Here is a 70,529-nt window from a genome sequence, read left to right as displayed (position 1 = left end):
GTTCCGCTAGAGAAGAAAGTATTTATTTAACTAGGCAAGTCAATTAAAAAATATTACCTACAGTAATGGGAACAAAGACATTTCATGTATTAGCCAGTGTTGCTGAGAATTTGTCTTCTGGACTTGACCATCACAACTAATTAACCTTTTAAAAACATTATCTTAAAGATATTAGTTCACCTCAGTCTTAAACCATGTCCTGTGGGTTCTAGTATACAGGAGGCACGACTCCACATTAAATATGTATAGAAAATTCCCATCTTAAAGGGAAGTTCAGTATTTCACATCAGTCATGTGTTGCCATTTAAGAAAGTATTACCGTTAAGGTAATGTCAAAGAGCTAATTTCAACTACACTTCCCCTTCAAATTCACAGTAGATAGTAAGGGTTATACCTCCGCTTCAGGCCAGCTCCTTGTAGTCTTTACAAACATTAAGCAGCGTGATCCATATTTGGTCCAACCGGAAGGACACAAGTCTTCTTCTAGAATTGAATCTGTAAGGAGAAGTTACATACGGCTTTAAAGGCCAGTGTACAAATCACAGCTACAATGTTATTTGTAGATCAGTCAGTCACCTATGCTACAAGAAAAATACAGAATGAGTCAAGAAGAGTGGACTCTTACTTGCATCTCCTAGAGCAAAGGCAGCACTGAGAATCAGAAGACTAGTCAACATGGTCATGGAGTCTCTTGAGCGAAACAAAGAGTGAAGCCATCAAAACCAGGTTCAACTCCACATACAGTAGATTAGAACAGGAATATGTCTGCTTTTCTAAATGCCATCCTATTCCCTAAGCAGGGCTGAGGAGAATATCTGGGCAGGTATTTCTCTCCACTCATTCAGGAGTAATAGAGGCCTAGATTCCAAATGTAGAAATGCCCTGCAGTTTTGGCTATTGAACCATATTCAATTCTGGTTCTTTTATTATCCAACAAAAAATAAAAGCATAATATTAAAGGCTGGCAGATAAGGCTTAGTGGCTTATAACACCAGTAGGTAAGGTGAAATGGCCATCAGGAAAGGCTGTGATAACATGTGGTGCTGGATCGAATACTCCACATTACCATACGACTGACCAGTAAGCTACACCACAGCCCAATATTATACCAATTAATGAATCAAGGTATAAGGTCATTCCATAGCAACAGCTTGCTAGACATGGTTCTATGAGGTACCTGCTAGCAGCATGGGTCCCACCTCTGAAGAGCCATCCATAATACATTACATGGTTCTGATAAGTCACCATTTACAGCACTGATCAATAACTAAATCAAATTTATACACTACCCATCCAAATTTGGCTGCCTATGTTGCGTTCTGGCTTTGCACATCCATGTTTCTTCTATTTCCAATATGGCCCTGCATGGTGCCCATATGGTGAGGTGGATTAGCTAGACAGCTGAGCACAACATGAAATCCATTTAAGGTTTTGATGGGGGGGGGTGAAAGTAAAAACAGCATTTCAGTTTGTTGTTCACTGAGACGCAGTGCAAAAGGCAACCGAGCAGAACAGTCTACAGGATTATAGATGTAAGACTCATTCTGCTAGCAGGTACCATCATTGGACCATGTCTCATCTCACAAGCTGTAACAAGTCCCTTACAGTTAAATTAAAGGTCTAATACTGGGCTAGGACGAACAGGATATTATGCCACAACGCAGGAAATTAAAACCCTATACATTTTTCAATAGCAGGAACTTACTTTAGCCAAACAACAACAGACCAATAAAGGAACTGGGACACCACAACTACTGAACAAACCCAGGTAGAACAAGCTGCTTTTATACCAAAGGAATGGAAGAGGAATTGGTGATTAGCAGAGAGAGTTCAGGTGTGGTGAGTTAGCAGGAGAGGGGCGTGTCCAGAGGGTAATTGGGAGTTTGTGGAATTAGCATTATCCTTCAAAACAAATGCAGGGCCACATATTCACTACGGGCTCTGGTCAAAAGTAGTGCACTTCATAGGCAATTGAGGGCTATTTGGGATACTGTCACATACAGTATTAGATGAACAGACGTTGAAATCTCACCTAATGAAATCCTGCCTGTGAGTTGAGTTCTAACTCTTGTGGTGGATGAATCAGAATTAGTTGGGTAACAGATAATTAAGATGTTTCATTAGTATAATATGCTTATGTGAGATACTGTTGCACATTTCCCTTAGCTGGGGCTCAGTCACTTGGGGCACAGAGAGGGGAGAGGTCAGACTTGTTTTTTACATGTCTCTGTTGCTATGCAGAATATCAGCAAGAGAGGAGGACAGAATGAAACATTGTCTTCATATGTGAATGTGTCTTTACCTATTCTTAAACCATGTGAAGGGATGGCGTGATTAATGGGGAACCAATTATTTGTCTCCACATTGTCTGGGCGCAAGTCACTCCCCTCAGTGAGCTTGTCCAGGAGTGGGAACAAGAGGTGTTTTACTGAGGATGGGCCTCTATGAGATAGCACTGACAGAGGAGATTTATGGTATATTTTGATAAGAATGCCTAGAAAGCATTCCAGACGACATGAGCTAATGGTTTTGTACTATACCGTACCAGGGAGGGACAGTTCTAGGAAGACCAGACACTCGTCTATATAATAAACACTGTTGAGATAGCAGTTGCTGTCTGCTGTGTTTTATAGATGTATTTTCATACAAAACTTAAACTTTGTGAACTGTTCCTAAGATTTGTGGTTCGTCAATGTACGTTGAAGAGGTGGTTCTTGGGTATAAAATATCTCAGTAGCCATTGTGTTGGGACCTTCCTGGTTCATTCGAGAGAGTGCATTATTGAAGGTGAAAGTACTTTTGCAAAAGTATCTTAATTATTAAATATGTAGTTTAACTGAGACTGGTGTGTTTGTACCCCCCCTCATTTGGTAATGCAGAAATTAGACACCACACTCTCCCTTTGGCTGAAATTGAGTTCTACCTCTCCCTCCTCTCCTTTTTATGGACAGATCGAGTCAGACCCCTCCCTCTCGAGTTATGTGAGGAGTTTGGTGGAGATGGCGGAAGCAAAAGTGTCATTTGAAGTTGAAAGTATGTTGAGTACAGTTAGCGAGAAAGATGAGTGGACAACAGTAAAGTCCAAGAATGGAACAAAAAGGGGTTCAAATTGTTGTGGAAAATGAGTCTGATTAATCGTTGTTTGTTGGGGTACGTGATGTTATCACGTAACTATAAATATTCAATCCTTTAATTATAAAAGCAAAGTGTTTTATTTTGACTTTTATTATGCCCACTGCATGCATTTTTTTATAATCAAATATAAAAATAGTTTTTTTTCAGGACAAGGATTATTGTGACTTTCAAGAATGCCTGAATTGCTTCACCTTGCTTTTCTGGTAGGCTCGATGCAAGTTTCACCATACAATTATTTCAGACATACAATGCAAGTTCCACCATGGCACGGACCATGATGATACATTCGCACAGACCATGGCGGTACGTTGGCACAGACCGCTTGTTTATTCCACACTCTAGGTATGTTTTTTTTTGGGGGGGGTGAAGTTATTACGTCCAGTTGTTTTTATCGACACAAGACAGTTCAACAGAATCTCACTGTAGCAGGCAATTGTCACATCTTTTTCTATGCAAACTTTCTAAATGTCGACAAAATGTTTAAAGCTGAAGGTCTGGAGGAGGGAGAGTGAAAGTAGGACCAGGGTTTGTGTTGTTAGGAGAGGAGGAGGGGAGAGAGGTATGGGAGAGGGGAGGAGAGGAGTAGGGGAGAGAGGTATATGAGAGTGGAGAGGTTAGGGGAGGAGAGGAGGAGGGAAGAGAGGTATATGAGAGAGGAGAGGTTAGGTGAGAAGAAGAGAGGAGGAAAGATGACCGGTCAAGGTGTTATTAAAGGGATATTGTGAGATTTTGGTCTATTTAGCCCTCTTTCTTTAGTTTGAAGGACGTTTTTAATTAACTACTGTAGCTTCAGCACAATTGCTAGATATGAGAGCAGATCCCAAAGACTTCTAGTCATTGCGCTGACGCTAGTTAGTGATCACTGGAAAAACTACCTTCAAAGTCCTTCAAATTGCATGCAGAGACAAAATCTGACTGGGAAAGAAGAAAAAGGTTTTAATTGCCAAAATATTGCACTATCCCTTTAAGGAGGAAATAGCACCGGTTCCAATCCAAGTGCCATTTATCAAACTCCAGGCAGTGCTATGGTCAGATGACATGAAAATAGAGCTCTTTAGTTATGAACATCAGCGGTGGTTTCGGTGTGGAAAAACAGAAGCACGTGCAGTGAAGTACCTCATACCTACAGTAAAATATGGTTCTGCATCTTTAACGTTTATGAAGCTATTTTGCTTCCACTGGTTCTGTGGCCCTTTTTAAGCTCAATGGCATCATAAACTTTACCAAGTACCAGGACATTATAGCCCAAAAAAACGAGTTCTCTCTGCCAGGATGCTGACGTTGACCGCAAGTGGATATTCTAGCAAGACAATAACCCCAAGCACACATCAAAATCCACAATTAAATGGATAATTGACCACATGTTGCAATGTCCTGCTTTTTAAATTTTTACCCACCTATCAATAGGTGCCCTTCGTTGCAAGGCATTGGAAAACTCCCTGGTCTTTGAGGTTGAATCAGTGTTTGAAATGCATTGCTCCACTGAGGGATCTTACAGATAATTATATGTCTGGGGTACAGAGATGAGGTAGTCATTCAAACATCATGTCAAACATTATTATTGAACTCAGAGTGAGTCCATGCAACTTATAATGTGACTTGATAAGAAAATCTTTACTCCTGAACTTGTTTAGGTTTGCCGTAACAAAGAGGTTGAATACTTATTGACTCAAGACTTTTCAGCATTTCATTTTTCTTTCATTATCAAGCTGCATTTTTTTGGTGAAAATTATTTTCCCCAAATGAGAAACTCAGTTGCGGCAAATGTATTCCAGTTGGGCTCTACACATTGTAAAGGGGATTAATGTGCTTAATTTTTAAGAAGTTATTTGGCCACTTTAGTTGTGACACAAACCTTATCAAAACATATGAGGAGGCAGGGTAGCCTAGTGGTTAGAGCGTTGGACTAGTAACTGAAAGGTTGCAAGATCGAATCCCCGAGCTGACAAGGTACAAATCTGTTGTTCTCCCCCTGAACAAGGCAGTTAACTTCTCTGGAGAACACACTATTCAACAGCCAGTGAAATACAAAACAGCAATAATCTCATAATTTCATTTTCTCAAACAATAACCTATTTTACACCATTTTAAAGGTAAACTTCTCGTTAATCTAACCACATTGTCCGATTTCAAAAAGTCTTTACGGCGAAAGCATAAAATTAGATTATGTTAGGACATAAACTTCACAAGAAAAACAACACAGCCATTTTGAAAGCAAGTATGCATCACAAATGTGATTTTGGATCACACTATTCCACTACATGAACCTTTCTGATCCTAGACCCATTAAAACCTCACGACAACTCCACTACTTGGCTCTATCTGATCCTAGATCCATTAAAACCTCACCACTATTCCACTACATTACCCTTTCTGATCCTAGACCCATTAAAACCTCACCACTATTCCACTACTTGGCCCTATCTTATCCTACAGCAGGCCGGCAGCCTGGGAGAACGGGACACTATCGTTCATCACACCTTGTAACTGTTCTGCTGTAAAATCTCATAACCCAAGGAGTTCTCTGCAGCTGCCACCACAACATCAATTTTCGGTGATTTATGTTCCATTTCTGTGGTACAGTTGATAACCATGGCTATGAATGCTAAGAAACCAACCTTACTGAAACACATGTTATTCCTATCACTCTCTATTGGCAACGGCATACTCACAGGGAGCATCTCTGGATCCCTCGAAACTGGACCCATCTTCCTCTACAACTCTCTTCACTGCCTATGAAGACTCCTTCATTGAAAATGACTCAAGTAAAAGTGAAAGTCACCCCGTAAAATATTACTTGAGAAAAGGTCTAAAAGTATTAGGTTTTAAATATACTGAAGTATCAAAAATAAAAGTATAAATCATTTCAAATTCCTTATACTAAGCAAACCAGACGGCACCATTTTCTTGCTGTTTTTAATTTAATTACGGATAGCCAGTGGCACACTCCAACACTCAGACATCATTTACAAAGAAAGCATTTGTGTTTAGGGAGTTTGGCAGTATGGATGACCAGGGATGTTCTCTTGATAAGTGTGTGAATTGGACCATTTTTCTGTTCTGCTAATCATTCAAAATATAACGAGTACTTTTGGGTGTCAGGGAAAATGTACGGAGTAAAAAGTACATTATTTTCTTTAGGAATGTAGTGATGTGAAAGTTGTCAAAAACATAAATAGTACAGTAAAGATACCCCCAAAAAACGAATTATTAGTACTTTAAAGTATTTTTACTTAAGTACTTTATACCACTGGCTAATGGTGTACATCGGGATCTCTCGTTGGGTTAATGAGGCAACTAGTCACACCTGTGACAGGTCCTTTAAAAGGAGAGGTGGAAGAGGTAGACCATAACTCACAGACAACAGAGAGAGAGACACACCCAGTGAATTCCTTGGAAGAGTGCAGAAGGTCAGATTGTGTCATTATTTAATAGAGTCTCTGCATCTCAAATGGCACCTTAATCTTATGTGTCCCTGGTCAAATGTAGTGCACTATATAGGGTGCCATTTTGTGGAGTGACCCCCCTGCATTTAAGAGCATAGACTAATAGTTACCTTTGCAGTAAATGGGTAGTCTATGACTAGATCTAGGCTGCTTCCCAATCCCTATGTAGTGCATTATGGGCCCTCGTCAAAGATGGTTCACTACATAAGAAATGAGGAGCCATCTGTGAAGGATACATATTCCTGTGTGCCAGGCTTATCTATTGTATGCGGTTGAAGAGATGATACCTGAGTTTTGGCAGGAGACTAGTAGCACCGTGTTGTCAATACTCGGTTCTTGGGGTCCTCAGGACTGGATTTAGGAAAGGCTGCCTTAGCAGTTGCTTAAGTGTTGTAATTAACACAGGGTTTCCTTAACCTCTCCTCTAGTTCCACCAGCCATTCCACTGACTTGGAATATTCCAGTACTATCACAGCTGACTAAAATTCTCAACTAATCCTCTCTCTCTCTCTCAGGAGACCTATCATCATGGCGACATTGACCATCATTCTGCTTGTCAGCACGGTTTTTGCTCTGGGAGGTAGGAGTTACATACCTCCCACCTGCATTTTAATAAACATTAGTGGGTGTTGCTCTGTCCTATTTCACACATGCAGGTGTGACTTGGAAATGTTTTCATAACCGGTTCTCCATGGGACACCCTCTGACACTGGAATAATCAAGGTTGTGCCTTGCTGAAGGGAACATAGATGGATATATGAACTACTGGCCTAACGGCAAGGCTACATGCCACTCCTCTAGTTCCAGAGATGTATATCGGTGTCTAGATGCTGGACTGAGGTGTTCTGATATGATTGGTTTAATCATTCAACTGTATGTATGACTGGCTTGTCTAGCAAGTATCAGTGTCACTTCTTGATAGAATTTACCCCCACTTTTAGTCTTTTTTTCATCAGCAGTTATACAATATGATACAAACACAGAAACTGAATTGACTGTGTGGGCCCTTTAAACAAGTAGCAGAATTTCCATTTTTAGCCAGGAAGTCCCTAGGTTGCATCTGAAATGGAACTCTATTCCGTATAAACTACTTCTGAGTAGGGTCCCACATGGGAGGCAACCCAAGATTCCACATGCAGCCCAAGCTTCCAGAATGTTATGTCTACGTTACAATGTATGTTACCTGTGTGTCCAGATGCTATGAAACGACCCAAGACCCCTTGTGAGCGTGCTAGAGATGCTGTGATAAATGGCCCGCCTGGAGTCTACGTCCCCACGTGTGACTGCCAGGGAGAATACACCCCTGAGCAACACTGGGGATCTACAGGTTAATGCTCACCCAGTCTTGTACAGCTAACCTTGTGGGGACACACAATTCAGTCCCATTTAAAATCCTATTTCCCCTACCCTTAACACAAAAACCGTACCTTAATTCTAACCTTAACCCCCTTGGAAATAGCAGTTGACCTCATGGGGACTAACTAAATAAGACTTATGCAACAGCTTTTTAACATGTCCACTTCTGGTAGGTTCCTCTTGGTGTGTTACCAGAACTGGACAAAAGATCCCGGTACTGAGACTCCACCAGGCACTGCTTCTGTCAAATGCGCATGCAGGTACACTCATTCACTAAATGTTCATTCTTTGCAGCTTGTTCTGAGTGTTAATATTTGTTTTTTGTTTAATTATAGTGGCGCTCGCTGATGAGAGGCATTGGAACCAAGACGTTGAGAAGACTTTGCAAAAACATTGGAATTACTTTGACGCTTGTCTTTACAGTACTATTCTATATGAATAAATCCAGAGCTAAAATTGTTGCTTTACTTTCTTTATTGTTGGTGTGATATGCTGAACCAGTCCATTTCTGGGAAATGTAAGGAATAAGGCTATGGTGACCGTCTTACCACCACACCTGTGGTCATGAAGGCAGTCAATTCCATGTGACCACTTAGTCATGGTAATTAGGATTTTCCAAGCTATGATGCTGCTGGTCATTAGTAGCCTACTATACTTGATAACTGCCTGGTACTCAGCACTTTATATCCCTCTAATCACTGACATCAATGCAAATCAACTATTGGTCACATGCAGGTTATTAGCAGATGTTGTGGGTGTAGCAAAATGCTTGTGCTTCTAGCTCCGAGAGCACAGTAATATCTAACAAATTACACAACGTGTATACACTTAAGTAGGAATGAATTAAGACTATAAACCTATGGAAGAAGTCAGAGCGGAATGGCTTAAGATACTGTATATACATATGAGATGAGGAATGGCAGATATGTAAATATTATTGACGTGGCCAGTGATTCCTAGCCGCTTCCTATAGGTAGCAGCCTCTAAAGTGCTAATGATGGCCTTGCGAGAGTAGCTATTAAGTCTCTCGGTTCTGGCTTTGATGCACCTGTACTGACTTTTCCTTCTAGATGATAGCGGGGTAAACAGGCAGTGGCTCGGGTGGTTGTCCTTGATCTTTTTGGCCTGCCGGTGACATTGGGTGCTGTAGGTTTCTTGGAGGGGGGATAATTTGCCCCCGGTAATTCCTTGGCCAGACCGCACCACCCTCTGACGAGCGTTGGCGGCAATACAGCATGACAGGATGCTTTCAACTGTGTATCTGTAAAAATGTGTGGGTTTTAGGTGACAAGCCAAAGTTCTTTAGCCACAAGGTTGACGAGGCTCTGTTGTGCCTTACCACACTGTGTGGGTGGTTCATTTGTCTGTCAGTGACGTGTACGCCAAGGAACTTGAAGCTTTCCACCTTCCCCACTGTGGTCCCGTCAATGTAGATAAGGGGGTGCACCCTCTGCTGTTTCCTGAAGTGCACGATCATCTCCTTTTCTTGACATTGAGTGAGAGGTTGTTTCCCAGGCACTACACTCCCAGAGCCGCCCTCCCTGTAGGCTGTCTCATCATTGGTAATCAAGCCTTTTAGGGTTGTCTGCAAACTTGATTGTGTTGGAGGCGTGCTTGGCCACACGGTCATGGGTGAACAGGGAGTACAGGAGGGGGCTGAGCACTCACCCTTGTGCGACCGCAGTGTTGAGAATCAGCGGAGTGGAGGTGACGTTTCCTACCTTCAGCACCTGGGGGCGGCCTGTAACTAAGTCCAAGACCCAGTTGCACAGGGCGTGGTTCAGGTCCTCGAGCTTAACCAACACAAAAATATCCTGTGGCGTTCTGCATTAGCATCGAACTGCCCCCGCGATATGCAACTTTTCAGGGAAGTTAGAAACCAATACACACAGGCAGTTAGAAACGCCAAGGCTAGCTTTTTCAAACAGAAATTTGCTTCCTGCAACTCAAACTCTAAAAAGTTCTGGGACATTGTAAAGTCCATGGAGAATAAGAACACCTCCTCTCAACTGCCCACTGCACTGAGGATAGGAAACTCTGTCACCACCGATAAGCCCACTATAATTGAGAATTTCAATAAGCATTTTTCTACGGCTGGCCATGCTTTCCACCTGGCTACCCCTACTGCATTCAACAGCACAGGAAAATAATTATATGAAATGTATGCATTCAGTACTGTAAGTCGCCATGCTTTCCACCTGGCTACCCCTACTGCATTCAACAGCACAGGAAAATAATTATATGAAATGTATGCATTCAGTACTGTAAGTCGCTCTGGATAAGAGCGTCTGCTAAATGACTAAAATGTAAAATGTAAAATGTAACAGCACTGCACCCCCCACAGCTACTCGCCCAAGCCTCCCCCATTTCTCCTTCTCCCAAATCCATTCAGCTGATGTTCTGAAAGAGCTGCAAAATCTGGACCCCTACAAATAAGCTGGGCTTGACAATCTGGACCCTTTCTTTCTAAAATGATCTGCCAAAATTATTGCAACCCCTAATAATAGCCTGTTCAACCTCTCTTTCGTGTCGTCTGAGATTCACAGAGATTGGAAAGCAGCTGCTGTCATCCCCCTCTTCAAAGGAGGTGACACTCTTGACCCAAATTGCTACAGACCTATATCCATCCTACCCTGCCTTTCTAAGATCTTCGAAAGCCAAGTCAACAAACAGATTACCGACCATTTCGAATCCCACCGCACCCTCTCCGCTATGCAATCTGGTTTCAGAGCTGGTCATGGGTGCACCTCAGCCACGCTCAAGGTCCTAAACGACATCGTAACCGCCATCGATAAGAAACAATACTGTGCTGCCGTATTCATTGACCTGGCCAAAGCTTTTGACTCTGTTAACCTGTTTAGGATAGGGGGCAGTATTGACACGGCTGGATAAAAAACATACCCGATTTAATCTGGTTACCACTCCTACCCAGTAACTAGAATATGCATATACTTATTACATATGGATAGAAAACACCCTAAATTTTCTAAAACTGTTTGAATGGTGTCTGTGAGTATAACAGAACTCAAATGGCAGGTCAAAACCTGAGAGATTCCTTTACAGGAAGTGGCCTGTCTGACCATTTGTTGAACTTCTTTTCCATCTCTATCATTTACTAAGGATCTCTGCTCTAACGTGACACTTCCCACGTCGTCCATAGGCGCTCAGAGCCCGGGAAAAAACAGAATGTCGTCATTCCAGCCCCAGGCTGAAACACATTATCGCCTTTCTCAAGTGGCCGATCAAGGGACACTGGGCTTATGCTCGTGACCCCGACCGCCCCCGCCTTTGGGATTTTTTCCTCTGTTTGCCGAAAAGGAGATTCCCTGTCGGAATATTATCGCTTTTCTACGAGAAAAATGTCGTAAAAATTGATTTTAAACAGCGGTTGACATGCTTCGAAGTACGGTAATGGAATACTTAGAATTTTATTGTCACGAATTGCGCCATGCGCGTGACACTTCTTTACTATTTCGGATAGTGTCTGGAACGCATACGAACAAAACGCCGCTATTCGGATATAACGATGGATTATTTTGGACCAAACCAACATTTGTTATTGAAGTAGCAGTTCTGGGTGTGCATTCTGACGAAGACAACAAAAGGTAATCAAACTTTTATAATAGTAAATATGATTATGGTGAGTGCTAAACTTGCCGGGTGTCTAAATAGCGAGCCCGTGATGCCTGGGCTATGTACTTAGAATATTGCAAAATGTGCTTTCACCAAAAAGCTATTTTAAAATCGGACATATCGAGTGCATAGAGGAGGTCTGTATCTATAATTCTTAAAATAATTGTTATGCTTTTTGTGAACGTTTATCGTGAGTAATTTAGTAAAATGTTAGCGAATTCCCCGGGAGTTTGCGGGGGGTATGCTAGTTCTGAACGTCACATGCTAATGTAAAAAGCTGGTTTTTGATATAAATATGAACTTGATTGAACAAAACATGCATGTATTGTATAACATAATGTCCTAGGGTTGTCATCTGATGAAGATCATCAAAGGTGAGTGCTGCATTTAGCTGTCTTCTGGGTTTTGGTGACATTATATGCTGGCTTGAAAAATGGGTGTCTGATTATTTCTGGCTTGGTACTCTGCTGACACAATCTAATGTTTTGCTTTCGTTGTAAAGCCTTTTTGAAATCGGACAGTGTGGTTAGATTAACGAGAGTCTTGTCTTTAAATGGCTGTAAAATAGTCATATGTTTGAGAAATTGAAGTAATAGGATTTTTAACGTTTTGAAAATCGCGCCACAGGCTTGCAGTGGCTGTTACGTAGGTGGGACGAATTCGTCCCGCCTAGCCTAGAGAGGTTAATCACCACATCCTCATCGGCAGACTTAGTAGCCTTGGCTTCTCAAACGATTGCTTCGCTTGGTTCACCAACTACTTCTCTGATAGAGTTCAGTGTGTCAAATCGGAGGGCCTGCTGTCCGGACCTCTGGCAGTCTCTATGGGGGTACCACAGGGTTCAATTCTTGGGCCAACTCTTTTCTCTGTATACATCAATGATGTCGCTCTTGCTGCTGGTGAATCTCTGATCCACCTCTACGCAGACGACACCATTCTGTATACTTCTGGCCCTTCTTTGGACACTGTGTTAACAACCCTCCAGACGAGCTTCAATGCCATACAACTCTCCTTCCGTGGTCTCCAACTGCTCCTAAATACAAGTAAAACTAAATGCATGCTCTTCAACCGATCGCTGCCTGCACCTGCCCGCCTGTCCAGCATCACTTCTCTGGACGGTTCTGTCTTAGAATTTGTGGACAACTACAAATACCTAGGTGTCTGGTTAGACTGTAAAATCTCCTTCCAGACTCACATCAAACATCTCCAATCCAAAGTTAAATCTAGAATTGGCTTCCTATTTCGCAACAAAGCATCCTTCACTCATGCTGCCAAACATACCCTCGTAAAACTGACCATCCTACCAATCCTCGACTTCGGCGATGTCATTTACAAAATAGCATCCAATACCCTACTCAACAAGCTGGATGCAGTCTATCACAGTGCCATCCGTTTTGTCACCAAAGCCCCATATACTACCCACCATTGCGACCTGTACTCTCTCGTTGGCTGGCCTTCGCTTCATAATCGTCGCCAAACACATTGGCTCCAGGTCATTTACAAGACCCTGCTAGGTAAAGTCCCCCTTTATCTCCGCTCACTGGTCACCATAGCAGCACCCACCTGTAGCACGCGCTCCAGCAGGTATATCTCTCTGGTCACCCCTAAAGCCAACTCCTCCTTTGGTCGTCTCTCCTTCCAGTTCTCTGCTGCCAATGACTGGAACGAACTACAAAAATCTCTGAAACTGGAAACACTTATCTCCCTCACTAGCTTTAAGCACCAGCTGTCAGAGCAGCTCACAGATCACTGCACCTGTACATAGCCCATCTATAATTTAGCCCAAACTACTACCTCTTCCCCACTGTATTTATTTATTTAATTTATTTTGCTCCTTTGCACCATATTATTTATATTTTAACTTTGAACTTTCTTCAAATAACAAATCTACCATTCCAGTGTTTTACTTGCTATACTGTATTTACTCTGCCACCATGGCCTTTTTTATTTTATTATTATATATATTTTTTGCCTTTACCTCCCTTATCTCACATCATTTGCTCACATTGTATATAGTCTTATTTTTTCTACTGTATCATTGATTGTATGTTGTTTTACTACATGTGTAACTCTGTGTTTTTGTATGTTGTCGAACTGCTTTGCTTTATCTTGGCCAGGTCGCAATTGTAAATGAGAACTTGTTCTCAACTTGCCTACCTGGTTAAATAAAGGTGAAATAAAATAAATAAATATATAAATAAAATACACCCGAAGTAGGTGGCCAACAGAGATAGATGGGATGCGCTGAGGGAAGCTGAGGGTTGGTATGTGGAACTGGAGACAAGTGGGAGTGGAGTTGCTGTGTGAGAGATAGAATGATGGTCAAAGAAACAAGTACAAAAAAAAATATTTAAAAAGTCCAGATAAAACATCATAAAAAGTACATTTGAATGACACTAAGTGGCAGTGTTTTTCCAACTAATGCCTGTTTGCTGAGGCTGACGCCGTGCAGGTGTTTGTACACATGCATATACACACACTCTCATTCAAATAAACACATATAAGAACACACACATAGATGTAATAGTGCCAGACATGCACACAAACATATACAGTTGGAATTGCTGTTATAATTTTAGTTGTCCTTGATGTCCTTTGTTTTATATTTGCATTGTTTTTGCTGTTTTCTTCTGTCTTCCTTTTTTCTCTTTCATTCTCTTGGTTGTTGGTGCATTGGGGGGTTCTTGGGGCTGGTGAATGGAATTAATTGTATTTTTTATTTTTCATCCTTGGGGGGACTGTGGGAGGGGTCTCGAATGGTTGAGGGACAGCTATTGGGGGACTGTGGGGGGATCTTGGAGGGTTCAGGGTTCACGTTTTTTGGCCTGGTGGTAGATCGGTCAACATGCCCTTGAACAGGTAATTGACCCTGGATGATTCTGTGTGTCGCTCTGAATGGGAATCTGTTGGATGACTGGTATGATGTAGTTGTTGAGCGGCTTCACTGCAAGTATATTGTATGTTTCGAATATTCAATAAAAAAAAATCTAATAAAAAAAAGAAGATGATGACGACAGATGACAGAATCACAACTAGCTCTTAGAAAACTTTGCAGTATTTTGTTTCTTTGTGTACTATTTTTTACATTATTAGTTCAGGAAATGTTTTGTGTCATTACATACAGCCGGGAAGAACTATTGCATATTAGAGTGGCGGTAACTCAGCAGAACTAGCAACATTACGACCAGGAAAATGACTTCCCTGGAGCAGATCCTTTGTTCACTCTCCCCAGAGCAATTTAATTTATTCCAGAGGCCGACCCAAAACGTCACCGGCGGAGGAGAGGCACTCGAGGCGGCCTGCTGGTTCGACTTAGGAGGCGGACACACCACCCACCGCTTCCGAGTATATTACTCGCCAATGTTCAGTCTTTGGTTAAGAAAGTTGATGAGCTTAGAGCAAGGATTTCTTTCCAGCGAGAAATCGGGGCCTGTAACATACTTTGTTTCACGGAAACATGCCTCTCGGGATACTCTGTCGGAGTCAGTAAAGCCAGCAGGATTCTCAGTACATTGCACAGACAGGAATAAATATCTCTCGGGGAAGCAGAAGGGGGTGTTTCATGATTAATGACTCATGGTGTAATTCTAGGAACATACAGGAACTCAAGTCGTTTTGTTCACCCGACCTAGAATACGTCACAATTAATTGCCAACCATATTATCTCCCAAGAGAATTCTCCTCCATCATCGCCACGGCCGATTCCATCCCACCTCAAGCCGAAACCTCAACGGCCCTCAGAACTCCATTGGACTTTATGCGAAATGGAAACCACATATCCTGAGGCTGTATTTATTGTAGCTGGGGACTTTAACAAAGCAAATCTGAGGACTAGGCTGCCAAAATTCTATCAACATATTGACTGTCCAACTCGCGCAAATAAGACAGTCGGCCATTGCTATTTAAACTTCCGGGATGCTTAAAAGGCCCTCCCCGCCCTCCTTTCGGCAATTCTGACCACAATCCATCTTGATCCTGCCATCCTATAGGTAGAAACTCAAACTGGAAGTGCCCGTGCTTCGTACTGTTCATCGCTGGTCTGACCGATTGGAATCCACGCTTCAGTATTGTTTTGATCACGTGGACATGTTCCAAAAAAATAAAATAATCATCATCTAGATGCATACACAGATACAGTGACTGAGTTCATAAGGAAGTGTGTAGGAGATGTAGTACCCACTGACTATTAAAACCTACCCTGACCAGAAACCGTGGACAGATGGTATCATTCGTGTGAAACTGAAAGCACGAACCACCTCATATAACAATGGCAAGGTAACTGGTAATATGGCAGAATATAAACAGCATAGTTATTCACTCCTCAAGACAATCAAACAAGCTAAACTTCAGTAGAGATAAAGTGGAATCGAAATTCAACGGCTCAGACACGAGACGCATGTGGCGGGGACTACAGACGATGACGGACTACAAAAGGAAAACCAGCCAAGTTGCCGAGATCAACATCTTGATTCCGGACAGGCTAAACACATTCTTTGCACGCTTTGAGGATAACAGTGCCACCGACGCGGCCCGCTACCAAGGACTGTGGGATCTCCGCCATGCCCGACGTGAGTAAAACATTTAAACTTAAACGTGTTAACCCCTCGCAAGGCTGCCGGTCCAGATGACATCCCAAGCCGCGTACTCAGAGCATGCGCAGACCAGCTGGCTGGTGTATTTACGGGCATATTCAATCTCTCCCTATCCCAGTCTGCTGTCCCCACATGCTTCAAGATGGCTACCATTGTTCCTGTAGCCAAGAAGGCAAAGGTAACTGAACTTAATGACTACTGACCCGTAGCACTCACCTCGATCATCATGAAGAGCTTTGAGAGACTAGTCAAGGATCATGTCACCTCTAACTTACCTGCCACCCTACACCCACTTCAATTTGCTTATCGCCCCAATAGATCCACATACGATGCAATCGCCATCACTCTGCACTATCCCATCTGGACAAGTGGAATACCTATGTAAGAATGCTGTTTATTGACTATAGCTCATCATTCAACCTCCATAGTACCCTCCAAGCTCATCATTAAGCTCGAGGCCCAGGGTCTGAACCCCGCCCTGTGCAACTGGGTCCTGGACTTCCTGACGGGCCGCCCCCAGGTGGTGAAGGTAGGAAACATCACCTCCACTCTGCTGATTCTCAACACTGGGGCCCCAGCCTGTACAACCATGACCAAGCACGCCTCCAACACAATCAAGTTTGCAGACAACACTAAAAGGCTTGATTGCCAACGATGAGACAGCCTACAGGGAGGAGGGCTCTGGGAGTGTGGTGCCTGGAAAACAACCTCTCACTCAATGTCAACAAAAGGACATGATCGTGGACTGGAAACAGCAGAGGGTACACCCCCTTATCTACATTGACGGGAACGCAGTGGAGAAGGTTGAAAGCTTCAAGTTCCTTGGCGTACACGTCACTGACAAACTGAAATGGACCACCCACACAGTGTGGTGAAGGTACAACAGAGCTTCGTCAACCTTCTGGCTAAAGAAATGTGGCTTTTTACAGATGCAGTTGAAAGCATCCTGTCAGGCTGTATTGCCGCCAACACTCGTCAGAGGGTGGTGCGGTCTGCCCCAGGAATTACCGGGGGCAAACTATCCCCCCTCCAGGAAACCTACAGCACCCAATGTCACCGGCAGGCCAAAAAGATCAGGGACAACCACCCGAGCCACTGCCTGTTCACCCCGTTATCATCTAGAAGGCAGTCAGTACAGGTGCATCAAAGCCAGGACCGAGAGATTTAATAGCTACCCTCTCAAGGCCTTCACACTGTTAAACAGCCATCACTAGCACTTTAGAGGCTGCTGCCTATAGGCAGCGACTAGGAATCACTGGCCACTTCCATATAATTTACATATCTGCCATTCCTCATCTCATATGTATACTATCTTAAGCCATTCCGCTCTGACTTCTTCCATAGGTTCATAATTTATTCCTTTTTCGATATTACTGCGCTGTCTTAGCTAGAAGCCCACCCACATCTGCTAATCACGTGTATGTGACCAATAGTTGATTTGCAATTACATTGATTAGAGGGCAATAAAGTGCTGAGTACCAGGCAGTTATCAAGTATAGTAGGCTACTAATGACCATCAGCAGCATCATAGCTTGGAAAAGCCTAATTACCATGACTAAGTGGTCACATGGAATTGACTGCCTTCATGACCACAGGTGTGGTGGTAATACGGTCACCATAGCCTTATTCCTTCCATTTCCCAGAAATGGACTGGTTCAGCATATAACACCAACAATAAAGGAAGTGAAGCAACAATTTTAGCTCTGGATTTATTCATATAGAATGTGAATCAACGCCCATAGTACTGTAAAGACAAGCATCAAAGTAATTCCAATGTTTTTGCAAAGTCTTCTCAACGTCTTGGTTCCAATGCCTCTCATCAGCGAGCGCCACTATAATTAAACAAAAAACAAATATTAACACTCAGAACAAGCTGCAAAGAATGAACATTTAGTGAATGAGTGTACCTGCATGCACATTTGACAGAAGCAGTGCCTGGTGGAGTCTCAGTACCCAGGATCTTTTGTCCAGTTCTGGTAACACACCAAGAGGAACCTACCAGAAGTGGACATGTTAAAAAGCTGTTGCATAAGTCTTATTTTGTTAGTCCCCATGAGGTCAAATGCTATTTCCAAGGGGGTTAAGGTTAGAATTAAGGTACGGTTTTTGTGTTAAGGGTAGGGGAAATAGGATTTTAAATGGGACTGAATTGTGTGTCCCCACAAGGTTAGCTGTACAAGACTGGGTGAGCATTAACCTGTAGATCCCCAGTGTTGCTCAGGGGTGTATTCTCCCTGGCAGTCACACGTGGGGACGTAGACTCCAGGCGGGCCATTTATCACAGCATCTCTAGCACGCTCACAAGAGGTCTTGGGTCGTTTCATAGCATCTGGACACACAGGTAACATACATTGTAACGTAGACATAACATTCTGGAAGCTTGGGCTGCATGTGGAATCTTGGGTTGCCTCCCGTGTGGGACCCTAGACAGAAGTAGTTTATACGGAATAGAGTTCCATTTCAGATGCAACCTAGGGACTTCCTGGCTAAAAATTGAAATTCTGGTACTTGTTTAAAGGGCCCACACAGTCAAAATTCAGTTTCTGTGTTTGTATCATATTGTATAACTGCTGATGAAAAAAAAGACTGTAAAAGTGGGGGTAAATTGTATCAGTGTCACTTCTTGATAGTTGCTAGACAAGCCAGTCATACATACAGTTGAATGATTAAACCAATCATATCAGAACACCTCAGTCCAGCATCTAGACACCGATATACATCTCTGGAACTAGAGGAGTGGCAGGTAGCCTTGCCGTTAGGCCAGTAGTTCATATATCCATCTATGTTCCCTTCAGCAAGGCACAACCTTGATTATTCCAGTGTCAGAGGGTGTCCCATGGAGAACCGGTTATGAAAACATTTCCAAGTCACACCTGCATGTGTGAAATAGGACAGAGCAACACCCACTAATGTTTATTAAAATGCAGGTGGGAGGTATGTAACTCCTACCTCCCAGAGCAAAAACCGTGCTGACAAGCAAAATGATGGTCAATGTCGCCATGATGATAGGTCTCCTGAGAGAGAGAGAGAGAGAGAGAGAGGATTAGTTGAGAATTTTAAATCAGCTGTGATAGTACTGGAATATTCCAAGTCAGTGGAATGGCTGGTGGAACTAGAGGAGAGGTTAAGGAAACCCTGTGTTAATTACAACACTTAAGCAACTGCTAAGGCAGCCTTTCCTAAATCCAGTCCTGAGGACCCCAAGAACCGAGTATTGGCAACACGGTGCTACTAGTCTCCTGCCAAAACTCAGGTATCATCTCTTCAACCGCATACAATAGATAAGCCTGGCACACAGGAATATGTATCCTTCACAGATGGCTCCTCATTTCTTATGTAGTGAACCATCTTTGACGAGGGCCCATAATGCACTACATAGGGATTGGGAAGCAGCCTAGATCTAGTCATAGACTACCCATTTACTGCAAAGGTAACTATTAGTCTATGCTCTTAAATGCAGGGGGGTCACTCCACAAAATGGCACCCTATATAGTGCACTACATTTGACCAGGGACACATAAGATTAAGGTGCCATTTGAGATGCAGAGACTCTATTAAATAATGACACAATCTGACCTTCTGCACTCTTCCAAGGAATTCACTGGGTGTGTCTCTCTCTCTGTTGTCTGTGAGTTATGGTCTACCTCTTCCACCTCTCCTTTTAAAGGACCTGTCACAGGTGTGACTAGTTGCCTCATTAACCCAACGAGAGATCCCGATGTACACCATTAGCCAGTGGTATAAAGTACTTAAGTAAAAATACTTTAAAGTACTAATAATTCGTTTTTTTGGGGGTATCTTTACTGTACTATTTATGTTTTTGACAACTTTCACATCACTACATTCCTAAAGAAAATAATGTACTTTTTACTCCGTACATTTTCCCTGACACCCAAAAGTACTCGTTATATTTTGAATGATTAGCAGAACAGAAAAATGGTCCAATTCACACACTTATCAAGAGAACATCCCTGGTCATCCATACTGCCAAACTCCCTAAACACAAATGCTTTCTTTGTAAATGATGTCTGAGTGTTGGAGTGTGCCACTGGCTATCCGTAATTAAATTAAAAACAGCAAGAAAATGGTGCCGTCTGGTTTGCTTAGTATAAGGAATTTGAAATGATTTATACTTTTATTTTTGATACTTCAGTATATTTAAAACCTAATACTTTTAGACCTTTTCTCAAGTAATATTTTACGGGGTGACTTTCACTTTTACTTGAGTCATTTTCAATGAAGGAGTCTTCATAGGCAGTGAAGAGAGTTGTAGAGGAAGATGGGTCCAGTTTCGAGGGATCCAGAGATGCTCCCTGTGAGTATGCCGTTGCCAATAGAGAGTGATAGGAATAACATGTGTTTCAGTAAGGTTGGTTTCTTAGCATTCATAGCCATGGTTATCAACTGTACCACAGAAATGGAACATAAATCACCGAAAATTGATGTTGTGGTGGCAGCTGCAGAGAACTCCTTGGGTTATGAGATTTTACAGCAGAACAGTTACAAGGTGTGATGAACGATAGTGTCCCGTTCTCCCAGGCTGCCGGCCTGCTGTAGGATAAGATAGGGCCAAGTAGTGGAATAGTGGTGAGGTTTTAATGGGTCTAGGATCAGAAAGGGTAATGTAGTGGAATAGTGGTGAGGTTTTAATGGATCTAGGATCAGATAGAGCCAAGTAGTGGAGTTGTCGTGAGGTTTTAATGGGTCTAGGATCAGAAAGGTTCATGTAGTGGAATAGTGTGATCCAAAATCACATTTGTGATGCATACTTGCTTTCAAAATGGCTGTGTTGTTTTTCTTGTGAAGTTTATGTCCTAACATAATCTAATTTTATGCTTTCGCCGTAAAGACTTTTTGAAATCGGACAATGTGGTTAGATTAACGAGAAGTTTACCTTTAAAATGGTGTAAAATAGGTTATTGTTTGAGAAAATGAAATTATGAGATTATTGCTGTTTTGTATTTCACTGGCTGTTGAATAGTGTGTTCTCCAGAGAAGTTAACTGCCTTGTTCAGGGGGGAGAACAACAGATTTGTACCTTGTCAGCTCGGGGATTCGATCTTGCAACCTTTCAGTTACTAGTCCAACGCTCTAACCACTAGGCTACCCTGCCTCCTCATATGTTTTGATAAGGTTTGTGTCACAACTAAAGTGGCCAAATAACTTCTTAAAAATTAAGCACATTAATCCCCTTTACAATGTGTAGAGCCCAACTGGAATACATTTGCCGCAACTGAGTTTCTCATTTGGGGAAAATAATTTTCACCAAAAAAATGCAGCTTGATAATGAAAGAAAAATGAAATGCTGAAAAGTCTTGAGTCAATAAGTATTCAACCTCTTTGTTACGGCAAACCTAAACAAGTTCAGGAGTAAAGATTTTCTTATCAAGTCACATTATAAGTTGCATGGACTCACTCTGAGTTCAATAATAATGTTTGACATGATGTTTGAATGACTACCTCATCTCTGTACCCCAGACATATAATTATCTGTAAGATCCCTCAGTGGAGCAATGCATTTCAAACACTGATTCAACCTCAAAGACCAGGGAGTTTTCCAATGCCTTGCAACGAAGGGCACCTATTGATAGGTGGGTAAAAATTTAAAAAGCAGGACATTGCAACATGTGGTCAATTATCCATTTAATTGTGGATTTTGATGTGTGCTTGGGGTTATTGTCTTGCTAGAATATCCACTTGCGGTCAACGTCAGCATCCTGGCAGAGAGAACTCGTTTTTTTGGGCTATAATGTCCTGGTACTTGGTAAAGTTTATGATGCCATTGAGCTTAAAAAGGGCCACAGAACCAGTGGAAGCAAAATAGCTTCATAAACGTTAAAGATGCAGAACCATATTTTACTGTAGGTATGAGGTACTTCACTGCACGTGCTTCTGTTTTTCCACACCGAAACCACCGCTGATGTTCATAACTAAAGAGCTCTATTTTCATGTCATCTGACCATAGCACTGCCTGGAGTTTGATAAATGGCACTTGGATTGGAACCGGTGCTATTTCCTCCTTAAAGGGATAGTGCAATATTTTGGCAATTAAAACCTTTTTCTTCTTTCCCAGTCAGATTTTGTCTCTGCATGCAATTTGAAGGACTTTGAAGGTAGTTTTTCCAGTGATCACTAACTAGCGTCAGCGCAATGACTAGAAGTCTTTGGGATCTGCTCTCATATCTAGCAATTGTGCTGAAGCTACAGTAGTTAATTAAAAAACGTCCTTCAAACTAAAGAAAGAGGGCTAAATAGACCAAAATCTCACAATATCCCTTTAATAACACCTTGACCGGTCATCTTTCCTCCTCTCTTCTTCTCACCTAACCTCTCCTCTCTCATATACCTCTCTTCCCTCCTCCTCTCCTCCCCTAACCTCTCCACTCTCATATACCTCTCTCCCCTACTCCTCTCCTCCCCTCTCCCATACCTCTCTCCCCTCCTCCTCTCCTAACAACACAAACCCTGGTCCTACTTTCACTCTCCCTCCTCCAGACCTTCAGCTTTAAACATTTTGTCGACATTTAGAAAGTTTGCATAGAAAAAAGATGTGACAATTGCCTGCTACAGTGAGATTCTGTTGAACTGTCTTGTGTCGATAAAAACAACTGGACGTAATAACTTCACCCCCCCCAAAAAAAAAACATACCTAGAGTGTGGAATAAACAAGCGGTCTGTGCCAACGTACCGCCATGGTCTGTGCGAATGTATCATCATGGTCCGTGCCATGGTGGAACTTGCATTGTATGTCTGAAATAATTGTATGGTGAAACTTGCATCGAGCCTACCAGAAAAGCAAGGTGAAGCAATTCAGGCATTCTTGAAAGTCACAATAATCCTTGTCCTGAAAAAAAACTATTTTTATATTTGATTATAAAAAAATGCATGCAGTGGGCATAATAAAAGTCAAAATAAAACACTTTGCTTTTATAATTAAAGGATTGAATATTTATAGTTACGTGATAACATCACGTACCCCAACAAACAACGATTAATCAGACTCATTTTCCACAACAATTTGAACCCCCTTTTTGTTCCATTCTTGGACTTTACTGTTGTCCACTCATCTTTCTCGCTAACTGTACTCAACATACTTTCAACTTCAAATGACACTTTTGCTTCCGCCATCTCCACCAAACTCCTCACATAACTCGAGAGGGAGGGGTCTGACTCGATCTGTCCATAAAAAGGAGAGGAGGGAGAGGTAGAACTCAATTTCAGCCAAAGGGAGAGTGTGGTGTCTAATTTCTGCATTACCAAATGAGGGGGGGTACAAACACACCAGTCTCAGTTAAACTACATATTTAATAATTAAGATACTTTTGCAAAAGTACTTTCACCTTCAATAATGCACTCTCTCGAATGAACCAGGAAGGTCCCAACACAATGGCTACTGAGATATTTTATACCCAAGAACCACCTCTTCAACGTACATTGACGAACCACAAATCTTAGGAACAGTTCACAAAGTTTAAGTTTTGTATGAAAATACATCTATAAAACACAGCAGACAGCAACTGCTATCTCAACAGTGTTTATTATATAGACGAGTGTCTGGTCTTCCTAGAACTGTCCCTCCCTGGTACGGTATAGTACAAAACCATTAGCTCATGTCGTCTGGAATGCTTTCTAGGCATTCTTATCAAAATATACCATAAATCTCCTCTGTCAGTGCTATCTCATAGAGGCCCATCCTCAGTAAAACACCTCTTGTTCCCACTCCTGGACAAGCTCACTGAGGGGAGTGACTTGCGCCCAGACAATGTGGAGACAAATAATTGGTTCCCCATTAATCACGCCATCCCTTCACATGGTTTAAGAATAGGTAAAGACACATTCACATATGAAGACAATGTTTCATTCTGTCCTCCTCTCTTGCTGATATTCTGCATAGCAACAGAGACATGTAAAAAACAAGTCTGACCTCTCCCCTCTCTGTGCCCCAAGTGACTGAGCCCCAGCTAAGGGAAATGTGCAACAGTATCTCACATAAGCATATTATACTAATGAAACATCTTAATTATCTGTTACCCAACTAATTCTGATTCATCCACCACAAGAGTTAGAACTCAACTCACAGGCAGGATTTCATTAGGTGAGATTTCAACGTCTGTTCATCTAATACTGTATGTGACAGTATCCCAAATAGCCCTCAATTGCCTATGAAGTGCACTACTTTTGACCAGAGCCCGTAGTGAATATGTGGCCCTGCATTTGTTTTGAAGGATAATGCTAATTCCACAAACTCCCAATTACCCTCTGGACACGCCCCTCTCCTGCTAACTCACCACACCTGAACTCTCTCTGCTAATCACCAATTCCTCTTCCATTCCTTTGGTATAAAAGCAGCTTGTTCTACCTGGGTTTGTTCAGTAGTTGTGGTGTCCCAGTTCCTTTATTGGTCTGTTGTTGTTTGGCTAAAGTAAGTTCCTGCTATTGAAAAATGTATAGGGTTTTAATTTCCTGCGTTGTGGCATAATATCCTGTTCGTCCTAGCCCAGTATTAGACCTTTAATTTAACTGTAAGGGACTTGTTACAGCTTGTGAGATGAGACATGGTCCAATGATGGTACCTGCTAGCAGAATGAGTCTTACATCTATAATCCTGTAGACTGTTCTGCTCGGTTGCCTTTTGCACTGCGTCTCAGTGAACAACAAACTGAAATGCTGTTTTTACTTTCACCCCCCCCCCATCAAAACCTTAAATGGATTTCATGTTGTGCTCAGCTGTCTAGCTAATCCACCTCACCATATGGGCACCATGCAGGGCCATATTGGAAATAGAAGAAACATGGATGTGCAAAGCCAGAACGCAACATAGGCAGCCAAATTTGGATGGGTAGTGTATAAATTTGATTTAGTTATTGATCAGTGCTGTAAATGGTGACTTATCAGAACCATGTAATGTATTATGGATGGCTCTTCAGAGGTGGGACCCATGCTGCTAGCAGGTACCTCATAGAACCATGTCTAGCAAGCTGTTGCTATGGAATGACCTTATACCTTGATTCATTAATTGGTATAATATTGGGCTGTGGTGTAGCTTACTGGTCAGTCGTATGGTAATGTGGAGTATTCGATCCAGCACCACATGTTATCACAGCCTTTCCTGATGGCCATTTCACCTTACCTACTGGTGTTATAAGCCACTAAGCCTTATCTGCCAGCCTTTAATATTATGCTTTTATTTTTTGTTGGATAATAAAAGAACCAGAATTGAATATGGTTCAATAGCCAAAACTGCAGGGCATTTCTACATTTGGAATCTAGGCCTCTATTACTCCTGAATGAGTGGAGAGAAATACCTGCCCAGATATTCTCCTCAGCCCTGCTTAGGGAATAGGATGGCATTTAGAAAAGCAGACATATTCCTGTTCTAATCTACTGTATGTGGAGTTGAACCTGGTTTTGATGGCTTCACTCTTTGTTTCGCTCAAGAGACTCCATGACCATGTTGACTAGTCTTCTGATTCTCAGTGCTGCCTTTGCTCTAGGAGATGCAAGTAAGAGTCCACTCTTCTTGACTCATTCTGTATTTTTCTTGTAGCATAGGTGACTGACTGATCTACAAATAACATTGTAGCTGTGATTTGTACACTGGCCTTTAAAGCCGTATGTAACTTCTCCTTACAGATTCAATTCTAGAAGAAGACTTGTGTCCTTCCGGTTGGACCAAATATGGATCACGCTGCTTAATGTTTGTAAAGACTACAAGGAGCTGGCCTGAAGCGGAGGTATAACCCTTACTATCTACTGTGAATTTGAAGGGGAAGTGTAGTTGAAATTAGCTCTTTGACATTACCTTAACGGTAATACTTTCTTAAATGGCAACACATGACTGATGTGAAATACTGAACTTCCCTTTAAGATGGGAATTTTCTATACATATTTAATGTGGAGTCGTGCCTCCTGTATACTAGAACCCACAGGACATGGTTTAAGACTGAGGTGAACTAATATCTTTAAGATAATGTTTTTAAAAGGTTAATTAGTTGTGATGGTCAAGTCCAGAAGACAAATTCTCAGCAACACTGGCTAATACATGAAATGTCTTTGTTCCCATTACTGTAGGTAATATTTTTTAATTGACTTGCCTAGTTAAATAAATACTTTCTTCTCTAGCGGAACTGTGTCCCTTGGTGATAAACTGGTGTCTGTACCCAACGTTGAAGTACCTTGGCGCAAACCTGTCATCTGTGCACAGCTCCGAGGAGGATGAGTTTCTACAGGCGTTGGTCTTGGTCAAGACTGTTGGTTTCCCTCCTACCTGGATTGGCGGATTTTATTCTGTTAAGGTGGGACCATTAAGCACAGTGTTATATAGAGCCATTACTGCAAGGAACTCCGTTCCATCTCATATTGCTCAAGTGAAGAGCAAACCTGGATTCAAAAAATAAACGTGAGGTGTGGCATGTAGGCACCTGTAATTATTTTTCGTAGTTCTGTGTTAGTTGTTTAATGCTATTTTGTGTGGACCCCAGGAAGAGGAGCTGCTGCTTGTTAACAGCTACTGTAATGGGTTCCATACAAAATATCAAGAGTAGCCGTTAAGACCATGGGGCCAATAAAGGCAAGGCTGCTAGTTTGAATCCCAGAGCTCACTCCGTGAAATCTGATGTGCCCTTGAGCAACGCCCTTAACCTAATTGATCCTGTAAGTCCTTCTAGATGAGACTCTACTAAATTACATTTAACTGTCAACTTCAGTAGGAGGCTTTTATACACATGTGAAACGGTTCTAGTTAAGTATAAATGTGATCAATTCCAGACAGTCTTCTTGTAAACATGTGTGTGGTCTTTGAAATGCATTGGGATGATTGCGGATGTGAGGATTAGGCTCCACGTTGTTCGTTACACAAGCAACAGTCCCAGTCGGAGGGTTTTGAAGTAGTGGTAGCTTTAACTGTTTTGTTGTTTCAGGTGGTAGAGGAAGGACTACATTTAGTTTGTATTCTGAAATCCCACTTTCCCCCCCTCAGGACAGGCGGTGGTTCTGGAGCGATGGCTCCGACTTTGATCACCAGAACTGGGCAAAAGGAAGGCCTGATGCTGGTGCCAGAGAGGCCTGTATTCATATCAACTTTGGAGGTACAGTAATCCCAGTATCATTCATTGATCCAGTCATCAAATTAAACTTTATTCCCAGTTCATTCAACAATTGAATCTCATGTATACTTTCCTACTGTTGTGTGTCTGTGTACAGCTGACTATTTTGGTTCTGTGTTTCATCTTCAGGTCAAAAGCGCTGGAACAATGCTTTATGTGGAAGGAGCTTGCCCTCGGTGTGCTCCCTGAGACTCCTGCCGCTTCGCCAGACTATACATTAAAAGCAGCAATGCTATTCCGTAGTGTCTGCATCCTTAATACTTCATGGTAAAGTCAAATATTGTTGCTGCTAAATGAAGTTTCAGTTACTACACAAATGTTGGAGTTGTCTGCAGCCAATAAAATGTGTACACTATTTTGTCTCATGAGTTATTGAACATGATTGATTCGTTGTAGTTAGTACCTTTTCTTACTGGTCACCTGTGGGACTCAACTCACAACCCTGGCAAGTGCCATGCTTGACTGCGCCAAGTTCTTTTGATTATAAATGTTTCTTAAGTTGTGTGTTAAAGAACTGAGAAGGTCATTAAGTGTTATGCCTGTCCTTTGTCACCACTCAGCAGTGCCTTTGACTGCTGTGCCACTCAGGTGCAGGTTCCTGGAGTATCGTTTAGGAGTTCCCCCTAGTTACAATTTGAAGAACCCCTTGTAAGTGATCCTTGGAGAGAAAATAAAATCATGAGGTGACATGCAAGTCCAAATTTTCAGTGCCAAGAACCGTAAGGTTGTTCAAAGAACTGCGGACCTTAGAACTCTAGTTAAACCCCACATTTTTATTGTACTCTGACTAGGATTCAAAAGGCACTCGCACATCTATTTGCAGGTGCATGGTTTTGAATAAGACGAGAAAGAACACCGAACACTATGCTAGTCTGACTGCTCTAAAGCTGTACGTATCGCCCTCGTCAGAGCTTTCAGTGTTCACAACCTGCACCTCTATGTAGACATTGCTCCAACCACATCCGTTCAATGCATCCAATGGGGTTGGAGTATGAGAGAAAATAAGTGTTACCCAAAAATAACTGTGCGTTTCATGAGTATTCTAATAAAGTGTGAACATAACGTGTCAAACAAGACTAAAATCACAGAGAGGACATAGACCTATCAAGTAAGTTTCCGTACAAGAATAAAACATGAGTAAACTAAAGTGGCAGCATTAATTCATGTTCACATTTAAAACATAAATAGGCATTTCATCATTAAGACCTTTTGGGAATAATGAGGGTGAAAATCCCTAAACATTCTTCAAAAGACACTATGACCCCACCATCAAAAGATAAAATGGCGGTTGTTTTGCTTTTCACACAAGCCTCACAAGACTCATCTGAAGGTAGACCAGTTTAAATAATGAAAAGACATGTACACCCATCTAATACTGGGTTGGATCCCCCCCATTGCCTCCAGAAAAGCTTGAGTTCTTCAGGGCTTGGAAACATTGCTCATTTGGTATCAAGGGACTTAACGTGTACCAGGGAAACATTACACCTCCGCCACCAGCCTGTACCGTTGACACCAGGCAGGATGTGGCCGTGGACTGATGCTGCTTAGAGATTCATCGGGCCAGGCGATGTTTTCCACTCAATTGTCCAGCTTGCATGATACCTGACATTTTCTTTCATCAACTTGCTGTTTTCGCCCTAAAGTACTGCCACTGATTGGATGTTTTTTGTTTGTCGCAACATTCCCCTTGCTGACAGGTGTATAAAATCGAGCACTCAGCCATGCAATCTCCATAGACAAACATTGGCAGTAGAATTGCCTTACAGAAGAGCTCAGTGACTTTCAATGTGGCACCGTCATAGGAAGCCACCTTTTCAACAAGTTAGTTTGTAAATGTAAGTGCTGTTATTGTGAAGTGGAAAAGTCTAGGACCAACAACGGCTCAGCCACGAAGTGGTAAGTCACACAAGCTCACAGAATTGGACCGTCGAGTGCTGAAGCGCGTAACGCCTAAGTAAAAATCGTCTGTCCTCGGTTGCAACGCTAACTACCGAGTTTAGAACAGCCCGCTAGAAGCAATGTCAGCACAAGAACTGTTTGTCGGGAGCTTCACGAAATGGGTTTCCATGGCCGAGCAGCCGCACACAACCCTAAGATCACCATGCGCAACGGCAAGAGTCGACTGGAGCGGTGTGTATCTCACCGCAATTGAACTCTGGAGCAGTGGAAACGCGTTCTCTGGAGTGATGAGTCACGCGTCACCATCTGGCAGTCCGACGGACACATCTTGATTTGGCAGATGCCAGGAGAATGCTACCTGCCTGAATGCATAGTGCCAACTGTAAAGTTTGGTGGAGGAATAATGGTCTTCTGCTGCATACAATGACATTGTAGACGATTCTGTGCTTCCAACTTTGTGGCATCAGTTTGGGGAAGGCCCTTTCCTGTTTCAGCATGACAGTCCCCCCCCCCCCGTGCAGGTTTATACATAAATGGTTTGTCGAGATTAGTGTAGAAGAACTTGACTCAACCCCATCGAGTACTTTTGGGATGAATTGGAACGCCAACTACGAGCCAGGCCTAATTGCCTAAAATCAGTGCCCGACCTCACTAATGCTCTTGTGGCTGAATGGAAGCACGTCCCCCACAGCAATGTTCCCGACATCTAGTGCAAAGCCTTCCCAGAAGAGTGGAGGCTGTTATAGCAAAAGGGGACCAACTCCATGATTTTGGAATGAGATGTTTGACGAGCAGTTGCCCACATTGTTCTGGTCATGTGTGTTTTAGTTATAAAATAAACTAGTTAGAAAATTATAGGCTGAACATTTACTTAACCCTCTGAAGTTATTCATTTCACTTCTTGGATGTCCTGTTCATATAGGGCAATGACGTGAATAACCGATACTTTAATGCTAGCTAATACTGTACATTTGTCATTTAGCAGACACTCTTATCCAGAGCGACTTACAGTAGTGAATGCATACATTTCTTCTCATACTGGCCCCCCGTGGGAATCGAACCCACAACAACCCTGGCGTTGCAAACACCATCCTCTACCAACTGAGCCACCATTTTCATACAAGTTACTTCCCTGCCTCCAAATATTGGCATGACGTACCCTAACCATTAATAGATCATAGTCTGGCCCTAAAAGATCAGATGGCAGCAAATGACGAAGAGCATGTCATTTATTTTACAGGATGATAGAATGCATGAAGCAAACAACGCAATGATTTAGTGAAATGTGAAGATGTAGATTCAGTAAAGGGGTCTTTCATCCCTCAGTGGCCTGGAACAATTCTTCAGCCTCAGAGTAGCATGGTTCTGATTGTGGACTCTGCTGAACTCCTGTATATATTGGAATGACATGTTGATGTCTATAGAGAATGAAAGCTGCCATATAAAGACAAATCCACAAAGGAAATACTGACAGATTTGATTCCACAGTCCAAGTCCTCCAATCAGAGTTAGGATGCTAATATTTGTAAACTCTTTCAATTGTGTTCTGTGGGTGTCACTGAGTAAGCTGATGCCCCATATCATGGACCCAAGAGCCATAGGCATTAAAAAGGCCTTGCCTGTGTAAACTAACCCCACAACCCCCTTAACGGCTGTCCAACTTTTGTCAGAGTGATTAGAGGGACAATAGAGTGCTGAGTACCAGGCTACTAATGACCATCACCAGCATCAGAGCTTGGAGAAGCCTAACTACTACATGGTCACGTGGAATTTGACTGTCTTCATGTCCTGTAACCGCCGCTGTGGTGGTAATACAGTCCTACTCCTTCCTCTATTTCCCAGAAATGGACTGGTTCAGATAAATTGTTCAGCATATCACACCAACAATAAAGTAAGTAAATACAGTTTAATCTCTGGATTCCGTCATGTATTTATTTGTATGGAATGTGAATCAGTTCCTGTAGAACAGTAAAGACAACTGTCAGTCTTCTACATCTTTAGTTCCAACACCTTTCATCTACAATTAGACACATCAAGAACCAGCTGCAAGAAGTAACATTTAGTGAATGATTATATACACACACCTTGGGGGAACAGTTGCTAGCAGTTGATAGCAGTGCCTGGTGGGGTCTCTGTACCCTGGATCTTCTGTCCGTAGCTGGTCACACACCAACAGTAACCTACCAGAAAGACATGTTGCATATACAATATATACACATTGAATTATCACATTCAAGTGAATTTCGTGTGCATGTGCGTCACTGTTAACCTGTAGAGCCCGAACATTGCTCAGGGGTGTATTGTCCATTGTCGTCACACGTGGGGACGTAGGCTCCAGGTGGGCCATGTTTAGCGGCATCTCTAGCATCCTCACAGGGTCGTATCATAGCATCTGGACACAGGTAACATACATTGTAATGTAGACATCACATTACAGGAAAATGTACGGACAGAATATACATTTCTGGAATCTTGGGTTGCGTCCCATATGGGCCCTGGTCAGAAGAAGTTCATACGGAATAGGGTTCCGTTTCAGATGCAACCTAAATATTGAAGTTCTGCTACTTGTTTAAAAGCCCTGTGCAGTCAATTCTGTTTCTGTGTTCCATATAACAGCTGATGATACTAAGACTGGAAATTGTATCAGTGTTATTTCCTGATAGTTGCTAAACAAACCTATCGTAAATCCAGTTGAATGATCAAACCATTCATATCAGTATACCTCAGTCCAGCATCTAGACGCCAATATACATCTCTGGAAGTAGAGGAGTGGCAGGTAGCCTAGCAGTTAGAGAGTTGGGCCAGTAGGTCAAGTCAGTGAGCTGACAAGTTCATATATCCGTCTATGTTCCCTTCAGCAAGGCACAACCTTCATTTCTCCAGTGTCAAGGTTGATAATGGCTGACCCCTCATAGGGTGTCCCATGGAGAACCGGTTATGAATATTAACGCATTTCCAATTCACACCTGCGTATTAATACCTACATGTGTGTGAAGTAGGACAGAGCAACACCAACTAATGTTTATATTAAAATGTGGTGAGTAGGTGTGAGCTACGTCACTCTTACCTCCCAGAGCAAAAGCTGTGCTGACAAGCAGAATGATGGTCAATATCGCCATGGTGATAGTCTCCTGAGAGAGAGACCAAGAGCGAGATTAGTTGAGCATTTTAAATCTGGAATGGCTGTGGGTACTAGAGGAGAGGTTAAGGAAACCCACTGTTACTGTCAAAACTTAATCAACTGCCAAAGCAGAATTTTCTAAACCCAGTACTGAGGACCCCAAGAACCAAGTATGGGCAACACGGTGCTACTAGTCTTCTGCCAAAACGCATGTATCATTTCTTCAACCACACAATAGATTAGCCTGGCACACAGGAATATGCATCCTTCCCAAATGGCTCCTCACTCCTTATGTAGTGAACTACCTTTGATGAGGGCCTACAATGCACTACATAGGGAATGGGAAGCATTATAGATATTGTCAGAGACTACCCATTTACTGCAAAGGTACGGATAAGTCTATGCTCTTAAATTCAGGGGGCCGCTCCACAAAATGGCACAACTATATAGTGCACTACTTTTGACAAGGGCCACATAACATTAAGGTAGAATTTGAGATGCAGATCGTCTATTAAATAACGATGCACTCTCACAAGGGATTCACTGGGTGTCTCTGAGTTACGGTCTACTTCTTCCAACAGGACCTGTCACAGGTGTGACTAGTTGCCTCATTAACCCAATGAGCGGTCCCGTTGTCGGGCCGTTAGTTAGTGGTGTAAAGAACTTATTTAAAAATACTTTAAAGTAGTACTTAAGTCATTTTTTGGGTGTCTCTTTACTATTTATATTTTTGACAACTTTCACTTTACATTATTTTCAATGAGGTACCTGCTAGCAGCATGGGTCCCACCTCTGAAGAGCCATCCATAATGCACTAGATGGTTCTAGTAAGTCACCATTTACAGCACTGATCAATAACTAAATCTAGTTTATACACTACCCATCCAAATATGGCTGCCAATGTTTTGTTCTGGCTTTGCACATCCATGTTTCCTCTACTTCCGTTCTGGCCCAGCACAGTGCCCATATGGTGAGGTGGATTGGCTAGATAACTGAGTACAACATGGAATCCATTTTTGATTTGAAAGTAAAAATAGCATTTCATCGTTTCTAGTTCACTGAGACGCAGTGCAAATGGCAACCAATCAGAACAGTCTACAGGATTATAGATGTAAGACATTCTGCTAGCAGGTAACATCATTGGATCTTGTCTCATCTCACAAGCTGTAACAATTTCCTTACACTTAAATTAAAGGTTTAATACTGGACTAGCAACACCATAACAATACACAAGTTAGGATGAACAGGATATTATGCCACAATGCAGGAAATGAAAATCAGAGCCGTTTCAATAGCAGGAACTTACTTTAGCCAACCAACAGGCCCAATAAAGGAACGGGGACACCACAAACTCTGAGCAACCCCAGACAAAACAAGCTGCTTATATACCAAAGGAATGGAAGAGGAATTGGTGATTAGCAGAGTGAGTTCAGGTGTGGTGAGTTAGCAGGAGAGGGGCGTGTCCAGAGGGTAATTGGGAGTTTGTGGAATTAGCATTATCCTTCAAAACAAGTGCAGGGCCACATATTCACTATTGGCTCTGGTCAAAAGTAGTGCACTTCATAGGCAATTGAGGGCTATTCGAGATACGGTCACATACAGTATTAGATGAACAGATGTAGAAATCTCACTTTCTGAAATCCTGCCTGTGAGTTGAGTTCTAAGTCTCCCTCCTCTCCTTTTTAAGGACCCATCCAGTCAGACCCCTCCCTCGAGTTATGTGAGGAGGTTGGTGGAGATGGCGGAAACAAAAGTGTCGTTTGAAGTTGAAAGCAGATTGAGTACAGTTAGCGAGAATTGAGTCTGATTAGTCGTTGTTTGTTGGGGTACGTGATGTCATCACATAACTATAAAAGCAAAGTGTTTTATTTTTACTTTTATTATGCCCACTGCATGCAATATTTTTTTATATCCAAAAAACACGTATACAAAACACAGGGCTGAAACCTGAGTACCTCGAATAAATACACGGGACAAGACTCGTAATCATCTATGCACAATACAAGCGACACAAAAGCTAACACAACAAGGCACAGGTACTCACACGACCAACTACCAATGGACATTGGAACAATAAATCAATTGAGAACAAAGGGCAAACTTATACAATTACTAATCAGGGGAGAATATGGGGACCAGGTGTGAGTAATGACAGTTCAGTTCCTAGAGGCCGGTGACGTAGAACTCCGAAACTGGTGCACAGAAAGAGCAACAGTACCGGAGGGATCCGTGACAGAGAGGTTAAGGAAACCCTGTGTTAGCTGCAAAAATGATGCAACTGGTAAGGCAGCATTTTCTCAACTCGGTCCTGGTCATCCCAGGTATCATCTCTTCAACCACAGACAATAGATTCTCCTAGCACACAGGAACATGGATGCTTCCCAAATGGCTTCTTATCCCCTATGTAGTGCACTACTTTGGACCAGGACCCACAGTGAACTAAATAGAGAATAGCTCAGGGCCACAAAGCTAATATGGACCCTTGTCTAAAGTAGCTCACTACATAGGGAATAGGAGGTCAGTTGGGACGCAGACAGGGACAGTATTAGATGAAGAGATGTAAAAATCTCACCTTCTGAAGTCTTCAGTTGTAGCTTCACTTCTTCAGAGGTCTTCACTGGGTCTCTCTCTGTCCTGCCTGTGAGTTGAGTTCTACCTCTCCCCCCTCTCCTTTTTAAGGACCCGTCCAGTCAGACTCCTCCCTCTTTTTTCTCAATCTATCTCTCATCCTTCAAACCTCTGCATACTTTCTGTCCAGCCCAACACCTGCTGGACCTGTCCAACATCTACCGGTTTGACAGGGTTGGGGTCAATTCAAAGTGAAGGTATTCAACTTTTGTAACACATTCATGTGTTGCATATTGGGTCACAATATGGTTATGAAGATACTTAATTCTACCTAATTGAAGCTGAGGAAGATGTAGTCTGAAGTGCATTATAATGTCTTGGAAACACAATGACATTTCAGAATGAGATAAATAATGAGCAGGAAAACCTTTTGTCATCATTGTGATGTCACCAGATAGACTTTAGATGCAACTTTAACTATAAGCTCTGGAATGTTACATTCATTTTAATTAACTGCCAACCCTGCTGTCTGTCTTATTGACCTTTTGCCCCAGAATGTTGGGCATCTGATCGTAGAGCTCCAATGAATAGCAACTGTCGTCAAGTCCAACACCTTGGACAAGCTCATGTTTAAAACACATGAAATTCATTGAGATGATTACAAAAAGGTAGAGTTTTCATTGAAAAACAAATAGTTCAAAATGGCTAAATACTTACTTCTGTGATTCCTGAAATGACGTAGGACCAGCAGCATTCCTTTGTGAGGAGGAGAGAAGGTGGGAGAGGGTGAATAGCTAGCGTGCCTTTCCTTTGTGAGGGTCAAGCCTCTCTTTCACCAAACCTTGTCATCAAGGTGACTTTCTGTATTTCTGGAAGAACACGACAATGGATGAGTTATGTCCCAAATAGAACCCTGTTCCCTACATAGTGGACGAGTTGTGACCCTATTGGCCCTGGTCAAAAGAAGTGTACTATGTAGGGTATATCTTGCAATAGGATTATTGTGTAAGATGGTTCTTATTGTACCCCTGTGGCAAAATATGTTGTCTTAAAAATTTAATTTAAAAGAGTCCTACACCTTCCTTAATTTCCCAGAAATGGATGGGTTCAGATAAATTGTTCAGCATATCAAACCGACAATAAAGATGTCACGTCCTGACCAGTAAAGGGGTTATTTGTTATTGTAGTTTGGTCAGGACGTGGCAGAGGGTATTTGTTTAGAGTGTTTAGGGGTTTATTAGATTATGTGTTTATGTAGAGGGTATTGGTTTAGAGTGTTTCGGTGTTGTCGGATTGTGTGTAGGTTAGATCTAGGTGATATAGTTCTATCTGCAGTTTTGATTTGACCTTCAATTAGAGGCAGCTGTTCCTCATTGCCTCTGATTGAAGGTCCTATGTATAGGGGTAATTTAGAATGGGGTATTGTGGGTGCATAGCTTTGTGTTTAGCCTGCAATCCTGTTTGTCCATACGTTTTTTTTGTAAAAATGAGCACTCAACCCACTGGTCCACTATCTACGACGGTCGTGATAAAATGGACAGTTTAATCTCTGGATTTCTTCATTTATTTTTATGGAATGTGAATCAGTTCCTGTAGTACAATAAAGACAACTGTCAGTCTTTTCAACATCTTCTTTCCAACGGTTTTCATCTACGCTCACATCTACAATTACAGACAGAAACAGCATTCAGAATCTGCTGTAAAGAATTAACATTTAGTGAATGAGTGAATGTGTGTGTGTACTTAGGTGAAACAGTTGATCTTGGTGGAGTATTAGTACCCTGGATCTTCTGTCCAGTAGCGGTCACACACCAACAGTAACCTACCAGAAATGGACATGTTAAAAACATGTTACATATAAACTCAGCAAAAAAAGAAACGTCCTCTCACTGTCAAATGCGTTTATTTTCAGCAAACTCAACATGTGTAAATATTTGTATGAACATAAGATTCAACAACAGAGACATAAACGGAACAAGTTCCACAGACATGTGATTAGCAGAAATGGAATAATGTGTCCCTGAACAAAGGGGGGGGGTCAAAATCAAAAGAAACAGTCAGTATCTGGTGTGGCCACCAGCTGCATTAAGAAATGCAGTGCATCTCCTCCTCATGGACTGCACCAGATTTGCTCGTTCTTGCTGTGAGATGTTACCCCACTCTTCCACCAAAGCACTCGCAAGATTCCGGACATTTCTGGGGGGAATGGCCCTAGCCCTCACCCTCCGATCCAACAGGTCCCAGACGTGCTCAATAGGATTGAGACCCGGCTCTTCGCTGGCCATGGCAGAATACTGACATGTGATTGTATCCCAAATAGCCCTCTATTCCCTATGAAATTCACTACTTTTGACCAGAGCCCATAGTGAATATGTTGCCCTGGACAAATGTAGTGCACTTGTTTTAAAGGCTAATGCTAATTCCACAAACTCCCAATTACCCTCTGGACACGCCCCTCTCCTGCTAACTCACCACACCTGAACTCACTCTGCTAATCACCAATTCCTCTTCCGTTCTTCTGGTATAAAAGCAGCTTGTTCTACCTGGGTTTGTTCTGCATTTGTGCTGTCCCAGTTCCTTTACTGGTATTGTTGTTGGTTGGCTAAAGTACGTTCCTGCTATTGAAACATTTAAAGGGTTTTAATTTCCTGCATAGTGGCATAATATCCTGTTCATCCTAGCTTGTGTAGCGTTATGGTGTTGCTAGCCCAGTATTAGACCTTAAATTTAACCCCTACTCAACAGCCAGTGGAATCCCGTGGCGCGTTATTCAAATACCTTAGAAATGCTATTACTTCAATTACTCAAACATATGACTATTTTACAGCATTTTAAAGACAAGACTCTCGTTAATCTAACCACACTGTCCGATTTCAAAAAGGCTTTACGACAAAAGCTAAACATTAGATTATGTCAGCAGAGTACCCAGCCAGAAATAATCAGACACCCATTTTTCAAGCTAGCATATCAAATCAAATGTATTTATATAGCCCTTCGTACATCAGCTGATATCTCAAAGTGCTGTACAGAAACCCAGCCTAAAACCCCAAACAGCAAGCAAAGCATGTGAAAGAAGCACGGTGGCTAGGAAAAACTCCCTAGGAAAACCTCCCTAGAAAGGCCAAAAACCTAGGAAGAAACCTAGAGAGGAACCAGGCTATGAGGGGTGGCCAGTCCTCTTCTGGCTGTGCAGGGTGGATATTATAACAGAACATGGTCAAGATGTTAAAATGTTAAAATGTTCATAAATGACCAGCATGGTCAAATAATAATAATCATAGTAGTTGTCGAGGGTGCAACAAGCACGTCCGGTGAACAGGTCAGGGTTCCATAGCATATTTAAATTCACACAGGACACCGGATAAGACAAGAGAAATACTCCAGATGTAACAGACTGACCCTAGCCCCCCCGACACATAAACTACTGCAGCATAAATACTGGAGGCTGAGACAGGAGGGATCAGAAGACACTGTGGCCCCATCCGATTATACCCCAGGACAGGGCCAAACAGGCAGGATATAACCCCACCCACTTTGCCAAAGCACAGCCCCCACACCACTAGAGGGATGTCTCCAACCACCAACTTACCGTCCTAAGACAAGGCCGAGTATAGCCCACAACAATCACCGCCATGGCACAACCCAAGGGGGGGCGCCAACCCAGACAGGAAGACCACGTCAGTGACTCAACCCACTCAAGTGACGCACCCCTCCCATGGACGGCATGGAAGAACACCAGTAAGCCAGTGACTCAGCCCCTGTAAAAGGGTTAGAGGCAGAGAATCCCAGTGGAAAGAGGGGAACCGGCAAGGCAGAGACAGCAAGGGCGGTTCGTTGCTCCAGCCTTTCCGTTCACCTTCACACCCCTGGGCCAGACTATACTTAATTAATCATAGGACCTACTGAAGAGATAAGTCTTCAGTAAAGACTTAAAGGTTGAGACTGAGTCTGCGTCTCTCACATTAGGCAGACCATTCCATAAAAATGGAGCTCTATAGGAGAAAGCCCTACCTCCAGCCGTTTGCTTAGAAATTCTAGGGACAATTAGGAGGCCTGCGTCTTGTGACCGTAGCGTACGTGTAGGTATGTACGGCAGGACCAAATCGGAAAGATAGGTAGGAGCAAGCCCATGTAATGCTTTGTAGGTTAGCAGTAAAACCTTGAAATCAGCCCTTGCCTTAACAGGAAGGGAGGCTAGCACTGGAGTAATATGATCACATTTTTGGGTTCTAGTCAGGATTCTAGCAGCCGTATTTAGCACTAACTGAAGTTTGTTTAGTGCTTTATCCGGGTAGCCGGAAAGTAGAGCATTGCAGTAGCCCAGCCTAGAAGTAACAAAAGCATGGATCAATTTTTCTGCGTCATTTTTGGACAGAAAGTTTCTGATTTTTGCAATATTACGTAGATGGAAAAAAGCTGTCCTTTTAACAGTCTTGATATGTTCTTCAAAAGAGAGATCAGGGTCCAGAGTAACGCCGAGGTCCTTCACAGTTTTATTTGAGATGACTGTACAACCATCCAGATTAATTGTCAGATTCAACAGAAGATCTCTTTGTTTCTTGGGACCTAGAACAAGCATCTCTGTTTTGTCCGAGTTTAAAAGTAGAAAGTTTGCAGCCATCCACTTCTTTATGTCTGAAACACAGGCTTCTAGCGAGGGCAATTTTGGGGCTTCACCATGTTTCATTGAAATGTACAGCTGTGTGTCGTCCGCATAGCAGTGAAATTTAACATTATGTTTTCGAATGACATCCCCTAGAGGTAAAATATATAGTGAAAACAATAGTGGTCCTAAAACGGAACCTTGAGGAACACCGAAATTTACAATTGATTTGTCAGAGGACAAACCATTCACAGAGACAAACTGATATCTTTCCGACAGATAAGATCTAAACCAGGCCAGAACTTGTCCATGTAGACCAATTTGGGTTTCCAATCTCTCCAAAAGAATGTGGTGATCGATGGTATCAAAAGCGGCACTAAGATCTAGGAGCACGAGGACAGATGCAGAGCCTCGGTCTGACGTCATTAAAAAGTCATTTACCACCTTCACAAGTGCAGCCTCAGTGCTATGATGGGGCCTAAAACCAGACTGAAGCGTTTCATATACATTGTTTGTCTTCACGAAGGCATTGAGTTGCTGTGCAACAGCTTTTTCTAAAATTTTTGAGAGGAATGGAAGATTCGATATAGGCCGATAGTTTTTTATAATTTCTGGATCAAGATTCGGCTTTTTCAAGAGAGGCTTTATTACTGCCACTTTTAGTGAGCTTGGTACACATCCGGTGGATAGAGAGCCGTTTATTATGTTCAACATAGGGGGGCCAAGCACAGGAAGCAGCTCTTTCAGTAGTTTAGTTGGAATAGGGTCCAGTATGCAGCTTGAGGGTTTGGAGGCCATGATTATTTTCATCATTGTGTCAAGAGATATAGTACTAAAACACTTTAGTATCTCCCTTGATCCTAGGTCCTGGCAGAGTTGTGTAGACTCAGGACAATGGAGCTTTGGAGTAATACCCAGATTTAAAGAGGAGTCTGTAATTTGCTTTCTAATGATTATGATCTTTTCCTCAAAGAAGTTCATACATTTATTACTGCTGAAGTGAAAGCCATCCTCCATTTGCGAAGGCTGCTTTTTAGTTAGCTTTGCGACAGTATCAAAAAGAAATTTCGAATTGTTCTTATTTTCCTCAATTAAGTTGGAAAAATAGGATGATCGAGCAGCAGTGAGGGCTCTTCGATACTGCACGGTACTGTCTTTCCAAGCTAGTCGGAAGACTTCCAGTTTGGTGTGGCGCCATTTCCGTTCCAATTTTCTGGAAGCTTGTTTCAGACCTCGTGTATTTTCTGTATACCAGGGAGCTAGTTTCTTATGACAGATGTTTCTAGTTTTTAGGGGTGCAACTGCATCTAGGGTATTGCGCAAGGTTAAATTGAGTTCCTCGGTTAGGTGGTTAACTGATTTTTGTCCTCTGACGTCCTTGGGTAGGCAGAGGCAGTCTGGAAGGGCATCAAGGAATCTTTGGGTTGTCTGAGAATTTATAGCACGACTTTTAATGCTCCTTGGTTGGGGTCTGAGCAGATTATTTGTTGCGATTGCAAGCGTAATAAAATGGTGGTCCGATAGTCCAGGATTATGAGGAAAAACATTAAGATCCACAACATTTATTCCATGGGACAAAACTAGGTCCAGAGTATGACTGTGGCAGTGAGTAGGTCCAGAGACATGTTGGACAAAACCCACTGAGTCGATGATGGCTCCGAAAGCCTTTTGGAGTGGGTCTGTGGACTTTTCCATGTGAATGTTAAAGTCACCAAAAATTTGAATATTATCTGCTATGACTACAAGATCCGATAGGAATTCAGGGAACTCAGTGAGGAACACTGCATATGGCCCAGGAGGCCTGTAAACAGTAGCTATAAAAAGTGAGTGAGTAGGCTGCATAGATTTCATGACTAGAAGCTCAAAAGACGAAAACGTCATAGTTTTTTTTTTTTGTAAATTGAAATTTGCTATCGTAAATGTTAGCAACACCTCCGCCTTTGCCGGATGCACGGGGGTATGGTCACTAGTGTAACCAGGGGGTGAGGCCTCATTTAACACAATAAATTCATCAGGCTTAAGCCATGTTTCAGTCAGGCCAATCACATCAAGATTATGATCAGTGATTAGTTCATTGACTATAACTGCCTTGGAAGTGAGGGATCTAACATTAAGTAACCCAATTTTGAGATGTGAGGTATCACAATCTCTTTCAATAATGGCAGGAATGGAGGAGGTCTTTATACTAGTGAGATTGCTAAAGCGAACACCGCCATTTTTAATTTTGCCCAACCTAGATCGAGGCACAGACACGGTCTCAATGGGGAAAGCTGAGCTGACTACGCTGACTGTGCTAGTGGCAGACTCCACTAAGCTGGCAGGCTGGCTAACAGCCTGCTGCCTGGCCTGCACCCTATTTCATTGTGGAGCTAGAGGAGTTAGTGCCCTGTCTATGTTCGTAGATAAGATGAGAGCACCCCTCCAGCTAGGATGGAGTCCGTCACTCCTCAACAGGCCAGGCTTGGTCCTGTTTGTGGGTGAGTCCCAGAAAGAGGGCCAATTATCTACAAATTCTATCTTTTGGGAGGGGCAGAAAACAGTTTTCAACCAGCGATTGAGTTGTGAGACTCTGCTGTAGAGCTCATCACTCCCCCTAACTGGGAGGGGGCCAGAGACAATTAATCGATGCCGACACATCTTTCTAGCTGATTTACACGCTGAAGCTATGTTGCGCTTGGTGACCTCTGACTGTTTCATCCTAACATCGTTGGTGCCGACGTGGATAACAATATCTCTATACTCTCTACACTCGCCAGTTTTAGCTTTAGCCAGCACCATCTTTAGATTAGCCTTAACGTCGGTAGCCCTGCCCCCTGGTAAACAGTGTATGATCGCTGGATGATTAGTTTTAAGTCTAATACTGCAGGTAATGGAGTCGCCAATGACTAGGGTTTTCAATTTGTCAGAGATAATGGTGGGAGCCGTCGGCGTCTCATATAATGTCACATAAACCCAAACCACAGCTAAATGCAGCACTAACCTTTGATGATCTTCATCAGATGACAATCTTAGGACATTGTTATACAATACATGCATGTTTTGTTCAATCAAGTTCATATTTATATCAAAAACCAGCTTTTTACATTAGCATGTGACTAGCATGTGACTAGCATTCCCACCGAACACTTCCGGTGAATTTACTAAATTACTCACGATAAACGTTCACAAAAAACATAATTATTATAAGAATTATAGATACAGAACTCCTTTATGCACTCGCTATGTCCGATTTTAAAATAGCTTTTCGGTGAAAGCACATTTTGCAATATTCTAAGTAGATAGCCCAGCCATCACAGGCTAGCTATTTTGACACCAACCAAGTGTGGTACTCACCAAACAACGATTTACTATTAGAAAAGTTTGATTACCTTTGGTGTTCTTCGTCAGAATGCACTCCCAGGACTTCTACTTCAATAACAAATGTTGGTTTGGTCCCAAATAATCCATAGTTATATCCAAATAGCGGCGTTTTGTTCGTGCGTTCAAGACACTATCCGAAGGTTAAATAAGGGTCACGCGCCCGACGCGTTTCGTGACAAAAAAATTCTAAATATTCCATTACCGTACTTCGAAGCATGTCAACCGCTGTTTAAAATCAATTTTTATGCAATTTCTCGTAAAAAAAAGCGATAATATTCCGACCGGGAATCTGCGTTTAGGTAAACAGACGAAAGAAAAATAAAGCATTCGGTCGACTCGGGCACGCGCCTAAGCCCATAGTACTCTGATCGGCCACTTCCCAAAAGCGATAAAGTGTTAAAGCCAGAGGCTGCCTCGATATCGTTCAGCTTTTTCCCGGGCTCTGAGAGCCTATGGGAGCCGTAGGAAGTGTCACGTTAGAGCAAAGATGCTCAGTCTTCAATAAAAAGAGCCAAGATGAAACACAACTTCTCAGACAGGCCACTTCCTGCATGGAATCTTCTCAGGTTTTGGCCTGCCATTTGAGTTCTGTTATACACCATTCAAACAGTTTTAGAAACTTGAGTGTTTTCTATCCAAAGCCAATAATTAGACGCATATTCTAGATACTGGGCAGGAGTAGTAACCAGATTAAATCGGGTACGTTTTTTATCCGGCCGTGTCAATACTGCCCCCTAGCCCTAACAGGTTAAGTGTATACACGTTGTGTAATTTGTTAGATATTACTGCGCTGTCGGAGCTAGAAGCACAAGCATTTTGCTACACCCACAACATCTGCATGTGACCAATAGTTAATCTGCAATTACATTTGCATTGATGTCAGTGATTAGAGGGCAATAAAGTGCTAAGTATAGTAGGCTACTAATGACCATCAGCAGCATCATAGCTTGGAAAAGCCTAATTACCATGACTAAGTGGTCACATGGAATTGACTGCCTTCATGACCACAGGTGTGGTGGTAATACGGTCACCATAGCCTTATTCCTTCCATTTCCCAGAAATGGACTGGTTCAGCATATAACACCAACAATAAAGGAAGTGAAGCAACAATTTTAGCTCTGGATTTATTCATATAGAATGTGAATCAACGCCCATAGTACTGTAAAGACAAGCATCAAAGTAATTCCAATGTTTTTGCAAAGTCTTCTCAACGTCTTGGTTCCAATGCCTCTCATCAGCGAGCGCCACTATAATTAAACAAAAAACAAATATTAACACTCAGAACAAGCTGCAAAGAATGAACATTTAGTGAATGAGTGTACCTGCATGCACATTTGACAGAAGCAGTGCCTGGTGGAGTCTCAGTACCCGGGATCTTTTGTCCAGTTCTGGTAACACACCAAGAGGAACCTACCAGAAGTGGACATGTTAAAAAGCTGTTGCATAAGTCTTATTTTGTTAGTCCCCATGAGGTCAAATGCTATTTCCAAGGGGGTTAAGGTTAGAATTAAGGTACGGTTTTTGTGTTAAGGGTAGGGGAAATAGGATTTTAAATGGGACTGAATTGTGTGTCCCCAAAAGGTTAGCTGTACAAGACTGGGTGAGCATTAACCTGTAGATCCCCAGTGTTGCTCAGGGGTGTATTCTCCCTGGCAGTCACACGTGGGGACGTAGACTCCAGGCGGGCCATTTATCACAGCATCTCTAGCACGCTCACAAGGGGTCTTGGGTCGTTTCATAGCATCTGGACACACAGGTAACATACATTGTAACGTAGACATAACATTCTGGAAGCTTGGGCTGCATGTGGAATCTTGGGTTGCCTCGCGTGTGGGACCCTTCTCAGTAGTTGATACGGAATAGAGTTCCATTTCAGATGCAACCTAGTGACTTCCTGGCTAAAAATTGAAATTCTGCTACTTGTTTAAAGGGCCCACACAGTCAAAATTCAGTTTCTGTGATTGTATCATATTGTGTAACTGTAAAAGTGGGGGTAAATTGTATCAGTGTCACTTCTTGATAGTTGCTAGACAAGCCAGTCATACATAAAGTTGAATGATTAAACCAATCATATCAGAACACCTCAGTCCAGCATCTAGACACCGATATACATCTCTGGAACTAGAGGAGTGGCAGGTAGCCTTGCCGTTAGAGCGTTGGGCCAGTAGTTCATATCAGTGTACTGACAAGTTGATATATCCAGCTATGTTCCCTTCAGCAATGCACAACCTTGATTATTCCAGTGTCAGAGGGTGTCCCATGGAGAACCGTTATGAAAACATTTCCAAGTCACACCTGCATGTGTGAAATAGGGCAGAGCAACACCCACTAATGTTTATTAAAATGCAGGTGTGAGGTATGTAACTCCTACCTCCCAGAGCAAAAACCGTGCTGACAAGCAGAATGATGGTCAATGTCGCCATGATGATAGGTCTCCTGAGAGAGAGAGAGAGAGAGAGGATTAGTTGAGAATTTTAATCAGCTGTGATAGTACTGGAATATTCCAAGTCAGTGGAATGGCTGGTGGAACTAGAGGAGAGGTTAAGGAAACCCTCTGTTAATTATAACACTTAAGCAACTGCTAAGGCAGCCTTTCCTAAATCCAGTCCTGAGGACCCCAAGAACCCAGTATTGGCAACACGGTGCTACTAGTCTTCTGCCAAAACTCAGGTATCAGCTCTTCAACCACATACAATAGATAAGCCTGGCACACAGGAATATGTATTCTTCACAAATGGCTCCTCATTTCTTATGTAGTGAACCATCTTTGACAAGGGCCCATAATGCACTACATAGGGATTGGGAAGCAGCCTAGATCTAGTCAGAGACTACCCATTTACAACAAAGGTAACCATTAGTCTATGCTCTTAAATGCAGGGGGGTCACTCCACAAAATGGCACCCTATATAGTGCACTACATTTGACCAGGGCCACATAAGATTAAGGTGCCATTTGAGATGCAGATAGTCTATTAAATAATGACACAATCTCACCTTCTGCACTCTTCCAAGGGATTCACTGGGAGTCTCTCTCTTTGATGTCTGTGAGTTATGGTCTACCTCTTCTACCTCTCATTTTAAAGGACCTGTCACAGGTGTGACTAGTTGCCTCATTAACCCAACGAGAGATCCCGATGTCGGCCATTAGCTGGTGGTGTAAAGTACTTATGTAAAAATTCTTTAAAGTACTACTTAAGTAGTATTTTGGGGTATCTTTACTTTACTACTTCTATTTATTTCAACTTTCACTTCACTACATTCCTAAAGAAAATAATGTACTTTTTACTCCATACATTTTCCCTGACACCCAAAAGTACTCATTACATTTTGAATGATTAGCAGGACAGAAAAATGGTCCTTTTCACGCACTTATCAAGAGAATGTCCATGGTCATCCCTGCTGCCTCTTACCTGTCAGACTCACTAAACACAAATGCTTTGTTTGTAAATTGTGACTGAGTGTTGGAGTATGCCCCTGGCTATCCGTAATTACATTTAAAAAAACAAGAAAAGGAATTTGAAATGATGTATACTTTTGCTTTGATACTCAAGTATATTTGATCAAATATATTTAATGTTGATACTTCAGTATATTTAAAACTGAATAATTTTAAACCTTTGCTCAAGTAATATTTTACTGGGTGACTTATACTTTTACTTGAGTAATTTTCTCTGAAGGTATCTTCATAGGCAGTAAAGAGAGTAGTAGAGGAAGATGACTCCAGTATCGAGGGATCCTGAGAGGCTCCCTGTGAGTATGCCGTTGCCAATAGAGAGTGATAGGAATAAAATGTGTTTCAGTAAGGTTGGTTTATTAGCATTCATAGCCATGGTTATCAACTGAACCACAGAAATGGAACATAAATCACAGAAAATAGATGTTGTGGTGGCAGCTGCAGAAAACTCGTTGGGTTATGAGATTTTACAGCTGAAGTGTTACAAGGTGTGATGAATGATAGTGTCCCGTTCTCCCAGGCTGCCGGCCTGCTGTAGGATCAGATTGGGCCAAGTAGTGAAATAGTGGTGAGGTTTTGATGGGTCTAGGATCACACACAAGCACGAGTGCACGCACACACACACACACACACATACTAAAATTGGAGAATTTAGTTAACCTCGGGATCGGTGTCCCCCATGCGGGACGGTTGAGCTCATGTAGGCTTATGTGATTAGCATGAGGTTGTAAGTAACAAGAACATTTCCCAGGACATAGACATGTCTTATTCGGTCAGAAAGCTTAACTTCTTGTTAATCAAACTGCACTGTCCAATTTACAGTAGCTATTACAGTGAAAAAATGCCATGCTATTGTTTGAGGAGAGTGTACAGTTATCTACTTGAAAATGTATATATTGATCAATTAGGCAGACTTGATACAACATTTTGAATAGAAATGCAAAACTTGCCATCTAGTAGCCAAAATACTAATTGCGCCTAGAGTCCTAAGTCAGATAATGTTCATTAACCTGTTAGGTCTAGGGGGCAGTATTGACACGGCTGGATAAAAAACATACCCGATTTAATCTGGTTACCACTCCTACCCAGTAACTAGAATATGCATATACTTATTACATATGGATAGAAAACACCCTAAATTTTCTAAAACTGTTTGAATGGTGTCTGTGAGTATAACAGAACTCAAATGGCAGGTCAAAACCTGAGAGATTCCTTTACAGGAAGTGGCCTGTCTGAGCATTTCTTGAACTTCTTTTCCATCTCTATCATTTACTAAGGATCTCTGCTCTAACGTGACACTTCCCACGTCGTCCATAGGCGCTCAGAGCCCGGGAAAAAACAGAATGTCGTCATTCCAGCCCCAGGCTGAAACACATTATCGCCTTTCTCAAGTGGCCGATCAAGGGACACGGGCTTATGGGCGTGACCCCGACCGCCCCCGCCTTTGGGATTTTTTCCTCTGTTTGCCGAAAAGGAGATTCCCTGTCGGAATATTATCGCTTTTCTACGAGAAAAGTGTCGTAAAAATTGATTTTAAACAGCGGTTGACATGCTTCGAAGTACGGTAATGGAATATTTAGAATTTTATTGTCACGAATTGCGCCATGCGCGTGACACTTCTTTACTATTTCGGATAGTGTCTGGAACGCACTGACAAAACGCCGCTATTCGGATATAACGATGGATTATTTTGGACCAAACCAACATTTGTTATTGAAGTAGCAGTCCTGGGTGTGTATTCTGACGAAGACAACAAAAGGTAATCAAACTTTTATAATAGTAAATATGATTATGGTGAGTGCTAAACTTGCCGGGTGTCTAAATAGCGAGCCCGTGAAGCCTGGGCTATGTACTTAGAATATTGCAAAATGTGCTTTCACCAAAAAGCTATTTTAAAATCGGACATATCGGGTGCATAGAGGAGGTCTGTATCTATAATTCTTAAAATAATTGTTATGCTTTTTGTGAACGTTTATCGTGAGTAATTTAGTAAAATGTTAGCGAATTCCCGGAAGTTTGCGGGGGGTATGCTAGTTCTGAACGTCACATGCTAATGTAAAAAGCTGGTTTTTGATATAAATATGAACTTGATTGAACAAAACATGCATGTATTGTATAACATAATGTCCTAGGGTTGTCATCTGATGAAGATCATCAAAGGTGAGTGCTGCATTTAGCTGTCTTCTGGGTTTTGGTGACATTATATGCTGGCTTGAAAAATGGGTGTCTGATTATTTCTGGCTTGGTACTCTGCTGACATAATCTAATGTTTTGCTTTCGTTGTAAAGCCTTTTTGAAATCGGACAGTGTGGTTAGATTAACGAGAGTCTTGTCTTTAAATAGCTGTAAAATAGTCATATGTTTGAGAAATTGAAGTAATAGGATTTTTAACGTTTTGAAAATCGCGCCACAGGCTGCCAGTGGCTGTTACGTAGGTGGGACGAATTCGTCCCGCCTAGCCCAGAGAGGTTAATAAACACATTTGTTGATACAACATTTTGAACAGAAATGAAATGGTTCATTGGATCAGCATAAAACTTTGCACATACACTGCTCCCATCTAGCCAAAATCTAAATTCACCTGGGCAGTAAAAATACATTATGGCCCCTGTTTCGAGACAGGTGTATCATAATTGTCCATTCTAAATCAAAACAAATTTCACACATTTAGTACATGTAAAGACAAGATTAAATCAAGAATAGCCTGATGGGTGACAATATTACCCTATAACTTGTGAATGATATATTATCACTTGTGCATGATGCCCAGTGTAATTCAAGAAACAGCACATAACTTTTTTTGGGCTACTTTTTCAAATCATAGTGTAATTTAATGTTTTTATTTTACTTTTCTTTAACTAGGCAAATCAGTTAAGAACAAATTCTTATTTTCAATGATGGCCTGCTCAGGGGGAGAACGACACATTTGTACCTTGTCAGCTCTAACCACTAGGCTACCCTGCCGCCCGATATGTTTTGATAAGGTTTGTGTCACAACTAAAGTGGCCAAATAACTTCTTAAAAATTAAGCATATTAATCCCCTTTACAATGGGTGTAGAGCCTAACTGGAATACATTTGCAGTTAGTGAGTTTCTCATTTGGGGAAAATAATTTTCACTATAAAAATGCAGCTTGATAATAAAAGCAAAATGAAAAGCTGAAAAGTCTTGAGTCAATAAGTATTCAACCTCTTTGTTACGGCAAACCTAAACAAGTTCAGGAGTAAACATTTTCTTATAAAGTCACATTATAAGTTGAATGGACTCACTCTGTGTTCAATAATATTGTTTGACATGATGTTTGAATGACTACCTCATCTCTGTACCCCACACATATAATTATCTGTAAGATCCCTCAGTGGAGCAATGCATTTCAAACACAGATTCAACAACAAAGACCAGGGAGTTTTCCAATGCCTTGCAACGAAGGGCACCTATTGATAGATGGGTAAAAATTTAAAAAGCAGGACATTGCAACATGTGGTCAATTATCCATTTAATTGTGGATTTTGATGTGTGCTTGGGGTTATTGTCTTGCTTGAAGATCCACTTGCGGCCAATGTCAGCATTCTGGCAGAGAGAACTAGTTTTTTTGGGGGTACAATGTCCTGGTACTTGGTCAAGTTTATTATGCCGTTTACCTTAAAAAGGGCCACAGAACCAGTGGAAGCAAAATAGCTTCATAAACGTTAAAGATGCAGAAACAAATTTTACTGTAGGCATGAGGAACTTCTCTGCACATGCTTCTGTTTTTCCACACCAAAACCACCACTGATGTTCATAACTAAAGAGCTCTATTTTCATGTCATCTGACCATAGCACTGCCTGGAGTCTTTTGATAAATTGCACTTGGATTGGAACCGGTGCTATTTCCTCCTTAAAGGGATAGTGCAATATTTTGGCAATTATTTAACCTCTTACATCTAGACGTTCCGCTAGCGGAACACCTGCTCCAATATCCAATGATAGGCGTGGTGCGAATTACAAATTCCTCAAAAATACAAAAACTTCTATTTTTCAAACATATGACTATTTCACAGCATTTTAAAGACAAGACTCTCCTTTATCTAACCACACTGTCCGATTTCAAAAAGGCTTTACAGCGAAAGCAAAACATTAGATTATGTCAGCAGAGTACCAAGCCAGAAATAATCAGACACCCATTTTTCAAGCTAGCATATAATGTCACAAAAAACAAAACCACAGCTAAATGCAGCACTAACCTTTGATGATCTTCATCAGATGACAACCCTAGGACATTATGTTATACAATACATGCATGTTTTGTTCAATCAAGTTCATATTTATATCAAAAACCAGCTTTTCACATTAGCATGTGACGTTCAGAACTAGCATACCCCCCGCAAACATCCGGCGAATTTACTAAATTACTCACGATAAACGTTCACAAAAAGCATAACAATTATTTTAAGAATTATAGATACAGAACTCCTCTATGCACTCGATATGTCCGATTTTAAAATAGCTTTTTGGTGAAAGCACATTTTGCAATATTCTAAGTACATAGCCCAGCCATCACGGGCTAGCTATTTAGACACCCAGCAAGTTTAGCCTTCACCAAAATCAGATTTACTATAACAAAAATGTTATTACCTTTGTTGTCTTCGTCAGAATGCACTCCCAGGACTGCTACTTCAATAACAAATGTTGGTTTGGTCCCAAATAATCCATCGTTTTATCCGAATAGCGGCGTTTTGTTCGTGCGTTCCAGAAACTATCCGAAATGGTAAATCAGGGTCGCGCGCATGGCGCAATTCGTGACAAAAAATGTCTAAATATTCCATTACCGTACTTCGAAGCATGTCAAACCGCTGTTTAAAATCAATTTTTATGCAGTTTATCTCGTAAAAAAAGCGATAATATTCCGACCGGGAATCTCCTTTTCGGCAAACAGAGGAAAAATCACAAAGACGGGGGCGGCCAGGGCACGCGCCTAAGCCCACAATCCCTTGATCGGCCACTTGAGAAAGGCGATAATGTGTTTCAGCCTGGGGCTGGGATGACGACATTCAGGTTTTTCCCGGGCTCTGAGCGCCCATGGAAGACGTAGGAAGTGTCACGTTAGAGCAGAGATCCTTTGTAAAAGATAGAGATGGCAAAGAAGTTCAAGAAATGGTCAGACAGGCCACTTCCCGTAAAGGAATCTCTCAGGTTTTGACCTGCCATTTGAGTTCTGTTATACTCACAGACACCATTCAAACAGTTTTAGAAACTTTGGAGTGTTTTCTATCCAAAGCCAATAATTAAATGCATATTCTAGTTACTGGGCAGGAGTAGGAACCAGATTGAATCGGGTACGTTTTTTATCCAGCCGTGAAAATACTACCCCTAGCCATAACAGGTTAATCAGACTCATTTTCCACAACAATTTGAACCCCTTTTTGTTCCATTCTTGGACTTCACTGTTGTCCACTCATCTTTCTCGCTAACTGTACACAACATACTTTCAACTTCAAACGACACTTTTGCTTCCGCAATCTCCACCGACCTCCTCACAAAACTCGAAAGGGAGGGGTCTGACTGGATCTGTCCATAAAATAGAGAGGTGGGAGAGATAGAACTCAGTTTCAGCCAAAGGGCGAGTTAGAACTCAACTCACAGTCAGGATTTCAGAAAGTGAGATTTCAACATCTGTTCATCTAATACTGTATGTGAATGTATCCCAAATAACCCTCTATTCCCTATGAAGTGCACTACTTTTGACCAGAGCCCATAGTGAATATGTGGCCCTGCAATTGTTTTGAAGGATAATGCTAATTCCACAAACTCCCAATTACCCTCTGGACACGCCCCTCTCCTGCTAACTCACCACACCTGAACTCACTCTGCTCACCACACCTGAACCCCCCCCCCCCCCCCCAAAAAAAAAAAAAAAAAAAACTTGGATTCCATGTTGTGCTCAGCTGTCTAGCTAATCCACCTCACCATATGGGCACCGGGCTGGGCCAGAACGGAAGTAGAGGAAACATGGATGTGCAAAGCCAGAACAAAACATTGGCAGCCATATTTGGATGGGTAGTGTATAAACTAGATTTACTTATTGATCAGTGCTGTAAATGGTGACTTACTAGAACCATCTAGTGCATTATGGATGGCTCTTCAGAGGTGGGACCCATGCTGCTAGCAGGTACCTCATTGAACCATGTCTAGCAAGCGGTTGCTATGGAATGTCCTTAGACCTTGCTTCATTAATTAATAGGTCTAATATTGGGCTGTGGTGTAACTTACTGGTCAGTCGTATGTTAATGTGGAGTATTCCATCCAGCAACACATGTTATCACAGCCTTTCCTGATGGCCATTTGACCCTACCTACTGGTGTTACAAGCCACTAAGCCTTAGCTGCCAGCCTTTTGTATTGTGCTTTTACTTTTTCGTTGAAAAATAAAAGAACCAGAATTGAATATGGTTCAACCATAATGCCTGCATTCTGACAGATTTGGCAATGGCCAAAGCTGCAGGGCATTTCTACATTTGGGATCTAGGCCTCTATTACTCCAGTATGAGTGGAGAGAAATACCTGCTCAGAAATTCTCCTCAGCCCTGCTTAGGGAATAGGTTGGCATTTAGAAAAGCAGACATATTCCTGTTCTAATCTACTGTATGTGGAGTTGAATCTGTGGTTTTGATGACTTCACTCTTTGTTTCTCTCAGGAGACTCCATGACCATGTTGACTAGTCTTCTGATTCTCAGTGCTACCTTTGCTCTAGGAGATGCAAGTAAGAGTCCACTTTTCTTAACTCATTCTGTATTTCTCTTGTAGCATAGGTGACTGACTGATCTACAAATAATATTGTACCTGTGATTTGTACACTGGCGTTTAAAGCCACATGTAACTTCTCCGTACAGATTCAATTCTAGAAGAAGACTTGTGTCCTTCCGGTTGGACCAAATATGGATCCCGCTGCTTAATGTTTGTAAAGACTACAAGGAGCTGGCCTGAAGCGGAGGTATAACCCTTACTATCTACTGTGAATTTGAAGGGGAAGTGTAGTTGAAATTAGCTCTTTGACATTACCTTAATGGTAATACTTCCTTAAATGGCAACACATGACTGATGTGAAATACTGAACATCCCTTTAAGATGGGTGTTTTCTATACATTTTAAATATTTTAATGTGGAGTCGTGCCTCCTTTATTTTGGAACCCACAGGACATGGCCTGAGGCGGCGATAAACTGTTATCTTTAAGAATGTTTTAAAAGGGAATTAGTTTTGGTGATCAATATTTGGTTGAGAGTCCAGAGGACAAATTGTCAGCAATGCCCACTGACTGATACATGAAATGTCTTTCTTCCCATCTACTGCTTGGCTGTCATTGTAGATAATTTTCTTAATTGACTTGCCTCGTTAAATAAATACTTTCTTCTCTAGCGGCACTGTGTGTCCCTTGGTGATAAACTGGTGTCTGTACCCAATGTTGTGAAGTACCTTGGCGCAAACCTGGCATCTGTGCACAGCTCCGAGGAGGATGAGTTTCTACAGGCGTTGGTCTTGGTCAAGACTGTTGGTTTCCCTCCTACCTGGATTGGCGGATTTTATTCTGTTAAGGTGGGACCATTAAGCACAGTGTTATATAGAGCCATTACTGCAAGGAACTCCGTTCCATCTCATATTGCTCAAGTGAAGAGCAAACCTGGATTCAAAAAATAAACGTGAGGTGTGGCATGTAGGCACCTGTAATTATTTTTCGTAGTTCTGTGTTAGTTGTTTAATGCTATTTTGTGTGGACCCCAGGAAGAGGAGCTGCTGCTTGTTAACAGCTACTGTAATGGGTTCCATACAAAATATCAAGAGTAGCCGTTAAGACCATGGGGCCAATAAAGGCAAGGCTGCTAGTTTGAATCCCAGAGCTCACTCCGTGAAATCTGATGTGCCCTTGAGCAACGCCCTTAACCTAATTGATCCTGTAAGTCCTTCTAGATGAGACTCTACTAAATTACATTTAACTGTCAACTTCAGTAGGAGGCTTTTATACACATGTGAAACGGTTCTAGTTAAGTATAAATGTGATCAATTCCAGACAGTCTTCTTGTAAACATGTGTGTGGTCTTTGAAATGCATTGGGATGATTGCGGATGTGAGGATTAGGCTCCACGTTGTTCGTTACACAAGCAACAGTCCCAGTCGGAGGGTTTTGAAGTAGTGGTAGCTTTAACTGTTTTGTTGTTTCAGGTGGTAGAGGAAGGACTACATTTAGTTTGTATTCTGAAATCCCACTTTCCCCCCCCTCAGGACAGGCGGTGGTTCTGGAGCGATGGCTCCGACTTTGATCACCAGAACTGGGCAAAAGGAAGGCCTGATGCTGGTGCCAGAGAGGCCTGTATTCATATCAACTTTGGAGGTACAGTAATCCCAGTATCATTCATTGATCCAGTCATCAAATTAAACTTTATTCCCAGTTCATTCAACAATTGAATCTCATGTAGACTTTCCTACTGTTGTGTGTCTGTGTACAGCTGACTATTTTGGTTCTGTGTTTCATCTTCAGGTCAAAAGCGCTGGAACAATGCTTTATGTGGAAGGAGCCTGCCCTCGGTGTGCTCCCTGAGACTCCTGCCGCTTCGCCAGACTATACATTAAAAGCAGCAATGCTATTCCGTAGTGTCTGCATCCTTAATACTTCATGGTAAAGTCAAATATTGTTGCTGCTAAATGAAGTTTCAGTTACTACACAAATGTTGGAGTTGTCTGCAGCCAATAAAATGTGTACACTATTTTGTCTCATGAGTTATTGAACATGAATGATTGATTCGTTGTAGTTAGTACCTTTTCTTACTGGTCACCTGTGGGACTCAAACTCACAACCCTGGCAAGTGCCATGCTTGACTGCGCCAAGTTCTTTTGATTATAAATGTTTCTTAAGTTGTGTGTTAAAGAACTGAGAAGGTCATTAAGTGTTATGCCTGTCCTTTGTCACCACTCAGCAGTGCCACTCGGGTGCAGGTTCCTGGAGTATCGTTTAGGAGTTCCCCCTGGTTACAATTTGAAGAAACCCTATGTTCAAAGAACCCCTTGTAAGTGATCCTTGGAGAGAAAATAAAATCATGAGGTGACATGCAAGTCCAAAATTTGATATCTGGGGTGTTGCTGTTCTCTATCCATAGCCAGAATGCTCACCGTGCACTGCAGAACAGGATTACTGTTATATTCAGCGGTGTAGTGAGGTCGAAGTCTGAGCATTTATTATACAGACTCACAAGCACATGACAGAATTCATGCCTTGATTTTTGTGGTGACAGAACTTTTGTTTATTGTTTTCATACCTTGTCCATAACGTGGAGTCCTACATGATATTTGAGTGGAAGGATGGTAAATGTGATCTGAATAACATACCATTTGACATGCCTCATCTGTATACCTGCAGACAAGTGAGCAGTTCAGTCTTCTGCACGCAATACAGCTAACCTTATCTTACCTCATGATTATCCATTGAATTGTGTCCAATCTCTGTTTAAGATGAACACAAAGGAAAATGGTATCAAACTATATTTAGATCATACAAGGGACAAAGCTCACCTTGATCTTTCCATTTTTCAGTTAAGCGCCTGCTACTGTCCATTAAATCAAAATGTTTGTTGGGCAGGTAGGTTCCTGCAAACCCCCCCACACAGCTAAGGAGGTTCTTTGAACCCCACCTTCTATGGGGTTCTTGGACAAACCTTTCTGGGGCTACTTTCAGTGCCAAGAACCGTAAGGTTGTTCAAAGAACTGCGGACCTTAGAACTCCAGTTAAACCCCACATTTTTATTGTACTCTGACTAGGATTCAAAAGGCACTCGCACATCTATTTGCAGGTGCATGGTTTTGAATAAGACGAGAAAGAACACCGAACACTATGCTAGTCTGACTGCTCTAAAGCTGTACGTATCGCCCTTGTCAGAGCTTTCAGTGTTCACAACCTGCACCTCTATGTAGACATTGCTCCAACCACATCCGTTCAATGCATCCAATGGGGTTGGAGTATGAGAGAAAATAAGTGTTACCCAAAAATAACTGTGCGTTTCATGAGTATTCTAATAAAGTGTGAACATAACGTGTCAAACAAGACTAAAATCACAGAGAGGACATAGACCTATCAAGTAAGTTTCCGTACAAGAATAAAACATGAGTAAACTAAAGTGGCAGCATTAATTCATGTTCACATTTAAAACATAAATAGGCATTTCATCATTAAGACCTTTTGGGAATAATGAGAGTGAAAATCCCTAAACATTCTTCAAAAGACATTGATATGACCCCACCATCAAAATATAAAATGGCGGTTGTTTTGCTTTTCACACAAGCCTCACAAGACTCATCTGAAGGTAGACCAGTTTAAATAATGAAAAGACATGTACACCCATCTAATACTGGGTTGGATCCCCCCCATTGCCTCCAGAAAAGCTTGAGTTCTTCAGGGCTTGGAAACTATCAAGGGACTTAACGTGTACCAGGGAAACATTACACCTCCGCCACCAGCCTGTACCGTTGACACCAGGCAGGATGTGGCTGTGGACTGATGCTGCTTAGAGATTCATCGGGCCAGGCTGTTTTTTCCACTCAATTGTCCAGCTTGCATGATACCTGACATTCTCTTTCATCAACTTGCTGTTTTCGCCCTAAAGTACTGCCACTGATTGGATGTTTTTTGTTTGTCGCAACATTCCCCTTCCTGACAGGTGTATAAAATCGAGCACCCAGCCATGCAATCTCCATAGACAAACATTGGCAGTAGAATTGCCTTACAGAAGAGCTCAGTGACTTTCAATGTGGCACCGTCATAGGAAGCCACCTTTTCAACAAGTTAGTTTGTAAATGTAAGTGCTGTTATTGTGAAGTGGAAAAGTCTAGGACCAACAACGGCTCAGCCACGAAGTGGTAAGTCACACAAGCTCACAGAATTGGACCGTCGAGTGCTGAAGCGCGTAACGCCTAAGTAAAAATCGTCTGTCCTCGGTTGCAACGCTCACTACCGAGTTTAGAACAGCCCGCTAGAAGCAATGTCAGCGCAAGAACTGTTTGTCGGGAGCTTCACGAAATGGGTTTCCATGGCCGAGCAGCCGCACACAACCCTTAGATCACCATGCGCAACGGCAACAGTCGACTGGAGCGGTGTGTATCTCACCGCAATTGGACTCTGGAGCAGTGGAAACGCGTTCTCTGGAGTGATGAGTCACGCGTCACCATCTGGCAGTCCGACGGACACATCTTGATTTGGCAGATGCCAGGAGAATGCTACCTGCCTGAATGCATAGTGCCAACTGTAAAGTTTGGTGGAGGAACAATGGTCTTCTGCTGCATACAATGACATTGTAGACGATTCTGTGCTTCCAACTTTGTGGCATCAGTTTGGGGAAGGCCCTTTCCTGTTTCAGCATGACAGTCCCCCCCCCCCCGTGCAGGTTTATACATAAATGGTTTGTCGAGATTGGTGTAGAAGAACTTGACTCAACCCCATCGAATACATTTTGGGATTAATTGGACCGCCAACTACAAGCCAGGCCTAATTGCCTAAAATCAGTGCCCGACCTCACTAATGCTCTTGTGGCTGAATGGAAGCACGTCCCCACAGCAATGTTCCGACATCTAGTGCAAAGCCTTCCCAGAAGAGTGGAGGCTGTAATAGCAAAAGGGGACCAACTCCATGATTTTGGAATGAGATGTTTGACGAGCAGGTGCCCACATTGTTCTGGTCATGTGTGTTTTAGTTATAAAATAAACTAGTTACAAAATTATAGGCTGAACATTTACTTAACCCTCTGAAGTTATTCATTTCACTTCTTGGATGTCCTGTTCATATAGGGCAATGACGTGAATAACCGATACTTTAATGCTAGCTAATACTGTACATTTTAGTCATTTAGCAGACACTCTTATCCAGAGCGACTTACAGTAGTGAATGCATACATTTCTTTTCTTCTCATACTGGCCCCCCCGTGGGAATCGAACCCACAACAACCCTGGCGTTGCAAACACCAAGCTGGTGTTGCAAACACCATCCTCTACCAACTGAGCCACCATTTTCATACAAGTTACTTCCCTGCCTCCAAATATTGGCATGACGTACCCTAACCATTAATAGATCATAGTCTGGCCCTAAAAGATCAGATGGCAGCAAATGACGAAGAGCATGTCATTTATTTTACAGGATGATAGAATGCATGAAGCAAACAACGCAATGATTTAGTGAAATGTGAAGATGTAGATTCAGTAAAAGGGTCTTTCATCCGTCAGTGGCCTGGAACAATTCTTCAGCCTCAGAGTAGCATGGTTCTGATTGTGGACTCTGCTGAACTCCTGTATATATTGGAATGACATGTTGATGTCTATAGAGAATGAAAGCTGCCATATAAAGACAAATCCACAAAGGAAATACTTACAGATTTGATTCCACAGTCCAAGTCCTCCAATCAGAGTTAAGATGCTAATATCTGTCAACTCTTTCAATTGTGTTCTGTGGGTGTCACTGAGTAAGCTGATGCCCCATATCATGGACCCAAGAGCCATAGGCGTTAAAAAGGCCTTGCCTGTGTAACCTAACCCCACAACCCCCTTAACGGCTGTCCAACTTTTGTCAGAGTGATTAGAGGGACAATAGAGTGCTGAGTACCAGGCTACTAATGACCATCACCAGCATCAGAGCTTGGAGAAGCCTAACTACTACATGGTCACGTGGAATTTGACTGTCTTCATGTCCTGTAACCGCCGGTGTGGTGGTAATACAGTCCTACTCCTTCCTCTATTTCCCAGAAATGGACTGGTTCAGATAAATTGTTCAGCATATCACACCAACAATAAAGTAAGTAAATACAGTTTAATCTCTGGATTCCGTCATGTATTTATTTGTATGGAATGTGAATCAGTTCCTGTAGAACAGTAAAGACAACTGTCAGTCTTCTACATCTTTAGTTCCAACACCTTTCATCTACAATTAGACACATCAAGAACCAGCTGCAAGAAGTAACATTTAGTGAATGATTATATACACACACCTTGGTGGAACAGTTGCTAGCAGTTGATAGCAGTGCCTGGTGGGGTCTCTGTACCCTGGATCTTCTGTCCGTAGCTGGTCACACACCAACAGTAACCTACCAGAAAGACATGTTGCATATACAATATATACACATTGAATTATCACATTCAAGTGAATTTCGTGTGCATGTGCGTCACTGTTAACCTGTAGAGCCCGAACATTGCTCAGGGGTGTATTGTCCATTGTCGTCACACGTGGGGACGTAGGCTCCAGGTGGGCCATGTTTAGCGGCATCTCTAGCATCCTCACAGGGTCGTATCATAGCATCTGGACACAGGTAACATACATTGTAATGTAGACATCACATTACAGGAAAATGTACGGACAGAATATACATTTCTGGAATCTTGGGTTGCGTCCCATATGGGCCCTGGTCAGAAGAAGTTCATACGGAATAGGGTTCCGTTTCAGATGCAACCTAAATATTGAAGTTCTGCTACTTGTTTAAAAGCCCTGTGCAGTCAATTCTGTTTCTGTGTTCCATATAACAGCTGATGATACTAAGACTGGAAATTGTATCAGTGTTATTTCCTGATAGTTGCTAAACAAACCTATCGTAAATCCAGTTGAATGATCAAACCATTCATATCAGTATACCTCAGTCCAGCATCTAGACGCCAATATACATCTCTGGAAGTAGAGGAGTGGCAGGTAGCCTAGCAGTTAGAGAGTTGGGCCAGTAGGTCAAGTCAGTGAGCTGACAAGTTCATATATCCGTCTATGTTCCCTTCAGCAAGGCACAACCTTCATTTCTCCAGTGTCAAGGTTGATAATGGCTGACCCCTCATAGGGTGTCCCATGGAGAACCGGTTATGAATATTAACGCATTTCCAATTCACACCTGCGTATTAATACCTACATGTGTGTGAAGTAGGACAGAGCAACACCAACTAATGTTTATATTAAAATGTGGTGAGTAGGTGTGAGCTACGTCACTCTTACCTCCCAGAGCAAAAGCTGTGCTGACAAGCACAATGATGGTCAATATCGCCATGGTGATAGTCTCCTGAGAGAGAGACCAAGAGCGAGATTAGTTGAGCATTTTAAATCTGGAATGGCTGTGGGTACTAGAGGAGAGGTTAAGGAAACCCACTGTTACTGTCAAAACTTAATCAACTGCCAAAGCAGAATTTTCTAAACCCAGTACTGAGGACCCCAAGAACCAAGTACGGGCAACACGGTGCTACTAGTCTTCTGCCAAAACGCATGTATCATTTCTTCAACCACACAATAGATTAGCCTGGCACACAGGAATATGCATCCTTCCCAAATGGCTCCTCACTCCTTATGTAGTGAACTACCTTTGATGAGGGCCTACAATGCACTACATAGGGAATGGGAAGCATTATAGATATTGTCAGAGACTACCCATTTACTGCAAAGGTACGGATAAGTCTATGCTCTTAAATTCAGGGGGCCGCTCCACAAAATGGCACAACTATATAGTGCACTACTTTTGACAAGGGCCACATAACAAACATTAAGGTAGAATTTGAGATGCAGATCGTCTATTAAATAACGATGCACTCTCACAAGGGATTCACTGGGTGTCTCTGAGTTACGGTCTACTTCTTCCAACAGGACCTGTCACAGGTGTGACTAGTTGCCTCATTAACCCAATGAGCGGTCCCGTTGTCGGGCCGTTAGTTAGTGGTGTAAAGAACTTATTTAAAAATACTTTAAAGTAGTACTTAAGTCATTTTTTGGGTGTCTCTTTACTATTTATATTTTTGACAACTTTCACTTTACATTATTTTCAATGAGGTACCTGCTAGCAGCATGGGTCCCACCTCTGAAGAGCCATCCATAATGCACTAGATGGTTCTAGTAAGTCACCATTTACAGCACTGATCAATAACTAAATCTAGTTTATACACTACCCATCCAAATATGGCTGCCAATGTTTTGTTCTGGCTTTGCACATCCATGTTTCCTCTACTTCCGTTCTGGCCCAGCACGGTGCCCATATGGTGAGGTGGATTGGCTAGATAACTGAGTACAACATGGAATCCATTTTTGATTTGAAAGTAAAAATAGCATTTCATCGTTTCTAGTTCACTGAGACGCAGTGCAAATGGCAACCAATCAGAACAGTCTACAGGATTATAGATGTAAGACACATTCTGCTAGCAGGTAACATCATTGTATCTTGTCTCATCTCACAAGCTGTAACAATTTCCTTACACTTAAATTAAAGGTTTAATACTGGACTAGCAACACCATAACAATACACAAGTTAGGATGAACAGGATATTATGCCACAATGCAGGAAATGAAAATCATAGAGCCGTTTCAATAGCAGGAACTTACTTTAGCCAACCAACAGGCCCAATAAAGGAACGGGGACACCACAAACTCTGAGCAACCCCAGACAAAACAAGCTGCTTATATACCAAAGGAATGGAAGAGGAATTGGTGATTAGCAGAGTGAGTTCAGGTGTGGTGAGTTAGCAGGAGAGGGGCGTGTCCAGAGGGTAATTGGGAGTTTGTGGAATTAGCATTATCCTTCAAAACAAGTGCAGGGCCACATATTCACTATGGGCTCTGGTCAAAAGTAGTGCACTTCATAGGCAATTGAGGGCTATTCGAGATACGGTCACATACAGTATTAGATGAACAGATGTTGAAATCTCACTTTCTGAAATCCTGCCTGTGAGTTGAGTTCTAAGTCTCCCTCCTCTCCTTTTTAAGGACCCATCCAGTCAGACCCCTCCCTCTCAATTTTTGTGCGGAGGATGGTGGAGATGGCGGAAACAAAAGTGTCGTTTGAAGTTGAAAGCAGATTGAGTACAGTTAGCGAGAATTGAGTCTGATTAGTCGTTGTTTGTTGGGGTACGTGATGTCATCACATAACTATAAAGATTCAACCCTTTAATTATAAAAGCAAAGTGTTTTATTTTAACTTTTATTATGCCCACTGCATGCAATATTTTTTTTTATATCCAAACAAACACGTATACAAAACACAGGGCTGAAACCCGAGTACCTCGAATAAATACACGGGACGAGACTCGTAATCATCTATGCACAAAGCTAACACAACAAGGCACAGGTACTCACACGACCAACTACCAATGGACATTGGAACAATAAATCAATTGAGAACAAAGGGCAAACTTATACAATTACTAATCAGGGGAGAATATGGGGACCAGGTGTGAGTAATGACAGTTCAGTTCCTAGAGGCCGGTGATGTAGAACTCCGAAACTGGTGCACAGAAAGAGCAACAGTACCGGAGGGATCCGTGACAGAGAGGTTAAGGAAACCCTGTGTTAGCTGCAAAAATGATGCAACTGTTAAGGCAGCATTTTCTCAACTCGGTCCTGGTCATCCCAGGTATCATCTCTTCAACCACAGACAATAGATTCTCCTAGCACACAGACACATGGATGCTTCCCAAATGGCTTCTTATCCCCTATGTAGTGCACTACTTTGGACCGGGACCCACAGTGAACTAAATAGAGAATAGCTCAGGGCCACAAAGGTAATATGGACCCTTGTCTAAAGTAGCTCACTACATAGGGAATAGGAGGTCAGTTGGGACGCAGACAAGGACAGTATTAGATGAAGAGATGTAAAAATCTCACCTCCTGAAGTCTTCAGTTGTAGCTTCACTTCTTCAAAGGTCTCCACTGGGTCTCTCTCTGTCCTGCTTGTGAGTTGAGTTCTACCTCTCCCTCCTCTCCTTTTTAAGGACCCGTCCAGTCAGACTCCTCCCTCTATTTTTCTCAATCTATCTCTCATCCTTCAAACCTCCGCATACTTTCTGTGCAGCCCAAAACCTGCTAGACATGTCCGATATCTACCTGTTTGACAGGGTTGGGGTCAATTCAAAGTGAAGGTATTCAACTTTTGTAACACATTCATGTGTTGCATATTGGGTCACAATATGGTTATGAAGATTCTTAATTCTACCTAATTGAAGCTGAGGAAGATGTAGTCTGAAGTGCATTATAATGTCTTGGAAACACAATGACATTTCAGAATGAGATAAATAATGAGGAGGAAAACCTTTTGTCATCATTGTGATGTCAGCAGATAGACTTTAGATGCAACTTTAACTATAAGCTCTGGAATGTTACATTCATTTTAATTAACTGCCAACCCTGCTGTCTGTCTAATTGACCTTTTGCCCCAGAATGTTGGGCAACTGATCGTAGAGCTCCAATGAATAGCAACTGTCGTCAAGTCCAACACCTTGGACAAGCTAATTTTAAAACACATGAAATCTATTGAGATGATTACAGAAAAGGTAGAGTTTTCATTGAAAAACAAATAGTTTAAAATGGCTAAATATTTCAACAGTGCACCAGGGATACTTGCTACTGTGATTCCTGAAATGCAGAGTCTGTTGGGTATTTTTTCAAATACGAAATTATTATTTTGTTTGCTGGCTCAGCTGGTTAGCGAGCTCTGTCTCATTGACAACCCAATGTTGCTGATGGCCAGCTATCTATCCTGTTAAAATAACTTGTTTTGTTAGCTAGGTAATGTTAGCTAGGTCATGTTAGCTAGGTAAGTTAGCCATGTTATGAACACAAGTCTCATCTGCTGTCGACATAAGGATTCCATTTGAGAGCACTAGCTAGTTAGCTCCAAAAGTGGTTGGTAACTTTTGGCTGCATGCTGACAGTGCATTCAGAGCCATTCATTTATATAAATCGACTTGTATTTTTTTCCAGAGTTTCCTGCTCTTTGCATTAACAAGATATTAATTTCCAACATCTTTCAGACCCTTGAAAAAAAAAAAAAAAAAGATGACCGGCACAGCCTGCCCCACCACTCCCAATGATTCTCAAATGGCGGTGGCTAATGTTAGCAGACGTTTGTAGTACGTTTTTACATAATCGTAGTGCAAAAGTATTGTGCAAGAAATACCACAATCTCAGTGTGATTTAATTTCAAACAGTCTGCAAGATGAGAGGTGATAGATCAATGTCTTAAGGCTAAAGTATTGGAAGAGAGATAGGACCAACAGCATTCCTTTGTGAGGAGGAGAGAAGGTGGGAGAAGGTGAATAGCTAGCGTGCCTCTCTTTCACCAAACCTTGTCATCAAGGTGACTTTTTGTATTTCTGGAAGAACAGGACAATGGAATAGATGGATGAGTTGTGTCCCAAATAGAACCCTGTTGCCTATATAGTGGACTAGTTGTGACCCTATAGGCCCTGGTTAAAAGCAGTGTACTATGTAGGGAATATCTTGCAATAGGATTATTGTGAAAGATGGTTCCTATTGTACCCCGTAGCAAAATATGTTGTCTTAAAAGGTTAATTTAAAGGGATGTTCAGTATTTCACATCAGTCATGTGTTGCCGTTTAAGAAAGTATCACCTTTAAGGTAATGTAAAGGAGCTAATTTCAACTGCACTGTCCCTCCAAATTCACAGTAGATGGTAAGGGCGAAACCTCTGCTTCAGGCCAGCTCCTTGTAGTCTTTACAAACATTTAGCAGCTTGATCTATATTTGGTCCAACCGGAAGGACACAAGTCTTCTTCTAGAATTGAATCTGTAAGGAGAAGTTACATACGGCTTTAAAGGCCAGTGTACAAATCACAGCTACAATGTTATTTGAAGATCAGTCAGTCACCTATTCTACATTAAAAATACAGAATGAGTCAAGAAAAGTGGACTCTTTCTTGCATCTCCTAGAGCAAAGGCAGCACTGAGAATCAGAAGCCTAGTTCCCAAATGTAGAAATGCCCTGCAGCTTTGGCTATTGACAAATCTGTCAGAATGCAGGCATTATGGTTGAACCTTATTCAATTCTGGGTCTTTTATTGTCCAACAAAAAATAAAAGCACAATACAAAAGGCTGGCAGGTAAGGCTTAGTGGCTTGTAACACCAGTAGGTAAGGTGAAATGGCCATCAGGAAAGGCTGTGATAACATGTGGTGCTGGATGGAATACACCACATTAACATACGACTGACCAGTAAGTTACACCACAGCCCAATATTAGACCTATTAACCTCTCTAGGGCAGGCGGGACGAATTCGTCCCACCTACGTAACAGCCAGTTGAATCCTGTGGCGCGATTTTCAAAACCTTTGAAATGCTATTACTTCAATTTCTCAAACATATGACTATTTTACAGCTATTTAAAGACAAGACTCTCGTTAATCTAACCACACTGTCCGATTTCAAAAAGGCTTTACAACGAAAGCAAAACATTAGATTATGTCAGCAGAGTACCCAGCCAGAAATAATCAGACACCCATTTTTCAAGCTAGTATATAATGTCACAAAAACCCAGAAGACAGCTAAATGCAGCACTAACCTTTGATGATCTTCATCAGATGACAACCCTAGGACATTATGTTATACAATACATGCATGTTTTGTTCAATCAAGTTCATATTTATATCAAAAACCAGCTTTTTACATTAGCATGTGACGTTCAGAACTAGCATACCCCCCGCAAATTTGCTAACAATTTACTAAATTACTCACGATAAACGTTCACAAAAAGCACAAGAATTATTTTAAGAATTATAGATACATAACTCCTCTATGCACTCGATATGTCCGATTTTAAAATAGCTTTTTGGTGAAAGCACATTTTGCAATATTCTAAGTACATAGCCCAGCCATCACGGGCTAGCTATTTAGACACCCGGCAAGTTTAGCCTTCACCAATATCAGATTTACTATTATGAAAGTTCGATTACCTTTTGTTGTCTTCGTCAGAATGCACTTCCAGGACTGCTACTTCAATAACAAATGTTGGTTTGGTCCAAAATAATCCATCGTTATATCCGAATAGCGGCGTTTTGTTAGTGCGTCCCAGACACTATCCGAAATGGTAAATCAGGGTCGCGCGCATGGCGCAATTCGTGACAAAACATTTCTAAATATTCCATTACCGTACTTCGAAGCATGTCAACCGCTGTTTAAAATAAATTTTTATTCAATTTATCTCGTAAAAAAACGATTATATTCCGACCGGGAATCTCCTTTTCGGCAAACAGAGGAAAAATCACAAAGACGGGGGGTGGCCAGGGCACACGCCTAAGCCCACAGTCACTTGATCGGCCACTTGAGAAAGGCGATAATGTGTTTCAGCCTGGGGCTGGGATGACGACATTCAGGTTTTTCCCGGGCTCTGAGCGCCCATGGAAGACGTAGGAAGTGTCACGTTAGAGCAGAGATCCTTTGTAAAAGATAGAGATGGCAAAGAAGTTCAAGAAATGGTCAGACAGGCCACTTCCTGTCAAGGAATCTCTCAGGTTTTGACCTGCCATTTGAGTTCTGTTATACTCACAGACACCATTCAAACAGTTTTAGAAACTTTGGAGTGTTTTCTATCCAAAGCCAATAATTATATGCATATTCTAGTTACTGGGCAAGATTAGTAACCAGATTAAATCGAGTATGTTTTTTATCCAGCCGTGAAAATGCTGCCCCCTAGCCATAACAGGTTAAATTGCTCTGGGGAGAGTGAACAAAGGATCTGCTCCAGGGAAGTCGTATTCTTGGTCGTAATGCTGGTAGTTCTGCTGAGTTACCGTCGCTCTAATATCCAATAGTTCTTCCCGGCTGTATGTAATGACACAAAACATTTCCTGAACTAATAATTTAAAAAATAGTACACAAAGAAACAAAATACTACAAAGTTTTCTAAGAGCTAGTTGTGATTCTGCCATCTCTGTCAGCATCATCTTCTTCTTTTAAATTATATATTTTTTTTTTATTGAATATTCGAAACATACAATATACTTGCAGTGAAGCCGCTCAACAACTACATCATACCAGTCATCCAACAGATTCCCATTCAGAGCGACACACAGAAGCATCCAGGGTCAATTACCTGCTCAAGGGCACGTTGACCGATCTACCACCAGGCCAAATAACGTGAACCCGAACCCTCCGAGATCCCCCCACAGTCCCTCAATAGCTGTCCCTCAACCATTCGAGACCCCTCCCACAGTCCCCCCATGATAAAAAATAAAAAATACAATTAATTCCATGCACCACCCCCAAGAATCCCCCCAATGCACCAACAACCAAGAGAATGAAAGAGAAAAAAGGAAGACAGAAGACAACTGCAAAATATATATATATAAATATATGTAAAACAAAGGACATCAAGGACAACTAAAATTATAACAGCAATTCCAACTGTATATGTTTGTGTGCATGTCTGGCACTATTACATCTATGTGTGTTCTTATATGTGTTTTTTTGAATGAGAGTGTGTGTGTATGCATGTGTACAAACACCTGCACGGCATCAGTCTCAGCAAACCGGCATTAGTTGTAAAGACACTGCCACTTAGTGTCATTCAAATGTACTTTTTATTAAGTTTTATCTAGACTTTTTTTTTTTTACTTGTTTCTTTGACCATCATTCTATCTCTCACCCAGCAACTCCACTCCCACTTGTCTCCAATTCCACATACCAACCCTCAGCTTCCCTCAGCCCATCCCATCTATCTCTGTTGGCCACCCACTTCGGGTTTCTACGCAACACATATCTTTCAACTATGCTGTGATGTTTAACGTACAATTTCAATCTATTTAATCGAATAGATTCCACAGATTGCGAGTTGAAGATAAATACTTTTACTAAGAGTATTAGCATGTTAGTAATTGACTGACCTGGTCTCTCCAGATCTCCTAACAGTACTATATCTAGGGTCAATTTTAGATCAATGCTATGCATTTTCAGCCATTCCTGAACCTGAGACCAGAAACAGGCTACCTGAGGGCAATACCAAAATAAATGGTCTATTGAATCTGTATCCTCACAACAAAATCTGCAGAGCTTCGATGATTTTATGCCCAAAATATTCAACATTTTGTTGGTAGCAAGACTTCTATGTAATCATTTCTGCTGAAAAGCACAAAGTCTTGAATCTTGCGTTGTTCTATATAACAACTCATACACCCTGTACCATGGAATAGGTACATCAAAAATCTCTGCCCATCTATTTTGCAATCTGTATGGCACAGTTGTCAACATCCTGGTCCTCTAATGAAACTGGTATACTTTCCTATTTATGCTATTTTTATTCCTCCGCAAGTTTTGATCCTTTATATTGGGCAGACAGACCAGTTCCCTACCTCCTCCCGCTGCCACCTGCTTCCTCCATTTTTGGGGTAATGCTGTAATCAATTGGTTGTACTCTTGGATTGAGCAGACCTTTCCTTACAATTCTGATAACTCCATGAAGGACATAACTATACCATTCCAATTTACAATAACATTTCAGAACAAAATATCCTTTTCAAACATCTTTCCCATAAACACAGATATTTTATCAACCCGCACATTTGAGTTCAGCCATAATATGTGTTGTAATATTTGTTATATCTTTTCAGGGGGATGAAATTGAAATTGTAGCCAGCAATGCTTGTTTGAAAAAGTGAGATACTTTGAAAAAAGGGGCAATCTGCACAAAGGCAAAAAGGCAATTTTTAAACAATGGATGAGCATTTCTTAGTAATCTACTTGAGGACTATTTAGGGTTCAAATAACAATAATCTCAACCCACCCAATTCATATTCATTATATAGATAGGCACGTTTTATTTTGTCTGGTTTAGCGTCCCAGATAACAAAATATTTCTTGCTCATATGATTTGAAAAACAAATCATCATAAGTAGGCAGCGCAATATGTAAGTGAGTAAACTGACATATGACTAAGGAGTTAATCAGGGTAATTTTTCCATAAATAGACAGGTATTTACCTCTCCATGGTTGCAGGATCTTGTCTATTTTTACAAGTTTTCTATTTTTCATCATTGTGTAGAGCTTATTTATATCTTTTGTGATATGAATACCGAGTACGTCTTCTTCACCATCAGCCCATTTTATAGGTTAACTGCAGGGTAATGTAAAAGTTGTATTTTTTAACGATCCAATACGTAATATTGAACACTTTTAGTCCAGAGAGTACAGAAAAGTTATCTAGATCTTCAATGAGACATTGTAGGGATCTAGCCTGCGGACTTAATTTAAAACTTGAGTCATCGGCATACATGGACACCTTTGTTTTAAACCTTGGATATCTAATCCTCTAATTGTTGTTATTGGATCTGATTTTCATAGCTAGCATTTCGATGGCCATAACGAATAGATATGGTGCCAGCGCACACACTTGTTTATCTCCTCTTCACAATTCAAAACTCTCTGAGAAGTATCCGTTATTTGCTATTTTACACATGGGGTTGCTATGCATTATTTTTCTCATTTCATAAGAGAATTACCGAAATTCAAAAAATCCTGGCATTTATAAATGAAATCCAGTCTTACTTTATCAAATGCCTTTTCAAAATCCGCTATAAATACCATTCCTGGCTTATTATGTGTTGCATGATATTCTATTATTTCTAGTAGTTGTCGTATATTATCTCCAATGTATCGTCCATGTAAAAAACCTGTCTGATCAGGATGAACAATACCTGGTAAAACCCTTTTAATTCTGAGTGCTATGCATTTTGCTAGTATTTTTGCATCACAACATTGAAGTGTAAGGGGCCTCCCGTTTTTTAGATAGACTGGGTCTTTATATTTGCCATCTGGCTCTTGTTTTAATAACAGAGAAATCAGACCTTCCTGCTGAGTACCCGACAGACTACCATTTCTGTAGGAGAAGCTAAAACAATCTAACAATGGAGCTTTTAGTATATCAAGAAATACCTGATATACCTCTACCGGTATGCCATCAATCCCTGGGGTTTTTCCAGACTGAAAGGATTTAATAGTCTCAAAAAGGTCTTCCTCTGTAATTTGGCCTTCACACTGATCTTTCTGTACATTTGTTAATATTACATTTGTTATATTATTTGGAAAGAATTCCTTACCATAATCTTCATTCAGTGGGAAAGGATGAGACGGAAAAGTGAACATCTGCCTAAAATAATTAGCTTCCTCTTTTAAAAGATAATTCGGAGAATCATAGATGACTGTCTTCAGTAACGAGTTTCTGCTAATTATTTTTGTTAGGGTTCCTGTATTGGAGATTCAGGAAGAATTTGGTGCATTTTTCTCCATATTCCATCCAGTTTGCTTTATTTTTGTAATAGATTACATTAGATCGTTCTTGAATAAGTTCCTCAAGTTCTTTATGTTTTTCCTCTAACTGATTTTGTATCTTTGCAGTATCATTTTTATTGCTATCTACCTGTACTATTAGTTCATGGATTTCCCTTGTTAGTCTTGTCTCTTTAGAAACGTTTTTTTTTTAATGGGTTGTGGTCCCCAGCATCAAAATATGGGTG

At 41.7% G+C, this 70,529-nt stretch overlaps 6 protein-coding genes across 13 annotated transcripts in view; 2 read left to right on the top strand and 4 right to left on the bottom strand.

Moving 5' to 3' along the window:
- The window catches only part of LOC123728674 (ladderlectin-like), a 2,015-nt gene extending 1,332 nt beyond the window's left edge, over positions 1-683 (bottom strand). The window contains exons 1-2 of the mRNA XM_045700617.1: positions 626-683; positions 1-6 (exon numbers count right to left, since the gene is read on the bottom strand). The exon at positions 1-6 is cut by the window's left edge and continues 167 nt beyond it. Coding sequence (XP_045556573.1) covers positions 1-6; positions 626-683 — 64 coding nt within the window. The remainder of the gene's footprint in view (positions 7-625) is intronic.
- A 24,924-nt stretch (positions 684-25,607) lies between these two features.
- Positions 25,608-27,622, top strand: LOC123728673 (ladderlectin-like). The gene is made up of 4 exons (XM_045700616.1): positions 25,608-25,665; positions 26,285-26,457; positions 27,141-27,249; positions 27,397-27,622. Exons 1-4 carry the CDS (start codon positions 25,608-25,610, stop codon positions 27,486-27,488), a joined length of 432 nt encoding a protein of 143 aa, XP_045556572.1. The 3' UTR covers positions 27,489-27,622.
- A 2,755-nt stretch (positions 27,623-30,377) lies between these two features.
- LOC106578177 (equistatin) lies at positions 30,378-34,952 on the bottom strand. 2 transcript variants are annotated; one of them, XM_045701678.1, is made up of 5 exons: positions 34,860-34,952; positions 32,234-32,297; positions 31,436-31,558; positions 31,251-31,346; positions 30,378-31,124 (listed from the first exon to the last, which is right to left on the bottom strand). In XM_045701678.1, the coding sequence occupies exons 2-4, from the start codon at positions 32,283-32,285 to the stop codon at positions 31,267-31,269; spliced, it is 255 nt and encodes an 84-aa protein (XP_045557634.1). In that variant the 5' UTR covers positions 32,286-32,297; positions 34,860-34,952; the 3' UTR covers positions 30,378-31,124; positions 31,251-31,266. The 2 variants fall into 2 exon arrangements, with proteins under 2 accessions (XP_045557634.1, XP_045557633.1); XM_045701677.1 differs by lacking the exon at positions 34,860-34,952 and adding an exon at positions 33,594-33,622.
- A 1,458-nt stretch (positions 34,953-36,410) lies between these two features.
- Positions 36,411-63,021, bottom strand: LOC106591011 (equistatin). Of its 6 annotated transcripts, none has more exons than XM_045701673.1 (5): positions 62,894-63,021; positions 60,248-60,311; positions 59,450-59,572; positions 59,265-59,360; positions 36,411-36,445 (listed from the first exon to the last, which is right to left on the bottom strand). In XM_045701673.1, exons 2-4 carry the CDS (start codon positions 60,297-60,299, stop codon positions 59,281-59,283), a joined length of 255 nt encoding a protein of 84 aa, XP_045557629.1. In that variant the 5' UTR covers positions 60,300-60,311; positions 62,894-63,021; the 3' UTR covers positions 36,411-36,445; positions 59,265-59,280. The 6 variants fall into 6 exon arrangements, with proteins under 6 accessions (XP_045557629.1, XP_045557630.1, XP_045557628.1 ...); XM_045701674.1 differs by lacking the exon at positions 36,411-36,445 and adding an exon at positions 58,392-58,598; XM_045701672.1 differs by lacking the exon at positions 36,411-36,445 and adding an exon at positions 58,392-58,569.
- Positions 43,929-45,935, bottom strand: LOC106598812 (saxiphilin-like). Its single transcript, XM_014189815.2, has 5 exons — positions 45,812-45,935; positions 45,190-45,254; positions 44,431-44,562; positions 44,141-44,228; positions 43,929-44,065 (listed from the first exon to the last, which is right to left on the bottom strand). Exons 2-5 carry the CDS (start codon positions 45,239-45,241, stop codon positions 44,053-44,055), a joined length of 285 nt encoding a protein of 94 aa, XP_014045290.1. The 5' UTR covers positions 45,242-45,254; positions 45,812-45,935; the 3' UTR covers positions 43,929-44,052.
- Positions 52,221-55,007, top strand: LOC106595770 (ladderlectin-like). Of its 2 annotated transcripts, none has more exons than XM_014187126.2 (6): positions 52,221-52,307; positions 52,945-53,010; positions 53,141-53,241; positions 53,665-53,841; positions 54,526-54,634; positions 54,782-55,007. In XM_014187126.2, the coding sequence occupies exons 1-6, from the start codon at positions 52,304-52,306 to the stop codon at positions 54,871-54,873; spliced, it is 549 nt and encodes a 182-aa protein (XP_014042601.1). In that variant the 5' UTR covers positions 52,221-52,303; the 3' UTR covers positions 54,874-55,007. The 2 variants fall into 2 exon arrangements, with proteins under 2 accessions (XP_014042601.1, XP_014042600.1); XM_014187125.2 differs by lacking the exon at positions 52,221-52,307 and adding an exon at positions 52,326-52,419.
- Positions 63,022-70,529: the final 7,508 nt, after the last annotated feature.

This window comes from Salmo salar, chromosome ssa18, assembly GCF_905237065.1.
Source record: "Salmo salar chromosome ssa18, Ssal_v3.1, whole genome shotgun sequence".
NCBI lineage: Eukaryota > Metazoa > Chordata > Actinopteri > Salmoniformes > Salmonidae > Salmo > Salmo salar.
This window is presented reverse-complemented; position numbering and strand designations above follow the sequence as displayed.

Bases quoted from the DNA above. Each gene is read 5' to 3' on its own strand.
- LOC123728673 (XM_045700616.1), top strand. From the start codon at position 25,608: ATGACCATGTTGACTAGTCTTCTGATTCTCAGTGCTGCCTTTGCTCTA. The intron at 25,666-26,284 runs GTAAGAGTCCAC...TTTCTTCTCTAG, and splicing joins CTTTGCTCTAGGAGATGCAA to CGGAACTGTGTCCCTTGGTG. The intron at 26,458-27,140 runs GTGGGACCATTA...TCCCCCCCTCAG, and splicing joins GCGGATTTTATTCTGTTAAG to GACAGGCGGTGGTTCTGGAG.
- LOC106578177 (XM_045701678.1), bottom strand. From the start codon at position 32,285: ATGGCGATATTGACCATCATTCTGCTTGTCAGCACAGCTTTTGCTCTG. The intron at 31,559-32,233 runs GTAAGAGTGACG...ACCTGTGTCCAG, and splicing joins CACAGCTTTTGCTCTGGGAG to ATGCTATGATACGACCCTGT. The intron at 31,347-31,435 runs GTTAACAGTGAC...TCTTTCTGGTAG, and splicing joins GCAATGTTCGGGCTCTACAG to GTTACTGTTGGTGTGTGACC.
- LOC106598812 (XM_014189815.2), bottom strand. From the start codon at position 45,241: ATGGCGACATTGACCATCATTCTGCTTGTCAGCACGGTTTTTGCTCTG. The intron at 44,563-45,189 runs GTAGGAGTTACA...CTGTGTGTCCAG, and splicing joins CACGGTTTTTGCTCTGGGAG to ATGCTATGAAACGACCCAAG. The intron at 44,229-44,430 runs GTTAATGCTCAC...CACTTCTGGTAG, and splicing joins GCAACACTGGGGATCTACAG to GTTCCTCTTGGTGTGTTACC.
- LOC106595770 (XM_014187125.2), top strand. From the start codon at position 52,380: ATGGATGGCTCTTCAGAGGTGGGACCCATGCTGCTAGCAG. The intron at 53,011-53,140 runs GTAAGAGTCCAC...TTCTCCGTACAG, and splicing joins CTTTGCTCTAGGAGATGCAA to ATTCAATTCTAGAAGAAGAC. The intron at 53,842-54,525 runs GTGGGACCATTA...CCCCCCCCTCAG, and splicing joins GCGGATTTTATTCTGTTAAG to GACAGGCGGTGGTTCTGGAG.
- LOC106591011 (XM_045701673.1), bottom strand. From the start codon at position 60,299: ATGGCGATATTGACCATCATTGTGCTTGTCAGCACAGCTTTTGCTCTG. The intron at 59,573-60,247 runs GTAAGAGTGACG...ACCTGTGTCCAG, and splicing joins CACAGCTTTTGCTCTGGGAG to ATGCTATGATACGACCCTGT. The intron at 59,361-59,449 runs GTTAACAGTGAC...TCTTTCTGGTAG, and splicing joins GCAATGTTCGGGCTCTACAG to GTTACTGTTGGTGTGTGACC.